The following is a 72,089-nucleotide window of genomic DNA, read 5'->3' as shown; positions in this document are numbered from 1 at the left end:
TGTTTTACTAACTTTGTTTGTAGCTTGATCGCGGGACGTCAAACATGTAAGACCACTACTCGATTAACATGAAATCAACCCTTGAGATGTACAACTGAATTCGTCTTGCGACTGAACACGTCATGAAGGAGAAATAGGACAAATGAATCAAATGGAGACGAGCCAATCAAATATGGATAGCCGAGTCGAATATTCTTCTCACCTCCCCTCTAATTTGGTTTGTAATAATTTATTCAAAATGTTATAATAATTTCTCGCCCCACTTCTTTCTATTCCGTTCTTTTACTTGCTTTCTTTATCTGTGAATATGCATCATATTTTTTCTTTCATTATATCCATGCTTTGCATCCATGTTTCATACATGTGATTATGTGTGCTACATCATGTTCTTAAAATGATTCACATGTCATGTCTTAGAAGCCAAATCTTTAGTTGCATCTGATGAGTGAATTGCATTAAGATTTTATATATAAGATCATGCATGTTTCACTAACTTTGTTTTGTAGCTTGTTCGCGGGACGTCAAACATGTATGTTTTTATGCTTTAGCATCCCATTTGTATGTGTTTTTTCTTACTATGATTAGCATTCTACCATGACGTAATATGCCTGGGGAGTACCCGCGCGCGTTAAACAGTTCAGACTCCCGAAATCTCTTTGATCTAGTCTCACAAGTGCAATATGAAACATAGACGAGAGTCCACATTTGAAAAAATTTAGAAAATCCATTTTATTGCAAAAAAAAAAATTTTGCCAGAAATAGACTGCGTCATCAGATCTCAGAGTCGCCACGTAATATTTTGGGAAATTAGGAAACCCATGACTCGTGCCAAGGCCACTATTCGTCATAACCAAAGTTGTCTCAATTTGGAACCTTAGGTATGAGAGGGGAAGGTCATTAATTGAGCACCCCCGCGCACCCGATCAAAATATCGGCCTTTACTAAATTATGATATGAATTTTATTTACTTTATATGTTTATATTCTAATTATTTAATAAATACTAAAAAAATTACTATGTAAAACATGCAAGTATAGACTATGTCACCCACTTTGGAACAACTTGATTTCATGTAGTTTTGAAAGAGTTTTGAAGATGTACAACCCAAATAAATTGAGTTTACAAACATGAAAATCAACATCATTCCAAATTAAGCGACACAACTTCTATCCACTGGCATTCATAGAGTTATATCACATAAGCAAATAGCCTCATGGTAGAATGCTAAACATAGGAAGAAAAAACACATACAAACGGGATGTTAAAGCTTAAAAACTTACATGTTTGACATCCCGGGAACAAGCTACGAAACAAAGTATATGGAAGATAGGAGTGTTTTTGTCCGCAGTGGAGTCGCCAAAAATTGTAACATGCCCAGGGAGTACCTGCGCACGTTAAACAATTCAGACTCCAAAGATCTCTTTGATCTAATCTCACAAGTGCAATATGAAACATAGACGAGAGTCCGCATTTGAAAAATTTTAGAAAATTCATTTTATTGCAAAAAGCATTTTTCCAGAAATATACTGCGTCATCAGATCCCAAATTCGCCACCTAATATTTTGGGAAATTAGGAAACCCATGACCCAGGCCAAGGCTACTGTTCGTCATAACCAAAATTGTCTTAGTCCAGAACCTTAGGTATGAGGGAAAAGTCATTAATTGAGCACCCTCACTCACCCAATCAAAAGATCGGCCTTTACTGAACCATGATATGAATTTTATTTACTTTATATGTTCATATTCCAATTATTTAATAAATCCAAAAAAAAAAATTACTATGTGAAGCATATAAGTATGGACTATGTCACTCACTTTGGAACATCTTGATTTCATGTAGTTTTGAAAGAGTTTTGAAGATGTACAACCCAAATAAATTGAGTTTACAAACATGAAAATCAACATCATTCCAAATTAAGCGACACAACCTCTATCCACTGGCATTCATACAGTTATATCACATAAGCAAATAGCCTCATGGTAGAATGCTAAACATAGTAAGAAAAACACATACAAATGGGATTCTAAAGCATAAAAACTTACATGTTTGACGTCCATCGAACAAGTTACAAAACAAAGTTAGTAAAACATGTCTGATCTTATATACAAAATCCTAATGTAATTCACTCATGAGATACAACTAAAGATTCGACTTCTAAGATATGACATGTGTATCATCTCAAGAACATGAGGTAACGCATATAATCATATGGGAATTGATTAAATCAACAAATACAAAATTAGCAGAATCAAGATGCATGAAACATGGATGCAAAGCATGGATATAATAAAAGACAAAATATGATGCATATTCACAGATAAAGAAAGCAAGTAAAAGAATAAGATAGAAAGAAGCAAGGCGGGGAATAATTACAACACTTGAAAAAATAATTACAAGCCAAATTAGAGAGGGGTGAGGAGAATATTACATCGAAATAAAAACCCTCAAAATAAAAATAAATAAAATAAAAGCTTCATATTCCTTGGAACCGTCAGCGAAAATTGGTAAACATTGGGAGATTACTCTGTTTTGTCCAAAAAAAGCTAACCGACCAGCCAAATAGGCTGGCCGGCCAACTAGGCCGAGCAAAACCTGTCTTGTTACTAAACCAAGAAAAGGAACAAACAAAAAATATATATGTAGCTCAACTAACCACTACCGGTTAGCTTACACAACTAATATGAAACAAGAGCAAACTAATAAGTAAAAAAAATATAATAATAATTATGAGCTAAATGAACCACTTGGATTACAACAACACACTATGAAATATAAAGTATGAAAATAAATACGAGATAATCAAACCACTTGGATTATAACAAAACACTATGAAATAAAAAGTAAGAAAATAAATATGAGATAAACAAACCACTTGCATTATAACAAAATCCTATGAAATATAAAGTAAGAAAACAAATATGAGATAAACAAACCACTTGGATTATAACAAAACCCTATGAAATATAAAGTAAGAAAATAAATGAGATAAACAAACCACTTAGGTTATAACAAAAGACTATGAAATAAGAAGTAAGAAACTAAAAATGAGATAAACAAACTATTTGGATTGTAACAAAACACTATAAAATAAGAAGTAAGAAAATAAATATGAGATAAAAACTACAAGAAAATGAAAGACTAGAAATTCACCTTCTAAAGAAAGATTGAACTTCTTAATTTTCAAACTTCTTTTTGCTCAACCTCAAGTTTATGAAGTGTGTTCTCAATCCTCAATTCAAAACTAGAATGGAACTCTGGGTATGTATGGTGAAAAAGTGGCTAACTCTCTTATTTTTTCTCACTTTCAACAACACTCACTCTTTCCTTTGATCAATCACTACTGAAATGTATGGGTTGTTTGGGGTATCCTAAATAAGTGCATTTTTTGTCCTTTTGGACTAAAAAGTTGAGGAAAAAAATATGGATGTTTAGGTTAACTTTTTGACTTTTTATGAAAAAAATATGTAATAAAAAATTGTATAAATAAAGTGTATAGTGGAAGAACGTTGAATGATTGTACGGCTGCCCTGTTGCCCCGGCATGTCTTACCTAGAAAATAATTGCCTCCTTCGGGGCAAAGTGTTTGGATAGTGATGGTCGATCCGTGGGGGCCACCATGGGTCCCATTTTAATAATCTGAATCATTCAATATGTACAACTCATCGAGTATTATATGCTATAAAAAATCACATTGATTGGATATCGATAGTTGTATGATCGAATTTAGTTTTTTTCAACAGTTAACTATCACACCATCCATTTTGTTTATAGAAAACTGACTTAATCATATAGTTAACGATATCCGATCAACGTGATTTTTTACAAACATATATTACTCAACAAGTTCTATTTATTGAACGGTTCGGATTATCAAAACAGAACCCTTAGTGGGGCCCCAAGGGCCCAACATTACCATCAAACTTTGTGGCTTTACATATGTAATTTCTTTTTTGGCCCAAAAAGTGTATAATGGCCTTCCTGCTTCACAAGTACGGCTGACAGCATCCATCAAACTTTTGTATTATAAAAATATATAAAATATTTTTTTAATATTTTTTATTTGTGAATAGTAATGACTTTTTTGCTTTTTGTGTAACTTTTTGGCTTTTTGGATAATTTTGGACTTGCCAAACCAGCCCTTAGCTATTTTAGAATTTTTTGAGGAGTTTTGTGTGTAGGAAAAATGGAATTTCAGTTTGTATGGAAGTATGAGGTGTATATGGAAGATTGGAGTATTTTTTGCTCAAAAACACTATTTTTCTCTTTTTTTTCACTATTTTCTCACTATTTTCTCTTTCATTTTGTGGTCCTCTCTCTCTCTTACAATATGATCATTCTATATAGGCAATGAGGGAGAGTAAAGGTCAAAAAGAAGGTGGGAAACAAGGTAGGAGACAAGAATGTGATAGGAGGGCAAATTTTCAAGGTGGTTGCATGGGATACTCCTTTATGGATGCAAACAAAATCTCTTTTTGACAATGAAGGATGATTAGGTATGCATTTGGTGATATATGGGTCGGCCAATAGGGTAGGAGAGTGTCCCACACACAAGAAAAAACTACAAAAAATACACTTTCTTTGCCTGCTGGTTTGAAATGGTCAAATATTATTTGAGGAAAAATATAACATAAGGCAAAGCTTTGGCAGAGTGGTTAAGGTGTTGGTTGTGGAGTCTTAAGTTGGGGGTTCAAACCCCTTTACCAGCATTCCTTAAATTTATTTCTTTAGGTAAAAACAAGTCAACGCCATGTCATCAGCAAGTACCAATCCAGTCATGCCACGTCAGCGTCCAGTCAGCATTGACGGAATATTCTGCATATAGATGAAATATTCCTTCACATAACAGAATATTCCCTAAGTTTACAATTTGGCCCAGAAGTTTCAAATAATTATGCTGTAACCCAAATTTCGGGACAATTTTTCAGTGAGGCCCCCGGAAGTGCAACGAAGGTTGATCCTAGCTAAGCGAACCATTCTGGATGCAGCCGTGAGGTCAAAATATGCCCTTAGAAAGGTAATTTGTGGTTGTTTAGGGTTGGAAACATGGCTCAAATTCTAAGTTTTCTTATTGAGGATTCTATGATAAACATTTTCTTGTTTTGCCATCATAGGATAATCAAAAAAAAAAAAAACGCCCAAGTCTTAGGGTCGGTCAAAATGGGGTATCTACAGTAGCCTTTGGCACGAGTCTCGGGTTTCCTAAATTTTTCAAAAATATTTAGGTGGTGACTCTAAAATTTGGCAAAGCAGTCCATTTTTTGGCATATGATTCAAAACCGATTTTCCAAAAGAATTGCCAGACTTGGACTCTTTTTGTGTATTCACTGTTTCACATTGCACCTATGAAATCAGATTCAGAACCATGGGAGTCCGAACTGTAGGGCTAGTCATATCCGAAAGGAGCACGAAAAGTAAGCTACACAAGGCTGAATGGTTCGATACATGATTGGACAACCTGTTGCTGGGGTTGCACTATCCCTGCAGCACTTTCCCTTCTTTGTTCGGTTGCCTCAATCAAGTTGATTGGGCAAACATTGTGACTGTCTGGAGCAAACTCTGCCACGAAGTCTGCCAAAACTTGGGCCTTTATTGCGGTTCTTGGTTGAAACTTAATGTTGAACTGTCCTAACTCCACTACCCACTTTAAAATTCACCTAGAAAAGTCTGTTCTTTCAAACAATACATTTAAGGGGAAGGCTGTTAAGACGATCACGGTGTGGGCATAGAAGTAATACAACAGTTTTCTTGAAGCCATCATCAATGCTAAGGCCAACTTCTCTAACAGCAGGTACCTCGTTTCGGCACCCAGCAATGTCTTGCTAACATAAAAGATAAGCAAGTGTTGTATTCCCTCAACTCATACCAACACTGCACTAAATGCATGTTAGGAAACTGCTAAGTACAGAAAAAGCTCCTCTCCTAGTACTGGGGTTACCAACAACGGCAAAGAGGACATGTATTCTTTCAAGCTTTCCAGAGCGTTGTCGCATTCGTCATCCCACTCAAACTTGGCCTTCAGTGCTTGGAAGAAAGGTCGACATCTGTCTGACGACCGACTTATGAATCGGTTTAGCGCGACAGCTAGGCCCGTAAGATGCTGTACCTTGTTGACTGTGTTAAGCCTCTCAAGATCTTGAATGGCTTTAATCTAAGAAGGATCAGCTTCTATACCTCGGTTGGTTACTAGAAAGCCAAGAAATTTACCTGCCCCTAAGCCAAATGCGCATTTGGATGCGTTCAGCCGTAGATTATGGGCCTTCAAAATATGAAACATCTCAGTTAGATCATTGAGATGGTCTCATTTATTCTTGCTCTTGACCACCACGTCGTCTATATACACTTCCATTGTTCTACCCAATAATGGCTCGAACATTTTAGTGATCATTCACTGAAATGTTGCCCCTGCATTTTTTAAGCCAAAGGGCATGACCTTATAACAATATAATCCCTTTGGTGTTGTGAAGGAAGTAACCTCCTCGTCCAGTTCGTACATAGCGATCTGATGGTATCCACGATATGCATCAAGAAAGCTAAATCGGTTGTGACATGCAGTCTGGTCCACCAGTTGGTCTATTGAAGGTAAAGGAAAGTTGTCTTTTGGGCGTGCTTTGTTGACTATTTTGTAGTCCATACATATGCGCCACTTGCCATTTTTCTTTAGCACCACCACGGTGTTGGAAATCCACTTGGGTTAGTGTACCTCTCTGATTACCCCCACTTCCAATAGGTTTTCCACTTCCTCAACCACTATCCCGGTGTGGTGAAGTGCCGATCGGCACGTTCATTGTATAATTGGTCTTGCGGTTGGGTGGACATTAAGTTGATGGCAAATGAAGTTAGGGTAAATGCCAGGCATGTTGTACGGCGTCCAGGCAAACACCTCGATGTTAGAGATCAAGAATTCCATGATCTCTATTCTCTTGGTGTTGGACAAAGATGAGCCGAGTAGAAAGAATTTTTCTGGGACCTTTTCATCTATTCTGACCTCTACCAGATCTTCTACTGCCTTTTGTCTGACTGTCTTGCCGACATCTGTGAATAATTCGTTGTTTTCTAACTCCTCTACCATTTGTACAAACCCTTTTGTAGCTCGGCTGCCATTTACTGTTACGAAGCATTGTTTGGACATGATTTGGTCTTTTAAGACCTCTTCAATCATGCTAGCTTCGTTAGGGAATTGTATCACCTGATGGTAGGTTGATGCTACCGCTCGCATCGTGTGCAACCATGCTCTTCCCAATATTATGTTGTAGGTGAAAGGGACTTTCAATACCCAGAATTCCACTTGTTTTGTCATTGTTCCAGCTTTAACCGGTAGAATTATCTTGCCAACCGACCATTCTGGCATTTAGTTGAAGCCAACTAAGGAAGATGTTGCGGGTGCTAAATCTTTGTCCTTTAACTTGAGTTACTTGAAGGTCTCATAGTACATTATCTTGCATGAGCTTCCTTGGTCAATCAGGATCTGTTTGATGTCGAAATTCTTGACGCGTAGAGTAACCACTAGTGCGTCGTTGTGAGGGCTTTGTAACCTTGCTAAGTCCTTGTCAGAGAAGGTAATGACGTTTGTCGCCTACATTTTTCCCTTTTTCATGGTAGGCTGTGCACTCAATACCTCTTTTATGTGCTCAGCCTTTTTTATCATCCCTCTCAGTTCATATACTCATTCAGGCTCGATGATCCCATGTATCACATTGATTATGCCTTGAGGCGGACCGTCAGCTGGCGTCCCATCTGGCCTGTTGCGGTCCTGAGGGGCTGGCTGCACTCCCCCCTCAATATATTAGTTTAGGTGGCCTGCAACCACTAACTCCTTTAGATGTTGCCTTAATGGCGTACAGTTTTCAGTTTGGTGCCCTTTTTTATCATGGAAGGTGCAACAATATCTATCATCGTAGCCCCTTTGCGCTTTTCTCAAATTGGCTGGCCGCCAAACGAAGGGTTCGTCGTGTATCTCGTTAAGAATCCGGTAGATAGGCTTATTGAACACCGTGGTGATGGCGGTGCAGACTCTCAACCTCCTTGCCTGGGAGTCCTCATCGTTTGGTCGTCTATCCCGACCATTTTTGTTCGGTCGTTCTTCCCGGCCGACCATGTTAACTTTTGTCGCAAGGTTTTTTGTCTGACATCGCTGTTGTACCAAAGTTTGCCTTGGCGCGAGTGTCATCTTTATCTACCCTGATGTGCTAATGTACTCTCTCCATTAAGGCCTCCATTGTCCTCAATTTATTGCCCACTGGTAGACCTCATTTATACTGTGCAATAGCTAGATTTGTGGGGCAATCTTTAATTTGATTAAAAGTCTCCCAATACCGGTTATTATAAGACTTTATTATTTCTTTCTCGCCCATGTCGATGAAGAGCAGTTGGTCTATCTCTACCGACGTCTTGGTGTTTGTTTTAAACCTAGTAATAAACGCCTCTGCAAGTTGTGCCCATGAAGCTATGCGACCTTTTGGCAACCTCTCAAACCATGTCAAGCCTAGATCGCCTTAGCTTGAGGGAAACAAGATACACGTTAAAGCCTCGTTCCGTTGGTACACCGCCATAACCTGGCGAAAGTGGCTTAAGTGCATGTAAGGATCCGACTTCCCCTCATAAGTAGTGAATTTAGGCTGATGGAAGCCTAAGGGTAACGGTGCATTCTCTATTGCCGAAACAAACGGTGAGCTTTGTAACCTTGCTAACGCTTTTTCTGCCGATTCGTAGGCAAGGCGCGATATTGGCATTCCAACCTCAACACTTCCATGTGTCCGAGGAGCCAACCGCTGCAGAGCAGAGACCCTTTGGGGGTCGCGTGCCTAGGCATCTTTTCTCCTTCGTGCCCTCTCTTCTAGCACTATCCGTAAGTCCGAAGACCTAGGCAACTCCGTGTGCCTTGATATCGCCTGGTGCGTATGCAAGGGCCGATAACTGCTTCCCTTCTTACAAGATTTTTCAGTCCTCATTCTCTCAAACCTGGAGTAACGAGTCCTAAAGGTCCTTGACTGCGTGTCGCCTATCGTAAGGCTCCCGCTTTCAATCTGAGATGGTGTGACTTGCCTGTCATGATCTCTTGAGTGGCGAGAGTGCGTTCTGCCTTTGCCCATCTTCTCTTCTGGCACCCATTTTCTTTTTATCTGGCGCTTCATCGTCTCCATGTCAGTTGTCATTCTCCTTATCACTTTGTCTTGCTCCCTTACGCGATCATCCAGAACCTGAGGATCCATCCTCCACCTCTGTTTATCAGGGCTTTGAGAGCGATGTAGACTTGAGCCTCGTCTTTCTCGCGTGTCTCTCCATGGGTTCTGTCGTTGGAGATCTAATACTGTCATAGGTGGGACAAAAGACAAACCTTCGTGCCTCCCGCCCCCTTCCGAGGTTTGTCCATCGATAGCAGAATGTGGCAAGTCTTCATTATGCGCCATTAGAATTAATCGAAGAAAAACTTGATCAAAAGGTTTGTTCTCTGTAAAGCTTCTCAAAGACAGCTCCAATTGTACAAGCATAGAATAATCTTTTCGTATAATCCTGTTGACCAAGTTTGCACTCCTTCAAACGTCATCGCTTTACTACCTGAAAAAACAAACGTGAGCTAGTCGGCGAGGGTGTGTCGTAAACCTCTCCGATACCTAAGTCAGCAATTAGACAATAGATACAAAAGCTCTGTGTAATTGAGAGTAAGAATTGCAATACTTGTCCATAGGTCCTGCTATGAGCTTTTATACATTTCGCCTGGCACAATCCTAGTAGGACTTTAACTCTCCTTAGCAGAGTCCTCCTATGAATCACATACCTAGGATAATGTTTATCCTTGAAACACCTTTCTCACTGCAAGCTAAATGAGACTCTGCTCAGCTGACTGTACTTAAACCGAGCTACATTGTGCTTCTAATCCCTTGACCGAGTTGTGCAACCTCAACAGTTTATGCATTTATCCAGCCAAGCCACCCCTAGCTTGGCTATAGCACCAATCCAATTTGTGCTGCAAGCTACACACGGATAGCTAGGCCCAAAATCTGTAACCGAGCTACTCCCAGCTCGGCCCAACACGCGGCCCGTCCTAAGACATCCTCATTTAGCTCAGCCCAATTTGTCCGCAAATTACCCTCTCAGACTTAATGATTTATTTATTAACAAAATGGTTAACTTAAAAATATTTTTCATATCATTAAAAATTGTTAATTTACTTAATGATTTACTTATTAATAAAATTGGTCATTTGTTATGCAAGTATGATTTATGTATTAATAAAATTAATCATTTGTATATATGTGTATTTTCTTCTAGTTCTTTATTACTTCAGTGAACTATCATATTAGTTTTTTTAAGATGAGAGAATTAGCTTAATATTTGTTTTATATTTATCTGTTGATAAAAGTTACATATCATAATTTTTTTTTTTTATAAATTCGGAAGAAATGTTAAAGACTTATAAATTCAGCCAAAATGATCATATATCTAATGATTTATTCTATTCAATTTTATAGAACCATGTTCTAATTCTTAAAAAATTATCAAAATACAAAACTTAAACATACTATAATTAACTTTTTATACTAGTATATATATAATTATATATTCCTAAAACCAAATACTAGAGCTTAATATCCATCTACACATACAACTTATCTCTCTTTTGCTAGAAAAACATTTTTTGGTTTCAAAATTTTCGTAAACAGATATTGAATTTTTAATCTGTATTTTTTATTTTTTAGTGAAAACTTTTAATGGTTTAATCATTTTTTTTTTAACTTTTTAGATACCTTTAAAAAGTACAAATTTATAAATTTTTTAAAATTTACCAAATACAAAAAAAAATTAAAAAATTCAGTATATTATTATTATTATTATTATTATTATTATTATTATTATTATTATTATTATTATTATTATTATTATTATTATTATTATTATTATTATTATTATTATTATTACTGTTGTTGTTGTTGTATTTATTGAATTTTTCTCTCAATATTTTTTCAGAGAAATTTTAATCAAGAGAAATTTCAAAACATGGAGAAGTTTTAGACAAATTTCTCTTTGTTTTGAAATTTTTCTAATTTGCTCAATTTTTCTAATTTTCTCTATATTTTTAAATTTTCTATGTTTTGAAATTTCTCTAATTTGAATTTTCTTTGGTTTGCTTGCAAATTTCTCTATGCTCACAAATTTCTTTGTGTTTTGACCAAATTTCTTTTTTCTTCTGATTTGCTCGCAATTTTCTCCGTGTTTAACCAAATCAGAGAAAATTATGTTTTGACGAATGGAGCATACAGATAAGAAAGAAACCAGATAATGCCATTGATATACACATATTCATCTATGTCTATATATGGCTTCTTTGGTCCACCACCTTCGTCTTCGTCTTCGTCTTCTTCAACGTCAACATCTTCTCTCTCTTCATCTTTGTTCTTGCGTTGCTTGTTTAGCCACCGGAGCTTTCTTCTCTCACCGGCACCTTCACCGCTCGCCTCAAGAATATTCATAGAGAAATTTTAGAGAGATCTCAAAGAAATTTCTCTTGTGAAGAGAAGTTTTCAAAAAAAATCCAGAGAATTTTTTTTCCATTCTCAACTTGAAACAAAGAGCCAAAAGGACAACCAATCAATGATTGAAGAAGGCAATTTTTATGCCTAATTTTCAAATTCCTGCAATTTCATTCAGTATCAATTCAAACAGTACTCCAATGAGATGCCATTAACTATTCTTGTGTTATATATATATGTATATGTATGTGTGTGGATAATGTAATTTATTTTCAATACTGTACTGTTTGAAAAAGACATACGAGGCAGGTTGAGGGTTTGTTTGTGGGCGCTGGAACGTAAGAAGCAACATGTAAAGGAATCAATGGCATCTCGGTTTCCTTTCCTGCACCTCTTTCGGAGATGGTAGACTACTCCGATGATGCAAATTCAACTCTGATCAGTGCCGGGGGGAGAGGATGAGAGGAAATGCGTGAGAAGAGAAAAGAAAAAAGAGGGAGAAAGAGCGAAAAAGAGAGGCGAGTATGGGTGTGTGTGGGGTTGTGGGTGAGCCGAGTTGAGTGGACGAGGGATCTTAAACTACAAAACAAAATATTGTAGGCATCTTCCATTACCAAAAGTTAGAAACGGATGTTAGACTAAATATACCATAAATTTAAAATAAATTTTATATATATATATATATATTGTAGAAGTATACATGATATAAAAATATACAATCATTTAACTTTTGTTAAGTTATGTCCTTAATAATATTTTATATTATTTTATGAATAATTTGAATCATCGAAATAAAGTTTAAAAGTGGACTCAATGGGTTGGATTGGACTGTCTAGTCTGATTTGAGACCGGAGACCATCTAGATTTATTTATTTATTTATTATTATTTTTATTTTGGTTTCACGGGATGCAGAGACTCTATTTGGTTTTTAGTTTTTAAAAATAATTTTTTAATTCTTGTGTTTTGTTATTTTTAATATTTTTTCTCCGTATTTTAGTTATTTTTTTAGATACACTTAAACTAATATAATTAAAAAGTTAAATATTTGTGATTTTTTTATAAAAACCCTAACCACTATGAAAATATTTCATGTCCTTTATCCTTTAAAATTTTAATATCAGGGACCTTAAAAAAAATTTCCTAAATTTATTAACAAAATTCAATAACTGTTTATCTACGTTTCGCAATAGGTTAATTTAGTTAAAAAGTCACTATAAAATGGTCAAAATTTTAAAAAAATGTCAAATATTTCTTCTCATTCTCATTACTTTTTACATATATTTTTGTAAAAAATCAAAAAATCATTTCCAAACACTTTAACTTTTTTCACTTTTTTTAAGCCAAAAAACAAAAAAGTCACTAAAAAAAAGTCACTTCTTAAACAAACCTTTCAGAAACAACAGCTGAGAAAGGTAAAACAAATGTCGTTTTACTTTTGGTAATTAGTTAATTAATTACTAAAATCTTAATTTATTAATAAACTGTGGTTTGGTAGCCTATATACTTTAGATTTAAAAATAAATAATTAATTAATTAATTAAACACTGAGAAACACAGAACACACACACTCTCATGCGGCATGATTGTATTAAAATGCCAAAAATGCTTTAGACCACTAATTAGTGGTGGCTCTAATGATGTGGCAGTGGGTTGTTGTGTTTTGTGCCTTGTTTTTTTTTTTTTTTCTTTTTTTTTTCAATTGTCACCTCACTAGTGGTGGTATTAATGATGGTAAATTAGTGGTCTATAACATTGTTCTTAAAATGCATATGCTTCATGATTTTGCTTCCATTGCCAACAATCATGTCTCCCATCCCATGTCTCTCTCAATCATCTCCCCCCGCTCCCTCCCCTTTTCAAAATTTCCACTTGTGAGTTTATTATATTTTTAATCTTTAAAATATGAATTTTATGTTATATCAATTTAGTTCTTAATATATAAAAATATTTTAATTTGAATTATAACCTAACTCTGTTAAAGTGATTTTTCAGAAATCAAAGTTATAAGTAAATGTATAATTTCAGAAATCAAAATGACACAAATCACGTATTTTAGAGATTTAATGTGTTTTTTAACCTAACACTGTTAAAGTTATAAATAAATGTATAATTTCATAAATCAAAATGACACAAATCACGTATTTTAGAGATTTAATGTGTTTTTTTTTTTCTAATTGATTTTTCACATTAATGACACAAATCACATGTTCATGGAGAGTAAAAATGTAATTTTTAAAGTGATTTTTCATATTTAGCCTTGATTTTAAAGGCATCTCCTGACGAAATTAGATTCAAGGATTTAATTGAAGTATTTTTTCATAGATTGAGAATTAAATTGAAATTTTTTAACATTAAAGATAAAAATGAAATTAACATTTTAGGGACTGAAAACGTAGTTAATCTTATATAATATCTTTTTAATGCAAATATATATATACATAAACGTAATCTCTTTTTTTTTTTCTTTTTTTTACAGTTACTGTGTAATTCCCTTTCTAATGGGCCGGCCAAAAGTAATTTTTTATTAAAGAAATTCAAAATTATAAAAATTTGTTTGGTTTGGTGACAAAAACAACTTCTCCATAAAATAAAATAAAATTAAATTAAATTAAAAAATAAAAAAAAAATTGGGAATGAATATCAACAAAGTGTTAAAAAGACTATTTTACCTTTCATTCTTCGAGAAATTTTACCATATCCCTTTGATTATGTAAACCAATACTCGACAATATTATTTTACAATACGTAGAAGTAATATAGTAATTTCACACCAAATGACTCATAAACTAATAAATGATTGTTTCCAAAATATTTTGATTGTTTTATAAAATACTGTTTACTATGCCAGTTATAGTTGTCTTTGGTACAACAGTTTTTAAAATTTCAGATTGATCAAATCTTATATTAGTCAACTGTGTCACAATAAAAATATGTTAACTATTACAAAGAATTGGTAAATAAATTAGATCATAAAAGTTTAATTAGTACTTTTACAGCTAAAAATATAAGGACAGTAATGTTTAAGTGATATTTTCGTACAATTTGTTCAATTTTTAGATTGTTTTGGTGCTTTTTACTTATTGTAAATTAGATTTTGCTATAATTAAAATTTTTGATGCAATTTTGATAATTATATATATGAAAAAACTGAATAAATAAAGGTCCTCATATTGAGCTTTGTTTTGGATCCCAAAAACTAAGGACCTTCCATGTACATATAGTAAAAGGTGTACACATCTACATGGGGTGTGTTTGAAATCTACAGTAATTATTCATACATTTATAATTACAAATTCAGTATATTTGAAAACAGTTATAGAAGAATGGATAGTAATAAAAGAAGGGTAATATGAGAATATAAAATATGTGACCACGTTGATATCAAGAATTTTGTTAGCTTTATATAATAATATAGATAATATAAATATGAATGTAAGAGACCTTGGTATTTATGAGTAGTTATTCCTTTCTTTTTAAGTAATACCAAAACGAAACACAAATGAATCACATGATGAGATGGGCTCTGGTGGGCTCTGGTCCTAATTGCAGAAGACCCCATATGATTATGTAACTTTTGAAAGCATTAGGCCAATATTTGCGGAGCACACAATGATATACAATTTTTTTGAGGAAATTTATCAATAAGTTTCATATGCAAAGTTTAAAATTCATCTAATCTTAAAACAAAATACTTACACCAATTAGTCTTGCATATTTTTAATTGTTACCAAAAAAATCCTTTTTTTTTTTTTTAATTTAGAGATGCTACTACATCTTACTACTGTCAGACTTCCATCAAACGGTCATCGGGAGACTCGCCGAAGTGTTCAACATCATTGGGAAGTCGCTAGAGTATCGCTAGAAGTTTACCGGAGTGTTCTAAACATCAATGGAAGTTGCTGGAATGTCCAGAACTTTCGCTAGACGTTAAGAATATCGTTGGAGACTTAACGGAATGTCCAAAATATTGCCAGGAAAAAAAAAAGAATAAATGTAGAAATTAGGGCGTAAAAACATAGCAAAATGTGCTAAATATTGATAAACTAAAAGAAAAAAAATGTAACGATAAAAAACAGTAACAACAGAAAAAAAACATATGTGATTTTTCAATTTTTGTAGGGTTTAAGCAAATAATTTTCAATATTGATCAAACTGAAAAGCAAGCTTTGAAACTGTAAAATGTTACAGTTTTAAAGCAAAAATATATTAAGCATTTATCCTCATCAATCAAACTAAAAAATATGTTATAAAACTGTAAAATTTTACAGTTCTAAAGAGTGTTATGAAACTGCAAAATTTTACAGTTTTAAACCATGATTCATTCCAACACCAAAAAAAAATTAAAACTGTAAAATTTTTACAATTTTCACCGCCTGTAACTAAAACTCAAAAATAATTTGTTCAGAACTTGAAAAAATTTTCTATTAAAACAGGAAAAGAGAAGTGTATAGCAAAGAAAATGTAGAAAAATTAAGAGATCAAAGGAGAGAGACAGATATAGAGAAAGGATTGTACTCCGATAACTATTTTTTATTTGGATCTAGCCGGATCTGATGTAGATCTACTCACCTTTTTCGTTAGAAACATATCTTCCTCATCGTCTGTGAGTGAAGTAAGAAGTCGATAGTCGGTAGTTGCCGGTGAACCCCAATCGATAGTAATCATCGGTCATAGGTGACTATATATCAGAAAGAGAAAGAGAAAAAATAAGATATGATTGCCCGTCGACGATTGTTGAAAATCAGAAAGAGAAAGAGGCAAAGAAGAACAAAGGTTGAGAAGAAGAAAAACGTTATAAGACTTTTGAGTGTAAACAAAAGGTTATGGGACTAAATAGGTCACACATTTTTCAAAGAAGACTTCTTTGTAATTTGCTCCCTTTTTTATTTAGGGGATTTGGTAAAAATCCTCTCATAACAAAACTTTAATGCATTAAGGATAAGTATAAAAAGTTTTTATTAAAAAGTCCAACATATACCATTATTACTAAAATATTAAACTTTAAAATAATATAACTTTTGATCTAAATTTCGGTTTTTAATAAAATTAGTATTTTTAGAATCTTCTCATCAAGATCTATCAAACGAGTTCCATGTTAACTATGAAATTCTTAAATAATAAAAAAAATTATTATTATTGTTAAAATTAATGTAAACAGTAACATGTTGCCCTGTCTCACAGTAACATTTTATTCTGGTTCACAGTAATATGTTACCCATGCAATATTATCTAAGGAAAAAAAAAAAGATATTTTATTTTGTCTTTATTCAATTATGTGCCTCCTTCTTAGAAGGTTTACAAAGCAAAACAAATTGAATTGTTATTTTCACCAAATAAGGGTCCAATGAAAGAGTTTTGGCTAAATTTCTCTTTTGTTTTTTGGATTGTTATGATTTTGAGTATGATGAATGATACCCTTACTTTTGGAAGAAATTTTCAATCTTTCTCAGAGTAAAGAATATCATGTTCTCTCCTATAATGGGGGTGTTTGTTTAAGTTTTTTTGAGCCACCTTATAACTTCTAACTTTGAAAAAGTTATTTTGGACTGTTTGGTTAAATTTATTTCAAACAACTTCTATTTCTAACTTATTTTAACTCAAAAAAATTGATTCTGAGAAGCTACTCACTCCTTACTTCTGATTATCAACTTCTGCTGTGAATATGTTAATTTATAGTTATACTTTTAGATTTTTTTATTTTTTAAAAAATAGAAAAAAAAACCCAAATGGACTATAGATTTTTATTTTATTTTATTTTTTTAAATGTAGACAAGTAGTGAATAACAAAAAATAAAAATTAATTGAAAAGCCTACTTCACAGCTTATTTAACAAACACTACTCAGCAACTTAAATCTATAATCCGACAGTTACACCAAACAGATTAACAACTTCTAATTAAAGTCATAATTTATAATCTGTTAAGTTATAATCTATAATCTGTTTTAACAACTACACCAAGCGAGGCCAATGTATCTCTTTGTTAGTGACTTTGGTTCAAGTGTTGGTGCTCATCTTTTTCAAAAGATAAAATACTTCTCGAAAGATTTTAAGGTGACATGCTTGATATGCAGGGCCAACACTGGGCTGAGGTCAGTGAGGCCTGCGTCTAGGACTCTTAAATTTTGGCCCAAAATAGGGTCTCAAATTTTCAAAATTCTTTATACCATTAAGTTTTAAAAAAATGCCCAATTACTGTTTGAGGCCTTCCAAAACAAAAAGGCCCAAACACAAATATGTTATAGGCTAACATTAAAAAATAAAAAATAAAAATAAAAAAATAAAGCTTTTTTCAAATCAAATAGGTGATTTGCAGCCTACTTCACTTTTTTCATTCTTATTATAATATTTCTCTACCGCTCTCTGAAAGGACCATTAAAAAAAAAAAAGGCTCAAGCACAAACATGTTATAGGCCAACATTAAAAGCAAATAAAAAAAATTAGACCAATTGAAAAAATATATATATATGTATATATATTTTCAAATCAAGTAGGTCATCTTCAGCCTGCTTCATTTTTTTCTTTCTTATTATAATATTTCTATAGGTTTAAACAATTTCAAATATATGAGGAAACTTTTAAGTTTTTGTTTGAAGTTAAGTTCTACTAATGATGAATGTTTGAACACTTATTGTGCTAATCTTGAAGATTTTCTGAAGCATGGCAAGTTTTTGGATCTTGATGAGAGAGATCTATTTTTCGGAGTTGAATGTCTTGAAAGAAATTTTACCAGAAAAACCAAAAAGCCAATTGAAGTGGTAAATTATTTGAAGGTAATGAATGGTTGTTTCCCAAATGCATGGATTGCTTATAGAATTTTGTTGACCATACCAATTACTGTTGCCTCAAGAGAAAGAAACTTTTCGAAGTTGAAGTTAATTAAATCTTACCTTCGATCAACCATGTCTCAAGAAAGATTGAATGGATTAGCTATATTATCCATTGAAAATGACAAAGTTGATAAATTAGTTTATATAAGCTTAATTAGTAATTTTGCAGCGAAAAATGCAAGAAGAATAATATTTAAGTGATACTTTATCGTAATTGGTTCAATTTTTATTTCATATTGTAACTTTATATTTTTTCCTTATTGTAAACTGGATTTTGCCATTTTGAATTCTTATAATGATTTCTTTCTATCTTAATGCATATAAGTAAATTTTTGTATTGATACTCACAAATAATAACTTGTGCATTTTTGCTATTTATTATGTTACTCAACATTTTTGTTTGATAAATATGTACGAGTGCTCCTCTTGAAACTTCACCTAGAATCCTACAGAATTCAGGGTCGGCCCTGTTGCTATGAAGTGAGCTCAGAAACTCATTCATGCAAGGCATGCATGCATTGTGGGTCGGCTTGAATCATCAGACCCATTTGGAATAGGCATTAAGGCCCGTTTGTTTTGGAAGATAGAATTGAGGGGATTGATAGTGAGAGGATTAATAGTGAGGGAATTGTTAGTGAGGGGATTAATAATGAGAAATTGTTAAATTATTTTTATATAAAATAATAAAACAAATAAAAAAATAAACATTATATTTAAAAAAAAATTCCCAATATATAAAAAATAAAAAAATTTCTAATCCCCTCACTATTTTTCTAATACCATCTCTACCTCCTCCTTACGAATCCCCCTTTCCTCCTCCTTACTAATACCATGGGATTTCTAATCCTCTCCCTATCTCTCAAAACAAATATCTCATTCTCAATCCCCTCCTCATTATCAAACTCAATCCCTTCCCCATAACCCCAAACAAACGAGGCCTAAGCCCGTTATCATAATCATGACATTTTCCAGGGATCATTACAAAAAAGAGAGGCCCCCATATACTAGCTCTTTTAATTCATTTCCTTTCTTAAATGAAGAAGTAAAAAAATGGACAGAAAATAATATTTTGTTTGTAAGTCGAAATTGCGTTCAGTACGAGTTATGTCAAAATTGTTGTCTCTCTGTTTGGAGGGAAGACGATTTCCTTAGATTATGGATACACAAAAATAATATAAACAATTTATATACTGACGAAGAACTCTCCTCCTCGCCCAAGTTGAGTAAAAAGAGCCTCATATAAGTGTGCTCGACACATTTGGTTAGATTTTAAAATAAATCAAGAATTGAAGGTACTTACGATTTTAAGAAGGAGAAATTTATAATGTGCACCATTTTTAATTGTGCACATTATAAAAAAGTTATAATTTTTTTTATGATAATTGTTTGTAATGTGTGTTATGATATTTTGTAGTAAAGTTATAAATAAGAAATTTATGATGTGTATCCTAAAATTAAAAATGATAATGTTGTGACATTTTGTGATTTTTATTATAACACTTTGAAATTTTGTTATGACATCTTTGAGTGAAAAAAAGTTATGACTTTTGTAGTGAAAAAATTATGACATTTTAGTTAAAGTTATAAAATTTTGTGAAAAAGTTATGAAAAATATCCTATATGCACCTTTTTTAGAGTACACATTGTAACATCTCCCTTTTAAAAATTTAAAAATCAAATAAAATAGTAAAACTTTTGGAAGCAAGCTATAATCAAATACTGCAAAAATTGTTTAATTCGTTTTTTTTTTATTATCATAGTTTAACTTCGGTTTGATTCTATGGTTTTAGACTAGAAAAATTATCAATATATCTAGAATATTTGCTTTAATAAAAATTGATTCTACATATACAAGTTTTCCAAAAAATTTCATAAGATAGATAAAAAAAAATTTAAAAGAAAGAAAGATTGAAACTAATGCAATACTGACCGAGATAGATAAAAAAAACACTTACGAATTTTTAAAATGTAATTCATTTTTTACTTAGGATCGAAAATACTTTACTTAGAAATATTTTATTTAGTTTTTGTCCAATCAAATAACCAAAAAATAGGTAAAAAATATTGGATAAATTATATTGATTTCTCTTGAGATTTTAAAAAAATAAAGTAAGCCTCATAATTTTAATGTAATTACGTTGATTTCTATTTTAGTGAGATTAAATAGGCCGAAACTAATACAAATGGTGTGAAAATAAAAAAAAATGAAAGTATACATTTTTGTGCAAAAGAGACGACAACATTATTTTTTTTAACAATATAACTAATAAATTATTGATAAAAATGAACCAAATGTTATATGAATTAAAATAGTGAATTTTTTTTAATGTCCTCGGTATTAAGATTCTATACGATAAAAGGCATACAATATTTTCATGGTGGCTGGAGTCTCTCAATATTTTTCCAAATAAATTTCAATTCAGAGAAATTTCGAAACACATAAAAACTTCAAACAAATTTCTTTGTGTTATGAAATTTCTTTAGTTTGAAATTTCTCTAATTTTCTATGTGTTTCGAAATTTTCTCTATATTTTAAAATTTATTTGAGTTGAAATTTCTCTGATTTGCTCATAAATTTTTTTGATTTGCTCACAATTTTATTTTATTTTTTTGGTATTGTGATCAATTTTCTCTAATTTGTTCACATTTTTTTTTATTTTTTTTTGACCAAACCAAAGAAATTTGTGTTTTGACTCAACTAGATAAAATTATAGAGTAAATATACAGAGCAACCCTCATTGACATAATCTTTTCCTAAAAATTCATTTCTTATCTCTATTTTCCATACATTGATTGAAAAATGCTCTAATCAGAACACTGTAATGGCGACTGCAATTCCGACGCAACAAGAAGTTCAAGTAGTAGTGACACGTCCTATGACACTACATATCGGCGGCGCTAGCGGCAGCGGAGAAGGAGGGTTCGCGAATGCGTCATTGTACGTAGGCGATCTCGACCCGACTATGAACACCAAAGTGCTTCTCCATCACAAACAGATTGAGATCTTCACAAACAGATCATCTCTCTGCCTGAGTATTTCTTTGATCGCACGATTCCCACGCCGTGGTGTTGTTACTAGCGTTGATTTGTCGGAGACAATCACGATCTAACAGGCCCGAACTATAATGGCTTGACATTCGAATAGGTTGAATAGGCTCCGGTAACTTCTAGATCTTCGGCGATAGTGGTAGTAGAGAAGGAGAGATAAATGATTGTTATGGACAGATCTGAAACCCTAAGAATGAGAAGAGAGAGAGAGAGAGAGAGAGAGAATATGATAGAGTGGGTCTGATATATGGGTATGGGTATGGTTATGGGTATGGGTATGGGTATGGGATTTAGGCTAAAAAAAAATATTGCGAAGGTCTCTCATTATTAAAAGTTAAAAATGAATGTTAGATTAATTATTCCATTAAAATATCAAAGGAGTTCAACATATTTATATTAAAATTGTAAAATTTTCACTCTAATTGGTTTGGAGTTTTCAAAAATAATTTTCTGAGTTTTCAATTTAAACTTTTAGTAATTTAAAAAAAATATTTTATTTTTATTTTTATTTTTTGCTTTTCAAATCCACTTAATATTGATATATTTAAAAAGTATAAAATTTGTACACAAATATTTAAAAAATTTATTAAATACAATAAAATAAAAAAATGTATTAATTTTTTATATTTTTGTGTATTTTTTATATTTGGTGAGTTTCGTAAGTTTGTTTTTCCACAAATATCATATTTTTAAGTGTATGTAGAATAGGTATATCTGAAAAACAAACTTGTATAAAATATTAAAAAAATTTACTAAAAATGAAAAAAAAAATACAAAAAATAAAGAACAAAATCTTTAGAAAAATATAAATAACCAAACAAGATAAATCTCAAGGGAAGTTGGTGTAATTTACCCTAAAATATTTTTTTTTAAAACAAATCAGCTCGTTTGGTTTGTGTTTTTTGAATTTATTTTTCAGAAAATTGAAATTTTTTGTTTTTCATATTTTTTTTTATTTTTACTGAATTTTTTTATAGAGAATTTTTTTAAAGTCCCTGATATTAAGATTTAGGGCAAATTACCAACACCCCCTCGAGTTTTGACTAAAATATGGATTCCCCTGAGGTTTGAGAAATAAAATCCCGTCCCCTGAGATTTATATTTGCATAACAAATTGTCCATTGAGGTTTATATTTGCATAACAGATTTCCCCATCATATGTTATGCAAATATAACCCTCATGAGGCAATTAATAATAGTCAAGGTCTTTCAAAATTTTTACAGAGAAAATTTGACTCAGAGAAATTTGGCCTCGACGCAAAGAAATTTAAATTTTCACTGATAAATTTATCTAATTTCACATTGAAAATTCAAAATTTCTCTGTGATCATATCATAGAAATTTTGAAATTTCTCTGTGAAAATTGAAATTTCTCTAAGTCGAGCCCGAAATTTCTCTGAATCAGTTAAAATTTCTCTAAGTCAAATTTTCTCTGTGAAAATGTTGTTGAACCTTAGTTAATAAAAAAAAATATTGGACCTTTCCTACATAAAGTTAGAGAGTGATGTTTCATTAATTTTCTTTTTTTAATATTTCAAGTATTTTTTTTTTAATTTTTAGATGCATCTAACATAAATACATTTAAAAAGTATAATATTTGTGAAAAGTGAGCTTTTTTAGTAAATTCATTCTCTAAGAGTCCTATTCCATTAGACCCATAGTGTTTTGTAATATTCCATCAGGTCCTATTTCATACTAAAAAACTGAAAGACCTTCAAACAAACACGCGCCTATCTTTGAATCAAATAATCATCTATCTCTTCCCCTCTCTTTTTTGCAGAAAATCATGTACAATATCTCCACTATTTCAAAAATCCAAAACCGAATTCCATATCGTCTCAACGCCCAGAAGACTTTCCTTATCGCATCATCGCATCGTCTTCTTCGTCATCCCTACACCGCCAGTCGCTAAATCATGGAAATCACCATTGTTGAACATCTGTAAGTTCTATCTTCGTCAAAATCACTATCGACGACCATTTGTGACAACGCAATCATCGAAATGGGCAAAAAATGTAAATAATCTAATCATTCTTGTATGCAAACCCTAAATCTCTTCTTCAACAAACAACATTGTGAACTTTCACCAATATCCCCTGTTTCTATTCATACAATATATGGAACTTCAAATTGTTATTGTCCATGCCCTAATCGTTAATTTGAATGCTCAATCCCTATACCCAATTATATGGGTTTTTTCACCAAAAAACATTACAGTTGCCATTATATTATGTTTAAATCTGTGAACATTCAAATGGATTGAAAGATGTTAGGCCAATCAAATTATTTCAGATGTTATTGTTAAAATATGTAAGCATTCACATGGAATTGAAAATTGTTGGGCAAGCAAATTGTTTCAGTTGTTGTTGTTGAAAGATGTAAACATTCACATGAAATTGAAAATTGTTGGACACATAAATTATTTCAGTTGTTGTTGTTGCTGTTGTTGAAAGATGTGAACATTCACATGGATTAAAAAATGTTGGGTCAATCAAATTGTTTCAGATGTTATTGTTGTTGTTGTTGAAAGATGTGAACATTCACATGGATTGAAAATGTTTGGCCAATCAAATTGTTGTTATTAACCGTAGTGAACATTCATATGAAAACAAAGAATCATGGTCCAATTTCTTTGTATCAGATGTTGTTGTAATATATAATTATGTTGTGAACATTCACAACATGTGTAAATTAATTAGACACTTTGTGAACATTCACCACTATATTTAGAAGAAATATATCACTTTTGTTATCCCATGTTTGAAACCATATTTCAATTTTGAGGTTGTACTATAAAATTGGCATAACATGATTGTAGTAAGTCTGTGTATTGTTAGCCAAATTAGTACTGTGAATGTTCACAACATCCTTTAATCTATTTGGGTTAACATCCACATGCTCTTAAATGTTGTTCATCAATATATAAACACACAGTGATTCTTACATACACACACACAATGCACATTGTGTTTTTGTTGACAGAGTGAACATCCACATCCACAGACAGATGTGGATATTCGCATCCATGCATACAACTGTAGACATTCACACCCATGCACACAACTGTGAACAGTCACATCTATGCCAATGTTGTGAATGTTTACATTTGTGCCACTATTTTAATCACATAAGCCTTGTCTTAATTTTTTTTATGCTTTATTTTGCAAATATTGCACAGAAGAAAACCTCAAAGCGAAAAAGAGATGAGTATCAAGTCAAAGAAGAAAGCCCACATGCAAACACTAACAACAATGTTGACATGCGGCAGGTCGAACCACCGTTTGTGTCTTTCCGTTCTCCAACCATTCCACCGTTATCGAAGCGTTGTCGGCTATTGGAACCATACTCCAACGAAGAAGAAACAACCCTGTGAAGATTTCTATTTATCAGAGTGTATCAACTCAACATGGAGACCAAATGTAAACACCTTTTTTCCCCTTTTTTGTGTAATCAAATTACATTTTTTTTGGTCCTAATGCAAACTTTCTCACATGTTAACATTATTATTTTTTGTCCTTGTTTTCATGATTTTGCTGTTTTTTTCCCTCTTTTTGTTGTTGTTGGTATTGTTGAAATTATGTAAACTCCCAAATTTGTTGCTTTCCTAGAAATAGAAAATTGTCGTTGTTTCAGATATTGTTGTTGTTGGCATGATGTCAACATTCACATGGGGACATGTCCTGAATAAATTTGTTACATGATTGTGAACATTGTGTCAAGCAAATCTCCAAATAAAAATGTTTCTTCTACTTGTAATTCAATTTTGACGTGAACCTTGACATTGTGAGCGTTAATGTTGTTCATATTTGTCCACTTATTATTCACATCATAGTTGTGTACATTGAAAATATGTGGTTTGTGGGTAATGAATGGGTGATATTGTCATGTTGTTTGGTTGTTTATAGCCACTATGAATATTTACATTGGTGCTATTTGCTTATAAATGTGTACATATAATCATTGTCATACTGTGAATTGTTGTAACCAAATGTTGATGTAAACTTTAACATTCTCTTCTATACACATAGACATATCTAATATTATATAGATATTTAAATATTAACATTTGGTGTGACCACTACTATTTGTACCCTAGTAGTAATGTGAATATTCACATCTCTAATGATGTGAATATTCACATTGCTATGTTTGTCACTTAAATAGCACTTTGTTGCTTTTGCTTATATAAATATCGTTGAATGTGAACATCCACACTGATTAATGATGTGCTGATGTCAATGTACATGCCTACCCTACAAATTATATTGAAATCAAATTTAATGTGCATACAAACACTCCCTTTTTGTGCATGCCCATGTAACAGATGTTGCATCTAAATTTTGCACAAAAAGGATGAAGGAGGATTATTATGTCAAAGAGGAGAGCATGCCTCTAGAGAGCAACACCCATATCGACATGCGACATGTCAATTATCGATCAAACATTACAGGCTAAGTAAAACCGATGAGAAGCAACAAGTTCTCTGTCACGACCCAAACCCGCCCCGAGAAGGTTGGCATCGTAACCGGCCAGTAATCCTAGATTACCACAGGCCTTTCTGTACAAAACATGCATAATCGGGGCTTGCGGAAGCGAAAACAAAACACTAATAGTCCAAAGAGCTGTGCATTTATATGAACATACATTACATGCCAAAAATGTTAATTTACTCACTACATTGCATCACACATAATCAAAGTTCATGTACGAAACAAAGGCTCACGCCACATACACAACCAAAACCAAGCTTCCTAACGGCCTTCTGGGCCTAGCCCCAACTCGGAGGCACCAAAACATCGGGTAGGCTTCAAAACGGCGGCTCGGCTCGGACTCCGCCTAGGCTTGACTCCCAGAGTGCTCACCTATAAATACATATATATAAACAATGAGCTAAAGCTCAGCAAGTAACATTAAAGTCAAGGGGTAGTGAACGAATCCCACATTTCATATATCCATAAAATAAATCATTCATAAACATAATCATCCCATATCAGAACATACATAATGGCATACTCCATAGAACATAACATTTGTCGTCTAACGACTAGAGTAACCGGTCCTGGACACCGATTAAACACATACCGAGATCTCGTAAACTGGTCCACTTAGGACTATCTATGGATGCCATACTAGATTCGCAAACTGGACATTCGTTCACAGAAAACATTTATCATTTCAAAACCATAGCATAACGTAGCACTTTTTAAACATAGATCATACTAACATATCTTTACAGAAATGTTACTCACAGTGGGTTTCCAAAACCGGTTGCACGGTCTTCGCCTCCTGACCTGTAATTATCAACATATAACACATTTCTTCAATACACATTATCATAGAAGCAAGTGTTCATGCCATACTATCCTTTCTTTACTCTATTTCATGATTATGAGATGCTAAATGATGCAAATGACATGTGAAAATCATGTAATTCAACTTCTCAAAATTTCCTGAAATAAGTCCCCCGCTCGAGCGCCACTTTGTCCGCTCGAGCGGACTGCACAATTTTCCAAAACTGCTAGGAGGCCGATTTTCACGCTCGAGCGGGAATCCCTCCGCTCGAGCGGACCACGCGAAAATCTGAAATTCTGGACTCTTCTCAAGCTTCAATTTCTCCTTTGCCAAAACAACTTCAAGGTGATGAAACCCAAGTCCCAAAACACTTGACCAACAACGTAAATTAAACATCAAATCTCTTCAAACAACCCACATGAATCCTTTACAAGATCAAACTTTGAATTAAGATAGAAAACCATGAACATGTACATACAAGCTCCATTTCTTACATCCATGGAGGTTCTCCCTCATTGTGACAAACATGCAAGGAAACCATGATTTTGACCATGAACTTTATACTATTATGCCATAATCTTGAGATCAACATGCTAGAGGCCAAGAAGCAACAATCTATTTCATGAAAATCTTACCTTAGATGGTGAATTGGAGAAGTTAGCTTGTTTTTCTCCCCTTTTCTTCTATCTTCTTCTCCTTGGTTTCTCTCTTCCACGAATTCACTCTCTCTCTCTCTCTTAGATATTTTCTTTCTTTTGTTTTGAGTCAAAACATGGTCAACATCCTTATCTATATGTTCATATATGTCATAAAAATATAATTGTGCCATAATCTTGAGCCAAACAAGGCTTAACGAATCAGACGAAATTCAGTCTTCAATTTATTGTCCCAAATGGCTCTAAAAATTCCTGGTATCACATAGGCGTGCTCAATTTCGCTTTCTGAACCCATTACGATCATCAATTTCGGTCCCGAAGCTATAGTTCCAACAGATATTTTTCCAATTCAAACAGATATTCTTCAATTAATTCGCACAAACACATAATTAATTACTGATAACTATGACACATGTTTTGGGGTCATTACACTTTGTATGTCCATTCCATAACAATGAAGGCAGTATCATAGCGGTCAAACACATAATGAACATATTTTACATATACTGAAGTCAGTTAACAAGTTCCATAGCGTTCAATTCAGAGGTAGTAACGTCGATATAACAATCCATAGCAAAGGGAATAGCAAAGGTAAATTTGTTTCATCACAGTCCTAGTCAATTTATTTCATGTCGTTCACTTTCAATTGATTTAACATAATTTACGTATGATTTGTTCCGTCATAGTCACATGTTCAATATTTTCCATCGCAGAAGTAACATAGCCATCGCATAGATAACAGTGCTAGCATCACAGTAGATAATAAAAATCATACATGTATTCGCTTTTCCAGTATTCTGTGTCTTTTCTGAAACTAGGGTGAAAACTCTTCCTTGCCTCAATGTATTCCCCTCAGGAGTAGATGTTACGGTTGTCTTTGGTGTCATTGTTGAGTTAACTCCACTAGCAATGGGTCCTTCATTTCTTGAGTAAACCTGTGGACAAGCTTTAGCTATATGTCATTTTTGTCCACATTTGAAACAGACTCCAGTTCCACGACGACAAATACCCCAATGTTGCTTTCCACATTCCCTACAAGTAGGTCTACCTACACTTCCACTACTGCCCTTTGTTGTATTATCACTAAAACTTGAGTTCAAATTTTCATTCACGGAGTCCATGGATTCACTAACTGTTTCTACTTTCTGTTTCTTGAATTTCTTACCTGTTAAGACAATTTATAATGCGGACAAATTGGCTATACTCTATATTGATGAAATTGTTAGATTGCATGGAGTGCCTGTGTCCATTGTTTCTGACAGGGATTCGAAATTTACATCGAGGTTTTGGCAAAGCCTACAGACTGCACTGGGTACTGAATTGAGACTGAGTAGTGCCTATCATCCTCAGACAGATGGCCAGTCAGAAAGGACCATCCAAACTCTAGAGGATTTACTGAGAATGTGTGTCCTTGATTTTCAGGGAAACTGGGAAAGCCATTTGCCATTGGCTGAATTCGCCTATAACAACAGCTATCATTCAAGTATTGGTATGGCGCCTTTCGAGGCATTGTATGGCAGAAAATGTAGATCTCTGATTTGCTGGGCAGAAGTTGGAGACGGGCCTTTGCTTGGGCCCGAGATTGTATATGAAACAACTGAGAAAGTGAAACTGATACAACAGAGATTGAAAACTGCACAGAGCAGACAGAAGAGTTATGCTGATGTCAGAAGACGAGACAGAGAGTATGAAGTGGGTGATCACGTATTTGTGAAAGTGACACCGATGAAAGGCCAGACTCGTTTTGGAGTCAAAGGCAAGTTAGCACCGAGGTACGTCGGACCATATGAGATCATTGAGAAAATCAATCCGGTGGCGTATCAAGTTGCGCTTCCTCCTGAAATGGAGCATATGCATAACGTCTTCCACATTTCCATGTTGAGAGACTACCTCCGGGATCCTTTTCATGTGATAGAGCCTACTCGTGTAATGTTGAGTGATGACTACACTTATGAGGAACGACCTATACAGATTGTAAACAGACGGATCAAGAAACTGAGAAACAAAGTAATCCCGCTGGTAAAAGTCGACTGGCAAAACCATGGTGGTGTGTATGCCACTTGGGAAAGGGAAGAGGACATGGCTAAAAGATATCCTGAACTGTTTCCATTGAATCCTGTTTTCTTCCAGAACGAAGGTAACTCGAGTTTAGAGGACTAAACTCTTTATAAGGAGGGGAGACTGTAATAACCCTCACCACTGCTTACCGATAAACACTGATTACCGTTGAACTGAACTGATTATGACTGATAATTGAACTGATTAAAGTACTGAACTGACTGACTGAAAACTGGAACTGAATTAACTGAGTATGTGTGTTAATCTGTATTCTATCTGTTTGATTATTTACTTGATCTGTTCACGTTTTATGTTTAAACTGCTAATTAAAGGCCTTATCGGCGGCCAAACCGGGAATTGATTGATGTTTTATGACCCTCAAAATTAATGTGATTTTATGGTGTATTTATCGGAAAACTGAGTAGGTATGATTAAACTAGATTAAATTGAGCGAAATTGAAAGAGTTTGACTTATTTACAACCTTGCCCTTCAGTGGGCCACTACCTATACACCTTTGAGTTCATTTCAATTGAAACAAACATTTCGTCAGTCCATATCCCTTGTTCTTGCTGACCTTGAGGGAGAGAGGGAGAGAATAGAGTTGTCCTTGAGGGATTGGCTTAGTCAACTTGAAGAATTGCTTGGTGATTGAAGTATAGATCGCATATTTGAGCTCCCCAAACCTTGAATACAAGAATAAGGTAGGAAACTCATCTTCTTATTGTTGCCATTGAGCTAGTTCTCGCATGATTCATGCTTTATTGTAGAACTAAGTCATGTTTTGGTTCATTGTTGTTGAATTGAAGCTCAATCCTTGCATGCATAGTTGTGTTGTAGATATTGAGTTGTTTTCATGGCAAAATGTTACATGCATGTCCACAATTATGTTTAAGTCCATGATTTCATCATGTTTTGGAAACAATTGGCTCCTTAGAGCATCAAATTGAAGCTTTGAATTGATTTGAATTCATGCATGTTTGCATATTCTCCATGTTCATGAAATTGGTTTGAAATTGGGTTTGAATTAAACACCCTTGGGCTTTGATTTCTCAAATTGAGTTTTGAATCATGTTTAACTATGAGTTTATAAGAGTTTTCCAGAAAATGGGCCCAAGAGGATCGGTTTTGATGCTTTTGAACTTGGTTTGAGCTTGGAGGTGCAATCTGGGTTTTCCAGATTTTGCACTTCCGCTCGAGCGGGGGAAGTTCCGCTCGAGCGTGGAATCCGAGCATCCAGCATCTTGCACTGTTTTACAGTCCGCTCGAGCGGAGTATTGGGCGCTCGAGCGGAGGCATGTGTCTCAAGCTCGAGCGGGCGTCGAGCGCCCGTCGAGCAGAGATTTCACCCATCTAGTACTTTTACAGTACGCTCGAGCGGGGTATTGTACGCTCGAGCGTGTAACCATGTTGCATGTCCGCTCGAGCGGGGAAACCTGCGCTCGAGCATGAACCCTGTTTTCTGAAAATTCTGAAATTGCTTTTTGAGTACATCTTTGCATCCTCATCCCATTCTAGGCATTCTTAGGCCTAGTTTAAGACATCTTATTGAGGATATAGATGTAGAACACACCGAGGCAAATTAGGGATTAAGTTATTATCTTTCCCAGCTGTGTAGCTTAGTGTGTTCAATCTGTTAACTGTGTAGGGTTGGCGACTGGGGAGGCACGCTCTAGCATACTGTAGCCCAAACTCTGTGAGTAACGATTGTGTAAAAATATGTTCAAAAATGATTATTTTCTGAACAACTGAACTGTACTGTTTCTGGAATGAATATTGTTAATTGAATGAATGTATGTCCTATATTCTGAACTGTATTGTGGCATCCTTAGCACCTACTGTTTACTGTTTACTGTTACTGTTACAGAGATCTCTGTCGGTTCCCTTGTTGGAACCACTACTGTTACTGACTGATGGCCATCATTTACTGCTCGGTCTTTTAAGACCTACTGTTTACTGTACTGTTATGCTAATGGATGTACCATATATGATTGTACTGACTGAACGACTGAAATACTGATTTAATGAACTGTTTTCATTACTGTAAGGACATTCATTCTTAATATCTTTACGCATTATGTTATTCACTGGGCTTTAGCTCACTGCTCATATATATATGTAGGTGTCCAGGCACTAGACGGCGGCTAGGAGCGTCAGGGTTACTCCAGTTTTGTCAAGCCAACTACTGTGCCTCACTGCGAGGTTCCAAGCCTATCATGCTAAGGCTTAGGGTTGTTTTAGGACTCCCCCCTTCTGTACTGTCATGCTGTTTTGTAATAACCGAGTGGATTGTATAGACTGAACGTCTACTGTACTGCTATGTAAGGGATGGAGTCCCTAGTCTGAATGATTGTATATACTGTGCATACTGTTCTGTACCGTTCATGTATATATGCATGAAAAGTCTTTTTGCATACAGACTGTCACAGCTTATTGGACATTGTTTCTTTACTGTTTTGGCTTCCGCCAGGCCCTGTACTCTGTTTTACTGTGCTACTGTTAAGCAGGCCTTTGGTAATCTCGGATTACTGGCCGGTTACGGTGCTAAACCCATAGGGCCGGGTTTGGGTCGTGACAGAGTGGTATCAAATCATTCATAAACATAATCATCCCATATCAGAACATACATAATGGCATACTCCATAGAACATAACATTTGTCGTCCAATGACTAGAGTAACCGGTCCCGGACACCGATTAAACACATACCGAGATCTCGTAAACTGGTCCACTTAGGACTATCTATGGATGCCATACTAGATTCGCAAACTGGACATTCGTTCACAGAAAACATTTATCATTTCAAAACCATAGCATAACGTAGCACTTTTTAAACATAGATCATACTAACATATCTTTACAGAAATGTTACTCACAGTGGGTTTCCAAAACCGGTTGCACGGTCTTCGCCTCCTGACCTGCAATTATCAACATATAACACATTTCTTCAATACACATTATCATAGAAGCAAGTGTTCATGCCATATTATCATTTCTTTACTCTATTTCATGATTATGAGATGCTAAATGATACAAATGACATGTGAAAATCATGTAATTCAACTTCTCAAAATTTCCTGAAATAAGTCCCCCGCTCGAGCGGACTGCACAATTTTCCAAAACTACTAGGAGGCCGATTTTCACGCTCGAGCGGGAATCCCTCCGCTCGAGCGGACCACGCGAAAATCTGAAATTCTGGACTCTTCTCAAGCTTCAATTTCTCCTTTGCCAAAACAACTTCAAGGTGATGAAACCCAAGTCCCAAAACACTTGACCAACAACTTAAATTAAACATCAAATCTCTTCAAACAACCCACATGAATCCTTTACAAGATCAAACTTTGAATTAAGATAGAAGACCATGAACATGTATATACAAGCTTCATTTCTTACATCCATGGAGGTTCTCCCTCAATGTGACAAACATGCAAGGAAACCATGACTTTGACCATGAACTTCATACTATTATGCCATAATCTTGAGATCAACATGCTAGAGGCCAAGAAGCAACAATCTATTTCATGAAAATCTTACCTTAGATGGTGAATTGGAGAAGTTAGCTTGTTTTTCCCCCATTTTCTTTTATCTTCTTCTCCTTGGTTTCTCTCTTCCACGAATTCACTCTCTCTCTCTCTCTTAGATATTTTCTTTCTTTTGTTTTGAGTCAAAACATGGTCAACATCCTTATCTATATGTAGATATATGTCATAAAAATATAATTGTGCCATAATCTTGAGCCAAACAAGGCTTAACGAATCAGACGAAATTCAGTCTTCAATTTATTGTCCCAAATGGCTCTAAAAATTCCTGGTATCACATAGGCGTGCTCAATTTCGTTTTCTGAACCCATTACGGTCATCAATTTCGGTCCCGAAGCTATAGTTCCAACAGATATTTTTCCAATTCAAACAGATATTCTTCAATTAATTCGCACAAACACATAATTAATTACTGATAAATATGACACATGTTTTGGGGTCATTACATTCTCGGATTTTCAGCTGGACTACTTGAGGCAAACTTCGTTGTTTGATAGTTGGGGTTGTCCACTATTCACTAGCTATACCAGAATACAGTGCTAGTTTTTTTTTTTTTTTTTTGTAACTTTGATAACTTGCAGTTGAAAACACTTGACAACATATATATAAATCAATGATATACTTCTCACATGCCTATGTCCTTTGATGGTATATTTGGTGTTGATGTGTTGCATGTGCTAAACAATATAGACTGTGAACATTCAGATCTGTTTTCTTATGTTGAAGTTTGTGTGAATGTTTACATCTTAATTTATGTTCAATAAATGTGAATGTTCAAATTATGTCTTATGTTTATTGTGGTTAACTACAGATGTTAATATTTACATTGTACATTAATTATATGTATGATCATATTAGAATAAATGTGAATCTTCACGTCTATTTATTGCATTGTGAATATTCACATCGAACTGTGGTTGACTACAAATGCTAATATTCACATTATACATTAATTAGGTGTACGACCCCATGAACAAACATATCATAATTAATGTGAATCTTCACATTTATTTATTACATTGTGAATATTCACATCATGTTTGTGTCTAAAACAAAATGGTCCTTGAATATTCATATCATCAATATTGCATAATGGCTATCCAACTAATGATTTTGCAACATATTCATTTCATCACCACCACAGCAACAACATGATGGCTATCCAACTAATGATTTTGCAACATATCATTATGAACAAGCCTATGAACATTTCATTACTCGACCAATTATTACGGGGAGAAACGTAAAACTACCTTCTAAATATGATTCACTCTTACTTGGCAAATTAGATACAATGGGATGGTTACCATTAAATAATTTGCCAAATAAGATATATCCCCGTCTTCTACGATTATTTTTTGTTCACTTGACACTGGGTGACCAACAAAATGAACCGTTCAGTCTTATCTCTTATGTTAAGGGGAAAAGAATCACACTCTCTCTTCGTCGTTTTGCACAAATTATTGGAGTCGAAACAGGAGATTTACAATGTTATTTTCAAAATGAGGCCGCATTAGAAAAAATTGTTGATGATGTCACTCAGATTTATATCACAATTTGTGACAACCGATTTAGCGGCACTAATTTACAAGTCAGCCATTTAAAACCTTACCTTCGTATTCTCCATCGATGGATAGTTGAAAATATCACTCCCAAAAAAGGACATTATAATAGTGTTTCATGTTTTCAAGTTTACTTGTTATATTGTTTTGAAATTGGACAAAAATTAGATTTATGCTTTATACTACTAAAAGAAATGATGCTTGCAAAATTGGATACTCTGAGTGGCCGGTCACTACCTTTTGGAGCTTTGTTAACCATAATTTTCAAAGCCCATGATGTGAACCTTGAAGGTGAAGGATGGATCAGAATCACTTCACCAATTTTTGAGTATACACTGACCCGAGCTGGTGGTGCTGACACCTTGATGGGCTTTATTAATCTTGAAAATCAACCAATACCTGATGAGGAAGAACCCAATGACAATGCCATGCCACCAAATGAACAACCCCATTACTGGACTGATTATTTAGCCTTGGAACAAGAACGGTACAATCAGCGCCTACAATGGGAACAACAAATGGCTAATCAGCTCAATACATTGGGTACTCGGTTCGATGAAATTGCCACCGCTCAGAACTCACTAATTAATCAATTTGGTGAGTTTCGTGTAGACTCAGAGAGAATCGCTGAACTAACAAGGAACCGCATTGATCTAATTGACCATCGAGTCACTCAGCTGTACCATCAGCATTTCCTTCTACCTCCAACACCACCTGACAAGGATGCTTAACTTGTTTAAAAATAAAGTAAAATGGTTCACAGATATGGTGGTTATATTTTTTTCTCTTTTTTTGTTTTGGTTATTTATTTGGTGAGTTTTGTTGTGATTGTTTTACTTTTGTTATTTTGTTATGAACTTTTCTATTCACGTAATGAATAACAACGATGAGTTTTTTTTGGAATCATTTAATTATATAGTTATAATGTTATAACAATTTGTGCAAAAAGATTATGCATTGAAAAATTATTTGTACAAAAATTAACAAATAGTAATTCATAAATGTCTACGAAATCTTTCATTTGAATAAAATGAATAAAAATTACACAATTATTAAATAATTTTTCTGCATCAATTATAATATAAAATTAAATTAATGTTTTGAAATTAAATAAAACAAGTTACAATTTAATAATATTTAATAATAAACATTCTTTATTTTAATGAAAAGGAAAAAAAAAGGTTAATATAAACTTCTGTATAGAAAATTAAAAAGAATACCCCAGCGTTTACAAGAATAACAGTGTGAAAATGGTTTGAAGGAGAACACTGGAAAAAGAACAGATGATTTTATTTCGAGGAAAAAGATACGTAGCAGATTAATTGAATTTAAATAGCAGAAATATAACCACAAAAAAAAAAAACATTCAGATAGCAGAAATATAACCACAAATAATAAAAAAAATCAATTAACATTGTATTTATATAGGAGGAAACAAATCAATAACATATAACCACAAATAAAAAAAAAATCAGTTAACATTGTGTTTAAATAGGAGGAAACAAATCAGTAAAAGAAAAATTAAGGAAAAAAAATCAGTAAAAAAGCCCGGTAGGTTCAAACAGGCCGGTCGGTTTTAACGAAGAAATGGAAAACCGGAAGAGGTGGGAGGACCAGGTGGTTGACCAGCCGGTCGACTGGCCGGATGACCCGGGGGACAACCGGCCGGGTGTCCCAGGCACTGCCGCTTCAAATAGTTCAAACCATTAACTGATTGATAAAAGGTTCAAACAGTTCAAACCATTAACGAAGAAATGAAAAACCGGAAGACAAGGTGGGAGGACCGGGTGGTTGACCGGGTGGTCGACCGGCCGGATGACCAGGGGGACGACCGGCCGGGTGTCCTAGGCACTGCTGCTTCAGGTTCAAAGGTTCAAACAGTTCATAATTTAAAAGAACAACCGATTTGAAATGGAAAATACACCTCTACAAATTCTCATAAACTATTTAGGAACTGATTTCAACTTCTCCGAAATCATTTATACATAACAGATGAAGATTGATTTACTGACTATTCTTGAAGAACAAAAAAGTTGAAACAGTTTAGGATAAAGAATGAAATCATTTATCGACTCGTCTGAAACAATAACAGATAAAATCATTTTCAGATAACAGATGAAGGATGAATTTGAAGTACGGATGTTTGATACAGAGAAGCCACCCGTGATGAATCTGAAGGACTGATGTAGATGAGCTTCATGTGAAAGTTGCAGAGACGATGAAAAAGGCAGAAACGTTGAAAGGGAGATACAAGCTGCCAAACAGATTTTCAAAATGTAATTTGAATTAACACGCGGAATCAATTTTTGAACGACGTATCCAAGCGTATGTGCGAGCTCACGTGTTGAAAATTGATTTGAATTAACAACCAAACAGAGCCTTAGTTTTTTTACCTCATATTTTAGCTAAAAAATCAAAAAATTACTAAAATAAACTGTTCCCAAACGATAACAATAATAGAATAATAGATTTAGCATATTAAGGCCTCGTTTGGGAACAAGCTAATTTATTAATTTTTTGGCTATTTGTCTAAAATATGAGCTAAAAAAAACTAGTATGTTTGGGATGACTTTTTGACTTTTTATGAAAAGATGTGCAAAAAGTAGAGAGAAAATAGAATCTTTGACTTTTTGGTATGAATTGTTGGCTTTTTGACCTTTTTAATAACTTTTTAACTTTTTAACTAAACCGACCTGTTGCCAAACGAGGCCTAAGTGGAGAGCTTCAATATTAAGGCTTTGGTTTGGATTAAGTTATTTTAGTTAATTTTCTTTTAGGAAAATGGCTGGTAGCTCGAAATTAATGGCCCGATTTTGGCTCGAAACCCAAAACGACGTCGTTTCGTTTTGGGTTTCGATTTTTTTTTCTTTTTCTTGCATTCGAATACAGAGAGAGAGAGAGAGAGAGAGAGAGAGAGAAGAGAGAGAGAAGGAGAAAAGAAGAAGATGGAAGAGAGAAGATGAAGGAGAGAAGAGGAAGATGGAAGACGGTGGCAGGCTCATGCTGGTTCTGCCGACGACGGAGGACGACTGCAGATGATCGTGTTGGTTCTGCCGACGACGCGATCGTGCTGGTTCTGCCGACAACGGCGGACGACGAACGAAGAACGATGACCCAAGGTTGGTGCTGCCGCCGACGAGGCTCATGCTGGTTTGCTGCTCTGTGTGTGTGTGGGGGGGTGATTTTGCTGCTGCTGTGTGTGTGTGTGGGTTTGGGTTTGATTTGTGTGGGTGGCTTGATTTTCTAGATTTGTGTGGGTGATGAAGAAAAATTGTTCAGAAAAAATTGTTGATGAAGAAAATTGTACAGAAGAAGAAGAAAAAAGGTTTACCCAAGGGTATGTTGATGAACCCAGTTTGGCAAAGTCGAGCCACTTTCGAGCCTCACCATTTCGAGTTACGAATCACAAACGTTTCTTTTAACTACTTGATTATTTTAATTTTTGTGTTCGGGAAATGATTTTTTTTTTTTTTTGATTTTTGAGTATTAAAAAATGTGTTTGATTGATGTTGGCTTGGCAAAAGACAAAATTGCCCCTAAGTCTTGAATGATTGGTATGACTTTCAAAACTTTTGAAGGGCAAAATCGTTTTTTTACGTACCTGGTCAGCCCTACACAAGCCACGTGAACCGGCTGCATTCCTTTTTATTTATGCTTTTGTGCTAACAATAATGCTAGAGACCTCTAATTTAGAGGCTTTAAACACACCTCTAATGAGGTGGAAAAGGCAAAAAAAAAAAAAAAACAAAAACCAAGTGGCAGTGGGTGGGACCCACTACCACATCACTAGTGGTACCTCTAATTAGAGGTCCCAAGCATCTTTCTTTGTGCTAATTCTGCTGTGTGACTAGTGGGTTTGGAAAATTAATTATTTTTGTTGATTTTTTAATTTTTAATTATTTTAATTTACTTAAAAATGTTATGTTTAAGAAGTTGATTATTTTTTTTGATAGTTGATTTAATAGTTATAAAATAATTATAATTATAATTATAATTTAAATATAATATTTTATTTTTATTGATTATATTAGAATTTTATTTTTTTTTTTGTCAAACACCCCTAAAATAGCCGAATCCGGATCCTCGGCCGCCCTACCCGACAGCCCTACCCGGCAGCCCCCCAAAACGACGTCGTTTTGGGGGTTTTTTGTTTTGTTTTGTTTTTTTTTTTTTCTTTTCTTCTTCTTCGTTCTTGCTTTCTCTCTCTTCTTCGCAGAACCAGAGGGGAGGGGAGGGGAGGGGAAGGGAGGGAGGAAGGAGGAAGAGAGAGAGGAAGGGGAGAGGAGGTCGTCGAGCTCGCCAGCCGGATTCGTCGAAGACTCGTCGTCGCAGGTCGTCGAGCTCGCCAATCGTCCGATCGTCGCCCGACCGCCGTCGCCGTCGCCTCCGCCTCCTCCTTCCCCACTGGTTATGGCCCCCTCCTTCCCTTCCTCCTCCTCCTCCTCCCTCCTCCTTCCTCCCTCGTCCTCTCCTTCCTCCCTCTCTTCCTCTGCGTTTTTTTTTTTTTTGAAAATTTACCCCCAAAACGACGTCGTTTTGGGGACTGCCGGGTAGGGCGGCCGAGAATAACGTATGTCAATTTGCTGGTAATCTTGAAGTTCGAGAAATTGATAACGTAATAATTATTATATTGTTAAAAAAAAAACTCTGATCTACCAATTAGAAAATATACAGACTTGAGCAACGACTGATCTACTAACAAAAGTGAGTAAGATCGAATCAAATGGTTTGATCCAGAGAGAGATCAGCTAACAAAAAAAATGGCGAATCAGAGGTTTCGTCCTCTGATTTGGTGCAGAAAATGGTCCAAGAGAGATCAAGCCATCGCAGCCGCCGCCACCGGATTCGCCATCTTCATCATCACTTTCTCTGTCTTCTCCGATTCTCGCACTAAACCATCCACCCAACAACCCCTCAATCCATCCTCCGCCCCCCTTCGGGTCCCCTTAACCCTATTGCGCAATGCCACCCACAGAGGCGCCTGTAATTTCTCTCTCTCTCTCTCTCTCTCTCTCTCTCTCTCTCTCTGTATATATATATATATATATATGTAATTATGTACTATATGTTGTGTTTTTTGGTTGCAGTTTGTTTGGATGGGAGTTTGCCTGCATACCATTTACAAAAGGGTTTTGGATCTGGTTCTAGTAACTGGGTTCTTCACGTTGAGGTCAATCACTCTTTTTTCTTGTTCTTTGTGCTTTATCATTTTTGGGTTTTTGTCTTCTTAATTGGTGGTGTCTCTGTCTCTGTTTGAAGATTGAGTCTGGCACAAAAGTTTGGAATTGGTTTTTCTCTGCTTATGGGCTGATTATTATCATTTTGTTATTTTGGGAGTTTATGCTGTATTGTTTGGTGGAGCTTGACTTAAATTAGTTGAAAGAAAATTGATTATTGAAAAGCGAGAGGGATGCTTTTGGATTATGGGTTTATATTTGTACCTATTAAAGCGTCTCCAAGGTTTACTTTTTTTTTTTTTTTCCCCATCAATTTTAAATTTGATGAAAGAAGTCCAGTTTTGGTGCTCCACCATTATTTCTTAAACTTTTCATCAAATTGAGGATGCCTGAGACCATCTCCAACGGTTCATCAAACCCAGCATCAAATTTAAAATTTGGTGAAAAAGTTACTGTTTGATGCTCTAACGGTTGCACCAAATCGATATCAAAATGAGATTTTACCAAACATTTCATCAAACTGAGAACAGGCGAAGCATTTTGGGGTGATACCAACCGGTCGACCGGCTGGTTGACCAACCGGTCAACCAGTAAAAGATTCAAACAGTTCAAAAAAAAGTTCAAACAGTTCAAAAAAAAAAAAAAATTCCCTAACTGGTCAACCAGCCGGTCGACCACCCGGTCGTCCCGGAAAAAGTTCAGAAAGTTCAACAAAAACGGTTCAGACAATTCAAAAAAAAAAAATTTCACTCATCGGTCGACCGGTCGACCACCCGGTTGTCCCGGGACAGATTTGGTGAAAGGTGAACCGTTGGAGCATCTAGTACCAAATTTGGCGAAATGAGTCATTTTTGACTCAGATTTGATGAAAAATCTGATTCACCGAGCATCTCCAACTGTTCACCTAATTTTTCACCAAATCTGAATAAAAAAATGACAATTTTCTCAATTTGATACAGAATGCTCCAATGGTTGATTTTCATCAAATCTGCTCCAGGAACAACCGGTTGGTCGACCGGTAAGGCATTTGAATTGTTTGAACCTACCTGTTTGAACTGTTTGAACCTACCTGTTTGAACTGTTTGAACCTTTTAGTGGTCGACCGGTTGGTCGACCGGTAAGGCAAAAATATATATATATATATATATATTTTGAATTGTTTGAACCTACCCATTTGAACTGTTTGAACCTTTTCGTGGTCGACCGGTTGGTCAACCGGCCGGGCAACCGGCTGGTTGACCGGTTCCTCTCCTCCAACGGTCACAAACAGTAATTTGCTAAAATCTGTATCCTGTTCTCAGTTTGATGATTTTTTTGTTCAATTCTCAATTTGATACCAGTTTGGTGAAACCGTTGGAGCTTCAAAAAGTGACTTTTTCATTAAATTTCAAATTTGATGCTAGGTTTGGTGAACCGTTGGAGATGGTCTGAAGTATTTCATCAAATTACTGTAGATAGCCGTTGGGACCATACACTGAACGACCGGCCGGTTGTCCTATTGGACAACCTCTTCTTTGCTTCAAACTTCCAGGAAATTTACACTAACCGGTTGATCGGCTGGACATCCTCCTAGTTGTCCTCCTGATTAGGAATGGCAACGGGGCGGGGCGGGGCGGGGCGGGGTCGGGGATCACCCTCCCCGTTCCCGATCCCGATGGCCAAAACTTCCCCGTCCCCGGCCCCGATCCCCGACGGGGAACCTATCACAGTCCCCATCCCCGTCCCCAACGGGGATTGGGTTTCCCCGACCCCGAAAATTTCCCGATCCAGCTCTGTTTCAACATTCAACACCATCAACAGATAAAAAAAAACAATACGAGATCATTATCAACATCGATCATCAACATAGATCAACAAAAAAAACAACAGATCAAAAAAAAAAAAATTACAAATCATCATCAACAGATCAAAAAATCAATAACAGATAAAAAAAAGAATAAAATATGTATCACCGGGCGGCGGAGGAGGATATCGGCGGATGAGGCGGCGGTGGTGGAGATTGACGCTGTGCTGCACTCCATCAGATCTGCCGTGGCAGAGGGAGGAAGAGGCGAAAGGCAACGACGGAGGAGGAGGAGCCGACGGAGGACGAGGCATGGCAGAGGAGGAGCCGACGGAGGAGAAGGCGGCGGTGGCCTGGAGGAGGAAGAGGCGGTGGTGGCCTGGAGGAGGCTCCTCCGTCTGTGTGAAGAGAAGAGAGAGAGTGAGAGAAGAGAAGAGGCTCCTGAGTTGCGTCTGTGTGAAGAGAAGAGAGAGAGTGAGAGAAGAGAGTGTGAGATAGAGAGTGTAAGAGACTGCTGAGCTGTTCTCAACCAAACCCTAAACATATATATAATATATATATATAAATCGGGGCTAACCGGGGCGGGGGTGGGGCCGGGGCCGGGGATGAAATATGTATCACCGTCCCTGGGGATTTATTTTTGAATACCATCCCCGGCCTGTCGGGGGTATTTTTCGGAGAAAAACCACTCTCATCGGGGACGGGGGGTCGGGTCCCCGTCGGGGCGGGTTCAAATTGCCATCCCTACTCCTGATCGACCAGTGGTTTGATGAAAAATGAAAACTTTCCATTGGAATGCTCGATATCACATGAAATTTTTGCTCAAATTTGAAAAAAAAAATAGTAAATGTTGGAAATGCTCTTAATCACTCCTTTCTTAAACTTTTAAGAATTAGTAATATATTGTATTCTTTATTATCTCTGAATGAAATATTCATGTATATGATAATAAATATATAAAAGCATATACTTTTTTGTGTGTCCTTTGCGTGGCGTGCTTTGCATTTTTTTGAAAATTGACATATTGGCTTGTTTGGTGTGAATTCTAATAAGGTAAAAGTCGATAATCAAAAAACAAAAGTTAACTCTCTCTCAACTAATAGATAATCATCTTATTTATGTTGTTTCTGACTACCAAACAATTTGGCACAGACTTCCAAAATAAATAAATAAACTATAAGCAATCCATAAGTTGCACTAAACAGTCCCAATGTTATCTCACATGTCTGTCTGTCCTTCTCAGGTTGGCGTGGGTTGTTGAGAGGTTTATTTGAAAACTTGTCCTTAATGTTTATGTTGTATTTTTATGTTAACAAGTAGCCCGTCTAAAAGCTTAAGCTATCAAATAGTGTGACGTTATTATTTATATTCTCAACACACCTCCCATGTGTGCACATCATGAGTAGGTCTAGGATGTGCTAAGATCATAATTATCAAACTCTCGACACGTTTATCATGTGTGGCCAGCTGCTCGTCATGAGCAGGTCTAGCATGTGCAAGTATTCTAATTATGAGTTAATCGATGTGATTAGAGCAACTTTGCTTGCTTTGATACCATGTTAACAACCAACTCATGTAATAGTTTTGTAGGTGTTAGAAAAGGTGCAGGTTAATTATTATTATTATTATTATTTTTGTCAACAGTATATCCGCTGCTTTGTTGCTGGTATGATTTAGGCCAGTTTGACCTACTCAATCAGATTGACAAGGTTGCAATTAGTCGTTAGTAAACTGTTTTTTATTTATTTTTATTTTCTTGTTGTGTTGTAGGGTGGAGGTTGGTGTGATACAATTGAATCGTGTTCTTCTCGTAAGAGAACTGAATTAGGTTCTTCAAGATATATGGATGGTCAAGTTCAATTTTCTGGAATTTTGAGCCAAGAATTGTCACAAAATCCTGGTAATCATGCTAAGTAGATTCCCATGACTTTTTATTGAAAATTTTGTAATTGGCATGCCTTGTGTTCTTTTCCTTGTTAATAAATTTTCATATTCCTGTAGTCCTCTCTCTCTCTCTCAAACAAAATTGTGAAAATTTTGAATCCTTACACATTGATGTTTACTAGTGCTGAACTTATTCACATATAGTTTTCAATTGTTCTGGTGTGACAACAGTATATCATGGTTATAAGTGTGCTTTTCTCATCCATGTATGAATGCTGGCAATCATACATCTATATATGCAGCATCTATGCTTGTGAGGATATATCTACGTATGCATATTTGTATCTATGTACATATGCATGCAAGGCCTATTCATTTTATGTACCACTGAAAATGTTATGAATACCGCGCAACTGAAAATTTGAAAACTTATCCTTCTTAAGCACACTAGATTTGTAAGAAGGTGGAATAAAAAACTAGCATGAGTCTTGATATTTTGCTGCCTCATTTTAGTACTTTGCGAAGAGTAAAAAACAAAGAATACCCCTACTGATGTTTGCAGCAATTTATCATCAATTTTGCTTTCATATGGACAGATATTGGCCAACAATAGTTTCTTCCTGAACTGCAATAACCTAACCATTGTAGCTGGTTCTTATGAAGGCAAGTATCTTGTTTATTGTTGGAACACGTCATATTCTGGTTGGACTTTCATTTTGCCACTGTTGAATTAAGAACTCACAAAATGACAGCATTTGCTGGGGCCCACATAATAGAAGAATTTCTGGCTTTCTACTTCATATATCCTTTAATCCTTAGGCCCCATAACCATATAGATACAAGGTGTTGTTCACCCCTCTCAAAGTTAAGCATTTAATTTTCAGTATTTCTTTGTTAAGCCTTCGAATTCTTGTTTTTCATGTTAGTTAGATATGATCAATGCTTGCTTTAGGATTTGGATAGGCATCTACACTCTTATTCTTATTTAATCAACAGAGGACTTTTATTGGATCATTTTGGGTATCTTCAGATTTCTTTAACTGGAACAAAGTCAAGATACGCTATTGTGATGGTGCATCTTTTGCTGGGCACCCTGAAAGTGAGTTTAAGGCAAGTCCAGTGGATGTTTTTCAGCTTGGTCAGGAATTATGCAAATTCTATTTTTTACATGTAGTGTGTGTGCATGTGTGTGTGTGAGAGAGAGAGAGAGATTTGACTAATTATGTCATCTCTTCATCTTTTCTCTATAGAATGGAACAGAACTATTCTTCAGGGGTCAGCTTATTTGGGAAACACTTATGGATGAGCTCTTGTCAATTGGATTGTCTAATGCTAGACAGGTATTGTTCTTAATTTTATAATAAAATTACTTTTTTTTTTTGGGTTAAATTAGAGTTGATAAAACATTATTCATAATTAAGCTTGTAGATGACTAATTCCTTATGCAATGGTCATTATTTGTGGGAACATAGTAACAGATTTCTTCCTTACTGTTATTTAAGGTGAAAAAGCGAACTAAGACAACAAGACCTCCTAAGGCTTAAGTGCAAAGTGATGGCTTCATCGAAGCGAGCTGGACACTAAGGAAATTTAAAAAAATAAATAAATAACATAGACAAAAACTCAATAATTCCCAAAAGTATGATGCATTTAACATTTCAAATAATAAATATCCATCAAAAGCATAAAGCATCCAATAAAATCCGACATTCCAAATACTAATATCTCACAAAAATTTAAGACATCCAACAACAAAAATCTTAAGAAAAATTTCATTTCAGTTGAGGGTTTTTTTTTTCTCCTTTCCATTTAATTAAAAATCGAAACAACAAAATTCCCAAATAAAATAATAATAATATCAACAACTCCATACTATTTCACAACGCATTTTTTAATAGCCACTTTATTGCCATAATTCTAAGGCTCACAATAGCTGCTATTTTTTTTTCTTCTGTTTTTCCGTATATGAAATTGATTACAAGATATCGCCTAAAAGACAACCAAGTAGTGCTACATACGTTATCCATCTAGAAAAATAAAAAGAAAACTACAATACTTTAGACTATGAAGCGTGGGTATTTCGATAAACATGCCATACTTGTACCAATTACGGTAACGACACTTTGTATGGTTACTTTTGCATACATATCGGGTACACGAAACATATCGAATTTGTCCTTAATTTTTGCTGTACGCCAGACGTACCTAGTGTATTCGTACTATACCTCAGTCGAAACATTATTTTCTTTTAATATATAGGTTAAATTAGTTTCATTGGAATTTATTTATGTATTTATTTTAATGCTTAGCATGATTTTAAAATAAAACTATCGTTTGTAAATTATTTAATATAATGACATTTAATTTCGATTTATATCTCTACCTTTTTTGGCATTAAATGTAAATTGTAGGTTCGATTTTAACAAATTAAACCATTTAACCAATTTCTTGCGTTACTCCAAATCAAAAATAAATATCTTTTACAAACGTATCCGGCCCTGTACTATACTTTTTTTAGATTTTACTGCATCGACATACCCGTTCCCGTACCCGTACATAGACTATAGAGAAGGACAACATTGATGTGTGGTCATCCAGAAGAAGAATAACTGGTATCTAGTGTTCAACATTTACTAGCTCTGTCACTTGAGATCGAGATGCCGATTTGTGTTTTCTTTGACCATCCAATTAGAATGTAATTTGAATTTTTCTGCCAAGGTTAAGAAATATAATACTTTATGAGCTGTGATCTGGTGTGCCGGATGTTTATTACAACTGTTTGATGGTTTAGATCAAATCATATTTGTAAAAAATAAATAAGTAAATAAATAGTGAATGCCTCTATCGCCTCACGCGTAATCCTTAAGGAGAATGCCTCATGCGCCTCGACCTCGCCTGACTTCAAGGCTCTTGAAGAGCTGAGACTTCACCTTGCCTTGCTTTTGGTCTATGCGAACACTTAGGCACACTTTTCAAAATAATCTTCCCTCTCTTCTCACTCTCATTCTGGTGGGCTGGGGGTTGATTGCATCATGTGTATGAAATTTCGTCACCAAAATGATATGTTGATTGAAGACATAAAAACATTGTGTGTTACCTGGAGCCTAAAGATAACCAAACCAAACCAAACCAAACGAAGCCTTAAGTCCCATCAAATGGGGTCGGCTACATGAATCCTTCTTCTCCACGCGGCCCTATCAAAGGCCATTTTCCAAATTCTACGATGCCTTTATGTCTGATCAAATCCTGAAATTTATTTCCATTAATAATGTGGATTAAGTTATGGTTTGCTTTTTCCCTTTTAGCTTTGCCTGCAACAGTTCACAAAATATATCAAATGAAGTGTTCATCTTTAGCCTGTTGATATGCTTGATGGGACTGTCCAAAATCAGATTTGTAGGTTCTTACTGATGCATTTGATAACTTCACAGGCTCTTCTTTCAGGATGTTCTGCTGGAGGGTTGGCAACTCTCATACACTGTGATAACTTCCGCAAAATTTTGCCAAAATATGCTACTGTCAAATGTCTTGCTGATGCAGGGTTCTTCCTTAATGTGTATGTTCTTCTACATATTATCTGCATTGTACATCCATAGTTTCACTAATTTCTTTTATGAGGAGTTTCTGATTTCAGATTATCTAAAATATTAGCTACTGATAAAATATCTTCTAATCAATGTGTATATCAGAGTGAAGTTAGCATGCTTCGACCACAGGTTGTCATAAGTGAATTTATAATTTCACCATATTATTTCTGTATTTGGCTTTGTTTCCCATCCTCACACTTTCTACCTTGATGGTTTCAGCAATTTATATGTTAGGATTCTCATGAATCCGAGATGGGCATTATTATCTAACTTTAGTGCCAGGCAAAGTGCAAATGTCCACCATATTGAACTCATTATCTATATCTTCTATGTTATGCAAATGCAACATAGTGGTCCCTTTTCTATTTTGTGTGCGCGGACATGTGTGTGTGTGTGTGTGTGTGTGAGAGAGAGAGAGAGAGAGAGAGAGAGAGAGAGAGGGATAGTATGAGACAATGACATCATTTATTGACAATTATCCACATAACCAAAACTTAGAAATGAAAATCATGATTAAATACTTGTAGCGACCTATGTGGTAATACTAAAGCTTATTTCTCTCATGAGTATATTCCTGAAATTTTATTAACATTTTCATTGTATATTTCAAATTTTACAGAAACATAATACTACTTCCTTCTTAATTTCACATGATATATATCTCTATTTTGGGATATTGACATATTTGTTTAAATCGACGTCTAAGACCTCACCTGTAGGGCCTGTGTGAAATTACTTCCTAGATATTGGAAGCTTGTTTTACCAGTACGATTGGTATGTTCACCCTTCAAGCTTGAATATGACTTTGTTTTAGTTATTCTTTCTTCATTTCAGGAAAGATGTTGCTGGACATCGTACCATTGAAACTTTTTATCAAGATGTTGTCCACCTCCAGGTTGTGACTTGGCTGTACTCTGTCTCAAGCTACATAAGCTCTATCTTTGTTTGTCTCTCATACCGGCATTTTACCATAAACAATAAAGTTGCAAATGTTTATATTTTGTTTTTACAATACTTGGGCCTGGAATTCTGCCATCTCTCTTGCTTTTCAATTTGTTTGGGGGGATAATTGGTGATATTCTTAGCTTAATTTTATGGATTTACAAGTCATGACAGATTGTCTTGCATCTACGTTACTATAAACAACTCTATAAAATTAACAAAGTGCTCTGTTCAAATTGATCACAGAGCCCATTATCTGTGCATGAACTTATGATTTAGAAAAAAAATGTTTGGTCATCCTTTGTCACATGGTCATATGTTTGGTCTATCAGTTTGACCTTCACAGTTGTTTAGGAAAATCCTTTTTTAAAATGAATGCAATATCTTTTCCTATAGTCATTGCTGATCACCCATGTTTACCTGTCATGGTGTCAGGCTGTAGCAAAAAGTTTGGACAAGGATTGTGTTGCAAGGATGGAACCATCTAAGGTGGGTATTCTATTATTTTTATATATAATGATTTTTCCTGTTGTATCACTGATTATGAAAGATGCTTTCCTCTTTTGCTGCTCAAATGTGTTGTCTAATGTGCAGTCACTGTTGTTTGTTAACTGCAATGCCAGTGTTTCTTGCCTCAAGAATTTATAAAAAACATAAAGACGCCAATTTTCCTTGTCCATCCAGCTTATGATTTTTGGCAGGTACATGTTCCATTGTTTCATTCTGGGCATGCTAATTTTTTCTAGCTTCGTGTATATATAAATATTCTCTTATTAACCTTATGATTTTTAGATAAAACACATCTTTGTACCAGATGAATCTGATCCTCATGGAAGCTGGTTCAAATGCAAGTTGAATATTGATAATTGTAATCCTAGCCAGATGGAAGTACTACATGGTATGTTACCCTGTGAATATAACAACTGGTTTTGTGGTTTTGGTTATATGAGATGTGGGCCACACAGCTGGGGCACTGAACAGTTGAGAATCTCTGTTCAAAAGCTATTGTCTTAGTGATCTCAAGGTGAAAATTAAATGAAGTGGGTTGTGATGGCGTGAATACATAACTTTTTGTTTTCTATGGGGACTGTATGTTTTTCAGCCTGAATAAGTAATCAACTGGCATTGTAGAGTTATCTTATTTCTAGGTTTACATGGACTTAGATACGAGTATCGAGGGTGGGTGTGTCCAAGTGTCAGACATTCCTAAACCCTAAATGGTAGGATACTTGGATTGCATCCAAAAGTTATGTACAGATATGTAGAAAGTTTTCTTTACTACTAAATGTGAGAATCTTCTTCTTCAAACATGGAAAAAATTAGAGGATCCAAGCATCTAATTTGGGTATGGGTGTATGACACATATTCCATACCCTTACCCTTGTCATATCTGGTGGACATGGTACATTGGAAGGAATAGAAGAGTTTATGTAACACTGATCATGGGACAGAAAATCCAATCTTAGTAGGAAGCTTAAATGAACGTCTTTGTAGGCAGTTGACCTTTATTTATGATATATATCAATGTTACTAATCTAAGCTTATGTTGATCAATTTTTTTTTTCAATCTCTGCCCATATTTTGTGATGATTCAGTGATTGGAGTTATCATATATACAGGTTATCGACATTCATTGCTGAAGGTATTAAGTGAATTCCAGCAAAACAAGGAGGGGGGAATGTTTATAAATTCCTGCTATGTTCATTGCCAGACATGGATGACTGAGACATGGCATTCTTCTAATTCCCCAAGAATCAACAGTAAGGTAAGTTTATCATTAACTCTATCCCACATGTTGGATCCCAGATGAAGGTTTCAACTTATGAAGACAAAGTCAACTTTACGTAATAGGTTTTTACATAACATCAGCCACCTTGTGTCAAAATATGGTTTGCTTTTGCAAACACATCTCTCTCTCTCTCTCTCTTTTCATTCAATTTAAAAGCTCGCTCTCATATCCATAAGGTGTAATGTAACTAGTTGGAATGTATGCTTTTCTTATCCCTCTACCCTCCGTGGAGGCTTAACACACTTTGATTGGTTTTTTACCAACCATTTGAATCTCAGGGGTCTGATATTAGGCTTTATGATTCAGTTACAATATTGAATGAGACACGTGTTCATGAATCTCCGGTGCTTGTGATAGCTGTTCTCAATTCTTATTGCTTCCAGCTCACTTAGTTTGAGCATTGTAGCATTAGGGCACTCAATTCTGCCTTTTGATTTGCCTTTTATCTTTGTTTGATGAAGAATTAGTAGAGTGACTCTGTTTTCACTGCTTGTCAAACAGACAATTGCAGAGTCTGTTGGTGACTGGTTCTTCAACAGACAAGTTGCGAAACAAATTGATTGTCCATATCCGTGCAACCCTACTTGTTATAATATAGTCTGGTAGTCTCAGCTCCATCTTCCTGACTTCGCAATCTATTGCTAATGGAAATCATCCTCACTTCCACCAAAGTGAGACCCGGGATATAAAAGATGAAGTTGCAGAAAGGAATACAGTGAACAGTTCGTGTCATAACTTCCATGGGAGAGAAGGACAACACATTTGCTGCTTTCTGCATCATAGAATCTGTATATTCATTGGAAAAATCGTAATATAGAAATTTGTCGTAATATTCGGATTTACTGTGTCCTATTATACTTTAGCCCCTCTTTCATTAAACTTGATTGATCATGAGTCTTTTTTTTGGGGATTTGTTTTGTACCTAGTTGCTTTGACTGTGATGATTGCAATTGTGCCTAGTTGCCTTTCCAGATCTTTGATGTTTATTCAAATATGAACTTGACAAGCTCATGGGGCTCACACAGAGTCTCGTTTTGATAATTTGAGTTGTTCATTTTATAAGATTTTCGTGTATATCATTTATAAAAAAATTAAATTTATCCGATAACCATAATATTGTAACCTTTTTATTTTGATAATCGTAACCTTTTAATTAATTCATTTTTTTTGAAGATAAATGTGATGAAATGTTCATTTGAATAGTTGTAACCTTTATGTTCATTTTTTATTTTTGGAGACAAACTTAATAAAATGAAAATATTATGATAATTGGGTAAACCTAATTTTTCTATGGATAATACAAAGTAAAGATTTTACAAAATAAATGATTTAGATTATTAAAACAGAACCTGTGATGGGTATCATTGATTGGTCAAGATCACTCAAGTGTAAAGTCCAACACTAGTTGTTAAGTATATCTTGATACTAATTTGCCTTGCTTATAACTATGTCAATCCAAACATTATAAGAATAATGTGATTAACCTGTACTAGTCTTATTTAATAGATAACAAAGGCTTCAATCAAATGCTTTGATTAAACTATTAACAAAACAAGATTAAATAGAATATAATGAAATAATATGCATTTCAAATTATACATTCATTGGTGTAAGATGTGATTTCAAGCCTAGAATTTAGGGTTTCAAGAACAGAGACAGGTTTATATTCTAATAGAGGATAAGGTTTGAATTTTGGCATCTATTCTGCATTAGTTTAGATTTACTATTTAAACCTAGATTATTAAATTTTGTAAAAGCAAACATCATTACAATAGAAAACATATTGTAAATCTTTAAGCATAATGTCAAAAGGTGGGATCTACTACTTATCAACTTCCACCCTATAAGATTTAAATTTAGAATCACTATCATTCAAGTTGCATTTCCCTAACCGTGTGGGGTTAAGGAAAATGAAATTAAGAATATCATTTGATGCCATTAAGTCAACCCCACAAATTTCAACCTCACATGATTTGAATTTTTTTTTTTTAAATTAAAAATTAAAATGGGATAAGCATTTTGTTTTGGGGACAGAAGATTCTGTAACTAATTTGAGAGTTAGGAGGGAATTCCATTTCCGTGAAAAACAATTAAAAAGTAATTGCAAAAAGATAGAAATGTCAGTGGAGTTTGTGCTTTGGTACAAGTAAGCTCACAACAGATACTCTATCCTTAAATCTCTCTCCTCACTGCCCCAAAATGGCTCTCTCGATAGAGGATTTTTGTCCCTCACGTAACACCCCCCAACGGATTACAAAGGAAAATATATTCTTACAAATTTTTCTTAACTGATATGTTATGCAATAATAAAATTTTGAAATTTAAAAATGATCCATTTCAATTATGTGATAGGTAGTAGGGTTCATTTGGGATGTGAGTTAACTTTTTGACTTTTTAATTATTTTAGCTTGGGATTAAAAAATCTCGTTTGTGATGGACTTTTTGATTTTTTTGACTTTTGTAAGAGAAAAAATAAAGTGATTATGATATGAATGTGACATTTTATCTTATTGACTTTTTAACATATTTTATTTTTATGTGACTATTTTAACTGAAATGTGATATGCCAAATGAGCACTAAATAAAAAATTAAAAAAAAAATAGTATATTTTGTTAATTTGTATAGCCTTGCTTAGTCATTATGAACAATGTTATGTTTGCCAAATGTTTTGACCATTTATATTTCAATACAATAAGGAGTTGTTTAAGATGTTCTAAATAAGTACTTTTTATGAAATATGGGTTGAGTATGGGTTAGGTTTGAAGTGATGTGATAGAGAGGTGATGTGACTTAAATAAGATGATGTGATTTAAATAGGATAGTGACTTTTTGACTTTTTGATTTTTTAAAAAGATGACAAACAAGGCCTAAGTCCTATGTTCATATTATTGTCATGTTTGGATGACACAAATCTTAAAGGAAAATAAAAATCTCATTACTTATTCAAGTATTCGGTTGTCACTACTACAAAAAATAGTTAAAAATCACACTTTGACAAAAAAAAATATCTCACTTTTATTGGAAGTGTGATAAAAAAATTAGATTGATATTTTAATCACACTTAATTTGATTGAGTGTGATAATATTCATTTTTTATGTCACTTTTCAATTAAGTGTGATTATATATATATATATATATATATTTTAATCATACATTCTAATTAAAGTGTGATTATATATACACTACTACTTTTTAATCACACTTTTTAAATAAGTATGATTAGATATATTTTTTTTAATCACATATTCTAATTAAAGTATGATTATTTATATATTTTTTAATCACACCTTCTAATTAAAGTGTGATTATATATACACTACTACTTTTTAATCACTTTTTAAATAAGTGTGATTATATATATATTTTTTAATCACACATTCTAATTAAAGTGTGATTATTTATATATTTTTTAATCACACCTTCTAATTAAAGTGTGATTATATATACATTACTACTTTTTAATCACACTTTTTAAATAAGTGTAATTGTATATACATACATATATTTAATCACACTCCACTACAAGAAAAAGGATCTTTGGTGACTAAAAAAGCATATTTGGTCGCTGAAAGTATAGGTTTTGGCGACTAAAAAAATTTAGTAGCAAAAAATATAGGTTTTTGAGAGAAAATCTATTTGGTTGCCAATATATGGCTTTTACCGACTAAAAAAATTTTAGTAGCCAAAAGTAAGGCTTTTTGGCGACTAAAAAAAAATTAGTAGCCAAAAGTGAGGTATTGAGTGACTAAAAAGATGTTTGGTCGCCAAAAGTGAGGCTTTCACCAACTAAAAAAATTTTAGTAGCCAAAAGTGAGATTTTTTGGCGACTAAAAAAAATTTAGTAGCCAAAATTGAGGCATTGGGAGACTGAAAAGATGTTTAGTAGCCAAAAGTGAGGCTTTTTGGCGACTAAAAAGAAGTTTAGTCGCCAAAAGTAGTAATTTTAGCCGAGAATTAAATTTTTTAATGACTAAAAAATAATTAGTAGCCAAAAGTATAGAATTGGCGACTAAAATTATGTTTAGTTGTCAAAAGTGATTTTTTTTTTCCTAGTAAATAATTTATTTTTGCATAAATTATGTTCAATAAAAAATAATTATCTTTGTATATATACTTTTATATTAATACAGGTCTATGTATTATATAAATAATATATGTTGCATATATAATAATGTGGTGTTATAGAGGTGTAGTGGAAAGAGTGTGTAGTATAAGGTTTATTGTGTGAGAGGCTAGTGAGTGTAATATGATTTTTTTTTCTACATCTAAATGTTATTAATCACACTTAAAAGGTGTCATCTAAATGTTATTAATCACACTTAAAAGGTGTGATCTAAATACTATTAATCACACTTAAAAAGTGTGATCTAAATATTTTTAATTACACTTAAAAGGTGTGATCTAAATGTTATTAATCACACATTTTAAGTGTGATTAAAAATGATCCATTTTAATCACACTCTCATAAATCACACTTTAATAAAATTTAAAAAGTGTGATTAAACAACATACATCACACAAAAAAAGTGTGATTTTTATCTGTTTTTGTAGTAGTGTGTTAGTAATCCTCAATGAAAAAATAGTAAAATTTTAAATATTGTGGACCTAATTATTATATTTTACTTTTAAAAAAAATGTGAGATTACTATGAGGAAGTGGGAGAATTTGATTCTTACATAATTTGGGAATGTGATAGATAATCAACGGTTACTTTTTTTATTTTAATTCGTTCCAAACACACACAATCATATTCTCTTTTCTTTTTAAGATTCCTATAATCCAAACTTATTATGAGTACACCACATTAAATAATAAATATAAATAATTAAAACAAATGGTAAGCATGCCATTGGTGCATGGATTAATTTGTTAAAATTTCCCATAAGGATCCAAATTTTGGTTTTTAATTGAGAGGACCATCACCATCATCACCTTAATGGTTCCAAAAACAAGCAAAAGAAAACAGCCCATTTGATGATGACAATTCAAATGTCAAAACCCATGTATGATTTATTATACAAAATTCAACATCAAAAAAAAAATTATTAGGTCAAAGGACATTGGATTGGAGATTACCAAAAACTACAAGTAACTGTCAAAGATCTCATGTTTGCATGTGTCTGACTTCCCTCCAAGTGTATGCATGAATCTACCAAACTTATAACCTAAAGTTTTCATTAATTGTGAGCCAAACAAAGTTGTTTGACATCGTCTTCCTCAAGTCTCAATCTCAACCAGTTCATTGAACCAACTCTCTTTGGAGACTCAGCTCTTTCTAGCTGTCTCCTAGTATTGGATAACCAATGCCATTGGATCTGACTTTTTAAATGAACATTTTATCATGTGATTATAAAAAATAAAAATTAAAAATTAAAAAATAAAAAATAAAAAATGAAAAAATTCTAACTAGATCTTTTCTTTGGGTTTCGAAAATTACCCCAAGTGACAGTGACTGAGATTTTTATTTTTAGAGAAATCAACAATGCTTAGGAAAAATTATTGAATTATTATGTGACATTATTCATGAAATATTTTAGACTAACGCAGATAAAGAATAGCTCCATTTTATATTACTGTCCTTTATACTTCCATACTCTATTTTGTATGTTCCATCCTGAGACTACAATGATAATATGAATTGTTCATTTCGTAAGTGGTGGAGAGGTGGTGACAACGGTGTGAGCGCGTGTGGTAGTAGTGTGTTGATCACAACCAAGTGTACTACTCTTTACTTGAGTGGGACTTCTTCTTGGTGGTAGTGAAATAATGGTGACACTTGTGACGACGATGACAATGATTGTGGTTGTCGTAGTGGTAGTGGTAGGGACGGAAGTGATGGGGGGGCGGTATATAACAGTTTATGCAACTACTTATGCATAAGTATTTATAAATTCAACCAGTATTAAATAAGTTTCTTAGTATTTAAAATTTTATTAACTTTTGATTTATTTTTTAAGAGTCACTTAAACTTTTAAGTGAGCCTAATTGTGATTATGAAGCCAATTTAATTGAATTTCATTTAATATATTTTGTTGTAAGTAGTGAATTTAGATTATCAAACCCTAGGCTTGTTTTGGGAAGTAGGAAAAAAGTTAACTTAGGCCTCGTTTGGGAATGGCCGGTTTAGCCAAAAAGTCAAAAAGTTACTAAAAAAGCCAAAAAGCCAACAGCTCATACCAAAAAATCAAAAAATTTCTTTTCTTTATACTTTTTGCACACCTTTTCGTAAAAAGCCAAAAAGTCATACCAAACATACTAGTTTTTTTTAACTCATATTTTAATTTTTTTTTTTTGTGGATTTTTTTGAAAAAATGTATAAAAAAGTACATGTGACCCAAATAAACTAATAAATCGGTTTTTTCCTTACTTCCCAAAACAAGCCGTAAGGGTTGGACTTAGCCATGTTTGGTACAATTTATAAATTTTTTTATTTAATTTTTTAGAAATATATTGAGAGTTTTTTATACAACTTATAATTAGCATATAAGGCAGTAATAACTTAAATAAATTGCAAAAAAAAGTTGATTATTGAAAAATAAAAAAGGATATGCTTTTAGCTTCTTTTTTTCCCCTTCTAATTATCAACAATTAACGGATAAAAAAAAAAATGCACCAAACAAGGACATGGCATAAGTCAATGTTGTCATTAGAATTACTGTTTATTTGCGATAAAGTCAAGAGTACTTAACTTCGAAATGCACAATATATGGTTTAGTGGATAATCTAATTATAACCAAAAACGCGTGGAAAGATTAAACAATTAATAATAATGTGTTTGTGTATTAACCATTCCTCTATTTCTCTATCTCTCCAAATTGCATATTGTACAAGTATTATTAGAAACACTTGTCTCCACAAAGATATTTATTAAGCTATTCTTTAATCAGATATTCATATAAATATCTACTCATCATGACCCAGTTGGTCCGAGGCATTTATTTTTGTGGGAGAGATACCCAACTTGAAAGATCCTGAAAACTAACCCATATAGACAGTGATTGCTAACACTTCTTATCATTTCCATTACCAACTTCTATAGCCATCCAGTGTTTTGTTCTTTTTTGTTTCTAAAACCAAAAAAAAAAAAAAGTTTTTTTTTTTTTTAAAAAAAAGAGTCAGTAAGCAAGTCTCTGCAAAAGCAAGAGTTCGAGAAAGACAAGATATATGTACTTTTTTTTTATAATTTTTTTATTTTAATTACATGAAAATCCTTACATTTTTTTACAGGTCTAAGGCAGTGTCCATAACAAGATCACCAAGGTGTCTTGTTGACCTTTTCAAATGAGATATCATAACCTGAGAATTTGCACTGACTCCTCAATACAAGCCCCATTTAAGTCAAGATTCGCACAGTAAAAGCGAGTTGAATTCACGCCAATTTGCTGTGAAGCAGCACCTTGAGGATCTCCCCCCAAGCCAACTGCGCAACCACCAGGAGGTGATATATGCAAACTTACCTCCATTGCAATAATCTATAAAAAATGGTTTTGAAAAAAAATAATTTTTTTCTTCTAAAAGTTTGGTTTATTTTTTAAGTGGGACCTATGAGCCAAAATTGGCGACTCTATGTGGCAACACGTTCTTTTCCACGTAATGATTCACATCGCATATTTAGTTGCTCAAAACTATTATCAGGTGAATAGAAAATTGATACTAAGGTAAGCTCCATGAAAATGGTATTTTGGTGGATTTTTCAAATTGAAGAAAGGGAAGTTTGTCTCAAATTGGTTGGCTAGGCTAACATTGTATGGGTTTATAAGCCTTGAGATTGTACCTTGAGGTAGGCCCTAAGGGGCACTCAAGTTTTGAAGAGAGAGAGGTTATGGACAAAGTGGGTTAAACCCATTAGACACAAAACAAACACACATGCGTGCGTCGCCACCGTCCAGGCGGGTTGAGTTGGGCTTGTGTAATCCAATGTTTATCTTTTTGGGTAAAAAACATTTGAATTTTATTTTTTAAAATTAAATTCTTACGGTTTGAAATTCAAACTTAATTTTGAAATGACCCTAACGGTTCTGAACGTTGGTAGTTTGGTCCATTGCATCTTTTCAGTTTTTTTCCTCCAATCCAAACAGGTTCTTTGCCTGTTCAAGTCTGTTTCGAACAACCACTAAGTCTCCTATACATAGGCAAGTCCTCCATTTGGTTTCTTAATTACAAATTTTCGTTCTTCCTTTTGCTTTTGCTTCTTGCATTTTGATGCATATATTTTTCTGTGAGAAAGAGTATAAACACAAAGTGTGTTCACTGGATACTTAGTTTGTAATGCGGCTACTAATTATCGTCAATCATTTTATCTTAGGAGATAGGCGTCTACATTCTGAAAGCACCGTGAAGAGAACGAATCTATCTTAAGAAGACAGTGTTCAACCCTGGACTTGATTGAATTTCCAGAGAAGTAATACTGTAAGTAGTTTGTTTATAATTTTCTTTTCAGGTTTCTATTTGATTATGTTTTGTTTTTTGTAACAAAATAAGAATCTGTTTTTCATATTTTATTATTTTTTGTTATGTTTTGATTTAAGTAATCAAACAAACTTTCTTCCTTAATCAATTCTTCGAATACAATGAAGATTGTCTAACATAATCAAGTAGCCAACTAGTATTGTTTGTTGTACATTCACATATACAAGAGAAATTTTAAACAGTAGTATGAAGATTGGAATGGTGAAAGTTGATTGCCTTCGCAGTTAATTACAAATCATTTAGGTTAATATTATGTTTTGATCTTGAATTTATTAAGGAAAAGAGAAATTTATTTATTTATTTTACTTCACTTTCTTCTTAAATTTTTCCGTGTCTCTTCAACAAATCCCTCCATGACTAAATGATCCAAACTTTTATGTAATGAGCCAGTTTGGTATAGCTTTTAAGAAGTGCTTCGAGTTTTTGTTTGTTTTTAGAATTCATGTACATTGTTGCTTACACTTACGATTAAAAATAACTTAAATAAACTAAATATATTTAATAAAAAAACTTATTACCCTGTAGTTGCGGAAAGTGTGCATTTAAATTCTGCTTATAGATTATTCAGCTTCTAGTTTAGAAAGTTTTTGCAACAAAAACTCCACTGATAAGAATTTTTAAAAAAAATATTTCTCCTTTGGTAGGCTAGGAAAATGTTTGGTGGTTCAAATTTTTGTGACTTGAATGGCTAGGATGTATCAAAATAATGTCGTTTTACACTCAAAACGACGTTGTTTTAGGTGTTTCGAGCGATTTAAGACATGATTTTCCAGACCACCCAGCATTGTTGGGTAGGTAAATATGTGATAATGGTGATTGGTCTAACGGCAAGTTGGAAATTACTGTGGAGCTGATGTAGCTTCGAGCTCCACTAACTATAAAAAAAAAAAATGTGTTGGTGTTTGTGTTTAGGTCAAAGATTAAAATAATTAATGTTTTCCATTTAGTGTATCATAAAAATCTTATTTTCCTTTATTCACTTAAAATAAAAAGGTGGGAATATAATGTTTCAAAAAGAACAAATGTATCTGCGAATAACAACAGAGCAAAGTGGCATTACAAAGACTTGAAAGTCGCTGAAAAAAATATATGTATATATAACAAATGAATGGAATCAGACCAATTGGCCATTCTTATAGTTATCAACATGTATAATGGGACACCTCTTTTGGGAAAAATTGATGAAACCCTCAAGAACTACCCTTCTTTCTAACATTACAGCTTTATATACTAAATTAAAACGCGACTCAATTTACGAGACTCCTACTAAAACAAGATAGGGGTGTTACTCCCATTTTTTGGAGATTCCGGGAACAAAAAAGAGGGAAAAGTATAGTATTGTGGAATTTTTTGTTTGTGTATTTACACGGATGAACGCCAAATTCTTCCCTCGAAAGAAATGATGATTATTGACACATCATCATGGTACCGACGCCGGTCTCCTTGTGGGATATCAAGTAACCCATGGAAATCCATACCGGCTGTTTTTGCAGCTCGAAAGAGTACTTCTTCGACAAGATGCTGGGCAGGATCTCCCTCAGGAAATGAAGAAATGAACTTCTCAACTTCATTGATGGCTTCTTCATTGGTGAAGTACTGATAGAGTCCATCAGAAGACATGATCAAAAATTTATCTCTTGGGCCAAGCCTGTGGTGGTAGAGTGATGGGAGACAATTGATGTATGGTGAGCTTCCAACATAATCAATTTGGAACACCTCTAGAAGTGCATTGTTCCATTTGGCCTGCAAAATGAGACAAGATATTCTTAGGTTCAAGTTTTATATTATGCACAAAACCCACAAAATGAAAGTTTGAAAACTCATTTGGATCATGAATGCAACACAAACATAGAAAGTGAACCACATCTACAAATCCAACAAAAAAAGGAAATAGAGGCAGCCATCATCCGGCCTATGCATTAACAATAACTTAATTTTACGGGCTACAAAATCAACTATAAAATCGACTACAGAAAATACAGGTGGAGCAATGTGAGTGAAGCAACCTCTTCAGTGAGGGGCCTCACCACGGTTGGTTTTGGAGTACTATTTATTCACCCACTTGACAAGTGCGTGAACATTATTATCCTTTTCTTAATAGTTCTTCCATTGGGGTCCACTGCTTTGGACTCCACTTAAAGCAGTGAACTCAGTAAAAGAATCAATTAGAAAGGAGGGTAATATTCACTACTTGTCGAGTGGGTGAACAAATTTGCTTACATTGATTCTGTGTCCATAGAATTATGTTTTAACAAACATGGCATAAATCTACATCAATTGGGATTAGATGGTTCTAATATCAAAATATGGTTAAATTTTTTCAGAGCACTTGGAATTCATAAAAGAATCAATTAGAAAGGAGGGTAATATTCACTACCTGTCAAGTGGGTGAACAAATTTGTTTACATTGATTCTGTGTCCATAGAATTATGTTTTAACAAACATGGCATAAATCTACACCAATTGGGATTAGATGGTTCTAAGAAACCAAGAATGTGTCCCATTGTTAGTGTTATAAACATCATCAACGGCTTAATATATCAAAATATGGTTAAATTTTTCAGAGCATTTGGAATTCATGCGTATCTACAAACTTGCTAAGACTGTTTTATGAATGAATATAAGCTTAGAAACTAGAAGTACCTTCTTGAGAAATCCAGCCCCAAAAGCTCTAGTGACCTTCAATGAACCTTTCACCCTATCATTTGCTATTGCAGAAGCATCATTTTGATGTTCCTTCTTAATTCTCTTCAATTCCTGAAATTCAAATGGCCACAAATCATGTAAGACTAAACAGAATTGAATACACAAACATCAATCAACTCTCCAAATAATGAAAGAATTGAAATTCACCTCTTCCACGGATGTGCTATGATCCATTGTGAGTTGGTGCGAAGTCAAGTTCGGTAGATTATCAAATTCATCGCCATCAAACGCTTCAAGATCATTCAAGGTTTCCTCGTTGATCCGTTCCAAGTCCTGGCGAGCCTTGCCAATCCCAAGATCAGGTTCAGCTTTCCGAGCCAAAACAGCCCGACTATCCCCCACGTTCATCAAGTAAACATCATCCCCCTTCATCAACATCCCCAAAACACAAGAACCCATCATAGACAACTCCGGATTTTCCTTTAACATCAAATCAGCAATCTCTAAATAGGATTCCTCAGTCTTCCTTAACGCCTCTGAAAGTGCTTTCAAAACATCAGAGTGGTTAATCCCAACCGCCCCATCATACTCCGAATTCCTCATCGTTTCCTTCAACATCCTATCAAGCTCTAATCTTTCCCTATCCCATTGACATTTCCACCTCCATTGACTCTCCTCCCATTTTTTCGCTGCCCCTTTAGTCCTGTTCTTTGACTTCCTACGCCTCTTTCTCCTCGAATCATAATCCCAATTAGAGTCCTCATTCCCAAATGGGTAATTCTCTTTTCCAAACCTCTGTGAACAATCATCAAACACATGGTGTCCCATTACTGATCGATCAAATTCATCATTTTTCACAGTCACTTCCTTCTCCAAATCCAAATCGGTAGCAGAATTAGGCACCGAGAATTCAGACTTGTCATTCCACAACAATCCCTTGAGCTCCTTTTGAACATTGGAGTAAAGATTATTGACCAAAAAATCAGTAGCATCAGGACCATTGAACCCATCATAAATCCCAACAAATACCCATCCATGTTCTTCAGAGATCACGATATGAACTCGATCCTCACCGGCTTTTCCTTGCGCCCACTGAACATTCAGACTCTCAAACGACTCATCACTATAATCAGATGAAGTCACTAGACTACTCAAATTATTATCACTATTACAATTCTCATTGTTCTTGCCCAAACCATTGGTACAATCCGAAACCTTGGAAGCCCCTCGTATCGGAGCGAAAACCGAATTCGATATCGCCTTTTTGAGATTTTTAATCAAATTCCGTTTCTTGGAGTTGGGTTTATACCTCTGGAGATGATCGTACTGGTTTTCTAATGAACCCGAAATGAAACTACGCTCGATCGGACCCGAAAGGAACCCTCTTTCGATGGGACCAGAACCCGGAAAAGGTCCCGAAGAGCGGGGAATTGGGCCGGAGCGAACAGAGGGAATTGAATTCCGAGGAATTGGCTGCAGAGGAATGGAGGCGAAGGAGTCGGAGCTGTGGAAGGAGGAGGCCTTGTCGAGAGAGGAGTGGAGGTCGGTGAGAGAAGTGGAGAGAGGAGTGGAGGTGTTGGCGCTCAGAGAAGCGCCGGAGATTGATTTGAAGGCGAAGGCGGTGGCGGAGGTGGTGGAGAGGAGAGGTGGGTCGGGGTGGAAGTAGCAGAAGGAGTGGCCTAAACCCTCGTCGAGAGGGTTGGAGAGGTAGAAGGAGATGTCGTGTCGCCGCTGTGAGATTTCGCCGGCGGCGTCGCAGACGAAGCAGAGGTTGAGTTTACCCACACCGTTGCCCATTTCAAGAGAGAGAGAGAGAGAGAGAGAGAGAGTTGGATGGAGGCTGAGCAGATGATGTATGTATAGAATGTATGTATAGCGAGAGAGAGACAGGGAGGGGAGTTGACTTTGTGTTTGAGAATGGGGATTTGATTTGAGTGAGTGCGGTGGCGTTGCTTTGTTGAATATTTATTTGTATTTTTATATTCCATTATGGACTGTTTGGGGGTTGACTTTAAAAGCATTCGTTTTCTTCTCCTTCTCCTTCTGGTAAAGCGTGTGCGGGTGCGTGTGTAGTGTGGAAGCGTGTGTTTTAATGATGTTAGGATTAGTGGAAGGGATATAATTTATGAATTTATGTTAAATAATTGAAAACGTGAGAATATATGATAAATTATAATTATAAATTGTGATCAATAAAAGACATTTCAAAATGAATCAATAATTTTTCATAATAATTATGCTAAATTTTATCAATATAACACTCTTAATCTATTCTTATTAACATAAAAGATAGATATAAAAGGATGAGTGTAAGGTCAAGTTTGGGAAGACTAAATAAGTGTATTTTTTGATTTTTTATGAAATATGAATTGGATTTGGGTTGTGTTTGAAGTGATGTGTTAGAGAGGTGATGTGACTTAAATAAGATGATGTGATTTAAATAGGATAGTGACTTTTTGACTTTTTGAATTTTTTAAGAGTTGCCAAACTTGGCCTAAATCCCCGCTTTTACATGATCTACTCTATATTATTAAAAATTAATTAATAATGTTATTTTTTTCATCTCAAAATATTATTTTTTTATTATTTCAAAATATTAGTTTTGTTTTTTTTAAAATTAAGTATAAAAATAATATAAAATTTTCATTTTATCTTTTTTTTTTTAAAATTCATTAACAATATAAAAAATATAATTGTGACATTAATATTTTCTAAAAAAATATACTATTAAAAGATAATTTTAAAAAATTAATTTTTTAAAATATAATAATTATATTTCTAAAAAAATTAAAAAAAAATTAAAAAAATTATTATTTTGAGACAGAAACAACAAATTAGTGCTCTCGAACATTTTCGTTTTTCGTGATGCGGTGTGACCGTGTGGCTCAAGTAGATGATGGGGAGGCTGCGGCGAGCAAGGATCCTATAAAGTGGTTTTTTCCTAAAGTTTCCTAGAGTGCTACATTGTGTGGTTGAGATTTACTGGCAAGTCACATCAAGAGTGCTACATTGTGTGGTTGAGATTTACTGCCAGTAAATCTCAACCACACAATATAGCACTCTAGAAAACTTTAGGGAAATTTCACTCTAGAGGATCCTTGGTGAGGCTGCGGCATCCAAAGATATGATTCAACGTTTGAAATGTACGAAATTTCACAAGTCAAAAGGTTAGACGTAGATATGCATTAATTAGAAGCATGTCATCTGGACATAGCTGGTTGACACGTGGCTCAGTGGGTGGTCTAGATTAAAGGTTTAATTGGTTGACATTTTACAGAAGAAGAAAAAAATTTGAGTTGACCTTCAATCTTCGAACTAATGTTGGTACTTACTTATTGACAATATATTTAAAGGCCAATTTACATTTTAACTCTTTAATTAAAAATTATTACATTTTGTTTGCTTGAATTATCAATTTGTATTAATGTATAACTTATACAATAAATAAAAATTATTATGGATAAGACACATTAGATATTATGAAATGCTTAAAATTTCTTAATTTTTAAGATATATAAGTTAAATAATAGTCAAAATGTAAATCTCCATGAGAGTATATCAAAATATAATACATCATTTAATAGGAGAGATGAATAGAGTTATCAATAATAATGCTATAATTAATATTAATATACTAGTTAGTACACTAGTTGATACATGTAGCACTATTATAAAGAGAGTTGATAATTTAATTAACTATTGGGAATGATGTCAATCAAAATTCTAAACTACAACTTAAATGACGATAGTAGTGTGTTAAGTGTTGCTGGTAGCGGCTTTGATGACAACAATGACGAATTTATGGGTGGCAAAAATGGACCTTGTAGAGAGGGATTGGTTCAAATAATGGTAGGTTTTAGATGGAAGATGGTGGTGTGGGAATGATTATGCCTTGCAATCTAACTAGTTTTTTGTTTGAATAAAAATATCTTTTATAAAAATGTGAGGCTAGAAGTGTAATTTTATTTTATTAGATATATTAACAATGCTATTTAAAATTAAATTTTAATACATTACAGGATAAAGTTTCATAATTTTTAATTGAGTGTAAAATTATACAAAATTATAATTTAAAGAGTTTACTTATTTAAAATTTGATACAAAAAGTTTAGCGAGGCTAATTCATGTCAAACTTTAAGGTGTTGCTAGTGTTTTTACGTCAAATGAAAAACCTAAAATGGAGTTCAACAATCAATTATAATATTTTGTTTGGTTTGCAGTTTTAAAATTAGTTTTTGAGTTTTTAATATATATATTTTTGTTTTTAGTGAATGTTTTTAATTTTGTAATCAACTTTTTAATTTTTTAAATTCATTTAATTTTGATATACTTAAAAGTATAAAATTTATGAAAAAAATCTATAAAAAATTAATTAAATACAAAAGATATTTTTAAAATATAAAAATTTAGTATTTTTTTTTTTGTATTTATCGAAAAAAAAATTTAAATTTCTTCACAAATATTTTAATTTTAAGTGTATCTAGATAAATGAATCTAAAAAGTAAAAACATTTGATTAAATATTAAATAAATTCACTAAAAATAAAAAATAGGAATTGAAAACTCAAAATGTTTATTTGAAAGGGACCAGGCCTTCTCTAGTTTGGTATTCCAACCGAACGATACAATCTAGCTCATTTTGGATCCGTCACACGTTCAATGTATAGGGGTCGTTGATTGGATATTAATACTTATTTGATAAGATTATATTTTTAAATTATACTTACCATTGACACAAACTTGATCTAATCAAATGACTATCAATATTTGATCAACATAATTTTTTACATAAATAAAATACCCGACGAGCCTTACACATTGAAGGTTCGGATCGTCGATATGGGCTTTGTGGTAGTTCTTCGAAAGCCTAACAACTCGTTTCAATTTGATTTTGAACTGGAGATAGAGAAACCATTCATGCCTATTTGAAAACTCAACCATTTTTTTTTCTTGCATTACAATCACCCAAGATCGGGAAATTATTCAATACTCCTGGAACACCACGTGGCTATACTCCAAGTCAATCACCAATTATTTAGCCTCATGTTGTTCCCTCATCCCCAACATAAATTGTGGGCTCTTACGCCTCTCCACCAATCAAAATCTTATGGAGTACCACGTGTTCATACTCCGGGAGTACTGAATAATCACCTCCCAAGATCCATTGACATTTTTTTGTTTTAAATTTCTTAAATTTTTTTTGGAAGAGAAAACCCTATCAAAAGTACTTTCAAAATTTAAAAATAAAAACGTTGTCATAGGGGCTTCCAGATTTTATTTAATTATTACTACTAATAATTTGTTTTTATTTGACTTTGACCCAGTGCAGCCTACGAGACCTTATATATCTCCCCCCCTAAAGAGGGTCAAACCAACCACATCGAGTTTGAATGATCCCAATTGCATATTATTACATCCAATACCACAACTTGCAAAGATTATGCAATGAACCGACATCTTTCAAAAATATTTACATTTCAAATGAAATTATACCATATTGTTTTCAACAATTGCATTTTCACTTTTGACTCCATAGAAATTGAGGCCTAAAAGAAAAATAGAAAATCACATTTTTGTTCTCTGTATGTGGGGGCAAATACAACTCATTTTTAACATGAAAATTAATGCCTACATATTTAGTCTCTCTATTTTTTTATTTTTTTTTTATGACATGGATTCACTTCTTTCTCGAAACATTTTCAATTAATAACGTTAGATACCTAAAAAATTTAACTTGAAGGATATTTAGGAAAAAAAAAAACAATGTGTGGTAAAGATTATACTTTCAAGTAAGCATCAACATTAGCGTTAACAAATTAATTTTTTAACTAAATATAACTAGTAAACTATGAAACCATTGCTCCATCAATCTCAGCAAACTAATTCTATGAGTAATTATTATTTATTTTTGCTACAATAACTCAACAAATTTGTTGAGGCTATTCTTTTACTATTCTAGAGTACTATCATTGAGAGAATAGATAATAAAATAATTTTTTAATAAAATAAAGTTGGAATAGAGAGTCTAATTGACAGTGTATTTAAAAAGAGAGTTGTATAAAATAGAAAAGTGATTTTAAATTGTAATTTGGTTCAAAACTTGTTGAGCTTGATATGGATGTCCTAAGTCCCACTACACAAAAATTGAATATGAACCACATCATATTTTAAGATAAATTTGTAGACAATTTTTCTAAGATCCTATATTTTCTAATTCACTACAACAAAAAACACAAACGGCGACTAAAAAAAAAAATTTCGTCGCTGAAAGTGCATGAAATGGCGACTAAAATGGAATTAGTCGCCGAAAAGCAGGTTTTTAGCGACTAAAAGGGTTTAGTCGCCGAACAGTGTGTTTTTAGCGACTAAAAGGAAGTTTTGTCGCCTAATATACGGTTTTCAACGACTAAAGTTTGTTTAGTAGCCAAAAGTCACGGTTTTTAGCGACTAAAATAATTTAGTCGCGAAAAGGTAGGGTTTTGGCGACTAAAAACAGGTTTAGTCGCTAATTATAGCAGTTTTGCCGACTAAAAGCAATTTAGTCGCTGAAAGTGGAGGTTTTGCCGACGAAAATCCATTTTAGTCGCCGAAAGTAGTGGTTTTGGCGACGAAATTTCTGTTTAGTCGCCAAAAGTGCTGATTTGTAATTGAGAACTTGTTTTTTTAGCGACAAATAAATAATTAGTAGCCCAAAATAATACAATTAGCGACTAAAAAATGGTTTTAGTCGCCAAAAGTCGCCTAATTTTTTTTTATTAAATAATTTATTTTTTGACAAAAATTATATTGAATTAAAAAAATTATATTTATAAATATTATTTTGTATTAATTGCGGTTAATATAGTATATAAATAATATATATTGCATATATGATCATGTGATGATGTACTGGCATAGTGGAGGGAGTGTTGTACAAAGGGTTTGGCGTGTGCAAAGGGACGTCACAAGTTCGAAACCTGTGGGGAGCAACGGAGGCGAAATTTTTTTTTTTCTGAAAATACTTTCAGCGACTAAAGTGAATGGTCGCCAAAGGTATTAATAATAAAATAAAAATGAACTATTGGCGACTAAAAGTTTAGTCGGCAAAGGTATAATTTCCAATACAGAAATTGACTATTGGCGACGAAATATTTAGTCGCTGAAGACATATATATTGGCGACTAACAGTGTTTTAGTCGCCAAAGGCATTCGCGACCGTTTATTGGCGACAACACGGGCGACTAAACTTTTTTGTCGGGAAAAGTGAAATTTTGACATTTGGCGACTAAAATCGGACCTTTGGCGACTAAAAATTTAGTCGCCAAAGGTGTATTTTCTTGTAGTGATTTTAATAATAAGATTGTCTTAAAAATTTCATGATTCTATGGTTAAAAATGCATTGTCAATGGATAAATAAAAATTTCAAAACAAAATGATAGCATACAAATATAAGAAAATATTGAATGCCCTTGAAACATTACTCCACACAAATCACCATTTGTCAACTTATCTATCAAAACATCTACACAAAAATAAATTTCACAATTATCAACAAAAATCATATTCAAATTAAAGCAACATATGGCAATGTTACAAGACAACTCAATAACTTCTAGTGATAATTGACTCTATCAATGACCCACTAAATAAGTTGGCACGTATGAACTTGTTTATAAGCTGCTTTTTTTTATTGTAAGACTATTTTTAGTCTTTTGTGGAGGCAGTTTCATTGCTTTCTAGTTGGCTGGTTAAGCCACTCAAGCCCATGCAATATGATTGGACATAATTGAGAGAGAGAGGAAATGGAATTTATTATTTTTAAAGCACTAAACAACAATAATGGATTATTATATGTATTGGCTTAACGCATGATAAACGTATGGCTCTTTTTGTTAATTGTTTGTTTTTTCTTTTCTTCTTCATCTTGTTCAAAGTCTTAAGGCCATGTTTGGTTGGAAGGATTAAAGCATAGGATTGGGATTATTAATCCGTGGGCCCAATCATCCTATGTTTGTTTTGACATTTTAGTTTAGGATTATTAATCCAATGGATAATTAATCCAACAAATTTGTAGGATTATTAGTAATGGGGTAGGGGTGGGATAACTAATACCACACTAATTTAATAGGATTATTAATACCTCACTATTAGTGTTGTGAATCAAACATGGCCTAAGTGGGATGATAAAGCAACACCATAATAATAAAAATAATAAATAAAGCAAAATAGCATAAGTTGTGAAGATGGTCAACATTTGAAACATAAATTCTAGATGTCTCCCTTTCAATTTTGGTATTTACATTTACATTGGTATATATATATATTTTATTTTCTTTTGGGTTAGTGAAAAATGGAATACAAGAAAACCCAAGCAAGAAGGAGAAAAAAAAAGTGTAGAGTAAAAGGCAATAAGAGCTCAAGTTCAACCAAATAGCCCACTATTGTTAAGGTAATAACTCCGTAATCTTGGAAGACTAAGGCTTCGTTTGGGAAGCCATGGTTTGGGCTTTTTTAGCTATTTTAGCCACAAAAAATAAAATATGCTATTTTACCCATAACAAACAAAACATCACATCCAACTCATAATCATTACATTCTTCTCTCACAAAAAAATTCAAAAAAGCCAAAAAGCCAAAAAGCCCTTCCCAAACCAAGCTTTTAAGCCCAGGCTAAAATAGCCAAAAAAGTCAAAAAGTCAACTCACTTCCCAAACGGAGGCTAACTTATCATGATTTGAGTTGTTTTCAAATTAATAAGAGTAATAATTTCAAAATGAATAGAATTTATCACACCATATTGGTAGGCTAAGAAACAAGACCAGACTCATGTAAAAAAAGTTGACAAATCTAAAATGACTGTTCAAGATCAATTAAAATTTCAACTTTCAATTTTTTTTTTTCATAACAAATACAAACTGAATCTACTAAAATATTATATTTAAATAATTTTATATTTTAATTTTTAAACATTAGAAATAATACATTTTTTGTGATAAAAAATAAGGAGAGAGGTATTTATAGGGTATTCTTTTTTAATCCTTACAAGTTTTCATAAAATTTATTAAAAGCTCATGTGAACTGCTTGATCTGTTTTGGTTTCATAATCATTAAAATTAAGAAATTTATTAATCAAACTGAACCGAACCGATTATTGTACAACCCTTTTTAAGGTGTTTCATCAAGAAAATCACAAATGGGCAGCCGCCTTAGCTGACCTACAAGTTATTGAGAAACTTGAAGCTATTGAATGGAAACTCAAGAAAATCAAGAAAATCATATGTAGTGGGAACTATAGAAGAAACTTCAAGGGTCTTGCAAAGCAAGCTTGATATCCACACTCTTCACACAGAGTAAAGTGTATCCTCCAATGCCAAACAACAATCTTCATAAGAAAGCAACAAAAACACGTTTTGTAAAAATCTATAGAAACACTATCGTGACTTTTGCACCTGTTTTTTTCACTGCTCTCGCACACGCATTTGATTGACTCCACACACGCCAATATTGTACGAGGCAGTGAAAAATATGGTGCATAGGCAGTGTCTTAACATTATTAGACGCGAAAATAATGTGGGTTAATCCGTGATTTTGTTGGGTATTTGGCAAGAATAATGCTTGAGACTCCCTTTTGGGGGTCACCCCCTCACCCTCCTTTGCCACGTGGCGGGTGGTGATTGGAGGAGTAGGAAAAAAAAGAAAAAAAGAAAAGAAAATGTAACCAATGAGAAAGAGAGGGGGTCAAAGGGGGTGGGAGGAAAAGGGGGATGAATCATTGTTGATTTGGCAATTGGGTTAAAAGTCCTTTTTTTGACTTTTTATTTTTTAACACACCACTTTTTTTAATTTTTAGATAAATTACAAATATATTCTTTGAAATTCGATTAAAATACAAATCGCCCCAGTGATTTTGGAAATTACATTTCACCCCGTGAGGTTTTTAATTTCATAACAATTGCCCATTTTATTAATAAATTATCAAGTTAATTAACAGTTTTTAATGATGTTAGAAATATATTTCAATTAATAATTTAGGTAATTTTATTATTGTATAGGAGAGCAATTATGAATTTCTTTTTTTAATTAATTTTGTTAAATAAAAAATACTAAGAAGGAGGTATTTGTAATTTTCCAAACCACATGGAGCAATTTGTAGTTTAAGCAAATCTCATAGAGTGTATTTGTAATTTTCTCTTATTTTTTTATACATTTAAAAAAAATTAAAAATTAACTTTTAACCTATTTCTCAAAATAAGCTTGGATATGACATAAATACTAGAAGGATATTTAAGGTTGCTTTTGGTAGAACTTTTTAACTATGATTTGAGAGTAGTAGTTGTATTTTGAGTTTGTGAGTTTTGAAATTATGATTTGAGTATGGAAAATTTGTTTGGTGAAAGAGTTTTGAATTGAGTGGAGAATTTTTGATGTGACATTTGACATTTAATACAAAAACTTACAACTCATAACTAAACATACAACTCAAAATTCTATTATAACACATTATTTTTTAAAAAAAATATGGAAAATATTTTTTTTGAATATATAAAAATTAAAATATGTCAATTGCAAAAATAAAAAATAAAAAAATTCACTGGTGGTCAACCGGCCGGTCAATAAAGATTTTTAATTATCTCTATATTTCATTTGTAAATAAAAAGATTTTTAGTTATGTCTCATGTGGTTATAATCAAAGATCTTATGAGTTATAGTCAAAGATCTTATGAGTTAAAACCAAACACCACATGAGACATAACTAAAAATCTTATGAATTATAACTAAAATAACGTCATAACTAAAAAAAAAAAAAATTGATTATAACTAAAGAAAAAATAATATAATTACAGATATATATATATATATATATATAATACACCCCTTTCATAGGATGCACATAATATATATATATATATATATATATAATACACCCCTTTCATAGGATGCACATAATAAAATTTCCTATAGTTATAAGATAGTAATTATCTCTATATTTCATTTGTAAATTTTTATGACCAGTAAAATTGTACCAAGGGTAGATGTAGTCCTAATTTTAAAATAAATTATATTTAAGGCTCTTTTGGAAAGAGTTAAAAAAAAGTCAAAATTAACTTTTAATTAATTTTAAGTCACATTATCTCTTATATTTTTTATATATTTTTTAAAAAAAATTAAAAAATTAACTTTTAACTATTTTTTTAAAAATAAGCCTTAGTATTATATTCTTGTGTGTACGTATCATTTACAATTCCAATCTATTAATTTTTCTTTAAATTATTGCAGTCCAAGTCCGCAGCCTACCCATCTATAAAGACCCCAGGCTCATTGTGGCCTACTCTAATGATCCGATCTGTTTGATCTTGTATACGTTCATGCATAAATCTCATAT

General features: G+C 33.8%; 2 protein-coding genes across 2 annotated transcripts; one reads left to right on the top strand and one right to left on the bottom strand.

Moving 5' to 3' along the window:
- The first annotated feature begins 39,004 nt into the window (after positions 1-39,004).
- Positions 39,005-50,653, top strand: LOC114320783 (pectin acetylesterase 5). Its single transcript, XM_028267848.2, has 12 exons — positions 39,005-39,433; positions 39,538-39,620; positions 43,181-43,310; positions 44,325-44,404; positions 44,545-44,634; positions 46,726-46,850; positions 47,716-47,776; positions 48,259-48,312; positions 48,447-48,524; positions 48,616-48,721; positions 49,443-49,588; positions 50,114-50,653. Exons 1-12 carry the CDS (start codon positions 39,211-39,213, stop codon positions 50,216-50,218), a joined length of 1,281 nt encoding a protein of 426 aa, XP_028123649.2. The 5' UTR covers positions 39,005-39,210; the 3' UTR covers positions 50,219-50,653.
- Positions 50,654-59,156: 8,503 nt separating this feature from the next.
- On the bottom strand, positions 59,157-62,715 carry LOC114320784 (putative protein phosphatase 2C 23). The gene is made up of 3 exons (XM_082891440.1): positions 60,937-62,715; positions 60,727-60,840; positions 59,157-59,826 (listed from the first exon to the last, which is right to left on the bottom strand). Exons 1-3 carry the CDS (start codon positions 62,524-62,526, stop codon positions 59,446-59,448), a joined length of 2,085 nt encoding a protein of 694 aa, XP_082747566.1. The 5' UTR covers positions 62,527-62,715; the 3' UTR covers positions 59,157-59,445.
- Between the last annotated feature and the right edge of the window lie 9,374 nt (positions 62,716-72,089).

This window comes from Camellia sinensis, chromosome 10 (assembly GCF_055761805.1).
Source record: "Camellia sinensis isolate YWXY chromosome 10, ASM5576180v1, whole genome shotgun sequence".
NCBI classification, from domain to species: domain Eukaryota; kingdom Viridiplantae; phylum Streptophyta; class Magnoliopsida; order Ericales; family Theaceae; genus Camellia; species Camellia sinensis.
Note: the sequence above shows the minus strand (reverse complement) of the source record. Positions and strands in the feature narration are given on the sequence as shown.

Excerpts from the sequence above, each read along its gene's own strand:
- LOC114320783 (XM_028267848.2), top strand. The coding sequence starts at position 39,211 with ATGGCGAATCAGAGGTTTCGTCCTCTGATTTGGTGCAGAAAATGGTCC. Across the intron at positions 39,621-43,180 it reads ACTGGGTTCTTCACGTTGAG|GGTGGAGGTTGGTGTGATAC; the intron begins GTCAATCACTCT and ends GTTGTGTTGTAG. Across the intron at positions 47,777-48,258 it reads AAGATGTTGTCCACCTCCAG|GCTGTAGCAAAAAGTTTGGA; the intron begins GTTGTGACTTGG and ends TCATGGTGTCAG.
- LOC114320784 (XM_082891440.1), bottom strand. The coding sequence starts at position 62,526 with ATGGGCAACGGTGTGGGTAAACTCAACCTCTGCTTCGTCTGCGACGCC. Across the intron at positions 60,841-60,936 it reads ATAGCACATCCGTGGAAGAG|GAATTGAAGAGAATTAAGAA; the intron begins GTGAATTTCAAT and ends TTTGAATTTCAG. Across the intron at positions 59,827-60,726 it reads GGGCTGGATTTCTCAAGAAG|GCCAAATGGAACAATGCACT; the intron begins GTACTTCTAGTT and ends CTCATTTTGCAG.